This window comes from Amblyomma americanum, chromosome 4 (genome assembly GCF_052857255.1).
Source record: "Amblyomma americanum isolate KBUSLIRL-KWMA chromosome 4, ASM5285725v1, whole genome shotgun sequence".
Classification (NCBI taxonomy): Eukaryota; Metazoa; Arthropoda; class Arachnida; order Ixodida; family Ixodidae; genus Amblyomma; species Amblyomma americanum.
In genome coordinates this window covers 108,703,795-108,775,138 of record NC_135500.1, presented here as the reverse complement: position 1 = coordinate 108,775,138, position 71,344 = coordinate 108,703,795, and the positions used below count along the sequence as shown (strand labels likewise).

General features: G+C 46.8%; 1 protein-coding gene across 14 annotated transcripts; it reads left to right on the top strand.

Moving 5' to 3' along the window:
- Positions 1–14,567: 14,567 nt before the first annotated feature.
- Positions 14,568–69,649, top strand: Dmtn (transmembrane and coiled-coil domain 2 protein Dmtn). 14 transcript variants are annotated; one of them, XM_077661411.1, is made up of 13 exons: positions 14,591–14,706; positions 22,484–22,654; positions 25,731–25,820; positions 36,563–36,779; positions 39,120–39,351; positions 42,532–42,597; positions 51,683–52,013; positions 54,363–54,401; positions 57,469–57,534; positions 62,685–62,753; positions 63,787–63,942; positions 67,002–67,186; positions 67,314–69,649. In XM_077661411.1, exons 3-13 carry the CDS (start codon positions 25,818–25,820, stop codon positions 67,432–67,434), a joined length of 1,485 nt encoding a protein of 494 aa, XP_077517537.1. In that variant the 5' UTR covers positions 14,591–14,706; positions 22,484–22,654; positions 25,731–25,817; the 3' UTR covers positions 67,435–69,649. The 14 variants fall into 14 exon arrangements, with proteins under 14 accessions (XP_077517530.1, XP_077517533.1, XP_077517529.1 ...); XM_077661404.1 differs by lacking the exon at positions 25,731–25,820 and having other exon boundaries at positions 14,568–14,706; positions 22,487–22,654; XM_077661403.1 differs by lacking the exon at positions 25,731–25,820 and having other exon boundaries at positions 14,572–14,706.
- Positions 69,650–71,344: the final 1,695 nt, after the last annotated feature.

Genomic DNA, 71,344 nt, shown 5'->3' with positions numbered 1-71,344 from the left:
GTACATTGTGTACTAAATGGTGCGTATACATATGCGTCTGCTATTTGTATCCATTTAAATGCAAAGAGCACATCTAGTAAACTGAAATGACATCTGTATTGCGCTGCTATTTTCTGTTATATGGGCGGGATCGGGCGACTTTCTGAATTCATATTTCCTTTGTGTGTAAAATGCTAGCACATTTTATATAAACAGCTAAGTCCAGGACTGCCGAGCCAGCATCCATTCACACGAGTGGACAGATGTATTACACCACCTGTAACGTAAGCATGTGCCTGAAATTTGGAACATATGTGCGCTTAGATGCCTGAAGACTGTATGAAAAAGTAGAAATAATCTTATTGACCCAGAGCCGAGAAATCGAGCATTAACCTTTTGGGGATGTCCCTGGGACGCACAACCAAAATTTTGGACATGGCTATAGTTGTGGGAGCGTTTTTTGGATGGGGTGTGTTCGGGAAAAAATTAGCACATCCTGGGGAGATTCCAAATGTCCCGATGGGCTATATTGGGAGATTTTGAGGAGGTTTTGTGTTTGTTGGGCAAGCACAGGAGCCAGAAATTGGCGGAGTCGATACGAGGCGCGTCTGCTCACTCGGGCCCCCTATCGGCAGTTCCTCGATGGAGGAGAAACGCAAAGGCGCCCGTGTGCTGTGCGATGTCAGTGCCCTTGCTTGCTATTGTTGACAGGAAGAATGAAAAGGACAGTGCACGGGCCTGCCCACTGGCTCAAGCTGAGCCACAGTCGATGCCACGTGCTGAAAGTAGGAGAGTTGAAAGATAGGAGTGCAAAGATTGAAGAAAAGACGCGCGCTATTATATCTCGGGCCGATCCCGGGGGCAGTGCAATACCGGGCGAACCCATAGCGGAGGTGAACCAAGCTTCAAGCATTCCGTTAAAGATGCCCAGGTGGTCGAAATTATTCCAGAGACCTTCACTACGGCACCTCTTTCTTCCTTTCTTCTCTCAGTCCCTCCTTTATTCCTTTCCTTACGGCGCATTTCTGGTGTCCGCTGTGGATTGAGACCGATATACTGAGCCATTTTCTTTCCCCAACAACCAATTTTCATTTCATTGCTTGCCTCCTATGCGTTCGTGAGTGCAATCGAACGGTCGGAGTTGTGCGAGTATACGCGAAGTCATTACCTGAAATTGCCCGCTGGCGATATGTTGACAATTAAGTTGCTAGTTGACGGGGGACAGCACCCTGACCCCTTCGTTTTGAAGGACGAAAAATGACCCCAAATTGTGGCCAAACGTGCGTTTTGGTGACGTATAGGTTTACCTTGTTCGTACGTACGCCTGGCCCATACACCTTGGAGAGCCTGAAGTGCTATCGGTCGCTGAAGGCGTGCGTTCTTGCAGCGGAAGGGCATGCGCACCAAGTTTTGACTGTCGCTTTTGGAAAGATAGCTAATGTGACGCCGTCGCAGAAGACCACCGGCGAGCCGTACCAAGCTTCGACGCTTTTGCAGGGAGACGGAACCGTTCAGGACGAAAGATAAATGCATGCGGCAGATTTGAAGTGCATTACACTCAAAATGTGACGCCAGAATATTGTTCGCGTGTGAAGTCAGCATGCGATACGCAGTGCACAGGATATGTCATACATTTTGATGGTGTTTATTTATTTGTTTGTTTATTAATCATTATACCCGCACCGCCACCACAGCATCGCTTGTTCGATCCCGGCCCGTTACCGACGGGGCCGTAGTTGAAAACGCTCGTTTGCCGTGCGGTATCAGTCCCCATGTGGTCAAAACTGCTCCGGATCCGGGCATTGCGATGTCTCCCACAGCCCTCAGTACTTCAAACCCTTCGTATATAGCCTACTTAACGTTTGCAAGTCGTACCCTACAAGTTTGCAAACGTTAGAGGGGAATAAACTATGTTTATTCCACTTCTTCCCATCTGCGCTCGGATTTCTCTTCTTGAAGGAGGAAACGCGGGGCAGACGGGGCGCCTGCGTTGGCGGAAAAAAGTTCACAGCGACAATCATCTCCTCATTGCTAGCTCTTCAAGGAACAAGCATGTGAAAAAAAAAAAAATAATGCGGATTACCCCAGCTGCATCCGCCCTCCTCACACTACCTCTCCCCCCTGACACCACCCCAGAGGCTGCAGAGGAAGCCGCCATCGCAATTGCCATCACCCGCACGGAAGCCCAGTGCATTTTATCACACTCTAAAACTGCAGTTCTAAATTTTGCGCGAGGCCGAGTCCACGTCCCTGCTTTTGGCATACTGGGCCAACACCCCGTGGACAGGTTTTCAGGCCTGCGCGTCACGTGATATGACGTCGGCGACGTCACGGCGCGAAGGCCAGCCGGTTTGGCTGGTATTCATTCGCGCGCGTTGCGAACGCATGAGCATGAAAAGGGAAGCATCGGCATATACGGACGTGTGTTTTACGTATAAAAATAGGAATTTTAGAGATGTAAACGAACGCAGCTCATGACGCGCCGGCTGAACATCCGTTTGGTGTTCATTTATTGTGCTGATGACCCACGAAGAAACAGGTTGTTCTCCCAGACAAACTTTTGGTAAGGAGCTAGAGTACACATTTTGTACGGTTTCAGATTCCAGTGAGCCATACATCCTTAAATGACAGACAGAAATCAAACAGAAGTATCCTTGTTTATTTTGAGCATCACTCACGCGTGAACCAAAAATGATCGGCGAACTTGTTTAGATGCTAACGTTATTGCAAAGTGTACATGAGGAAAAACACTCAAAATATATGGGGGGCGAAGGACAAGCGTACATGACTTCTGCAAGCAGTGAATCAAAAACATAGCCAAATAAATATAACATGTATTTACATATATCACTCGGCGCACAAGTACACAAAGCGTAAGACAGGCAAAACTTACTTTTCAACAAAAATGCTCGCCTTCCTTTTTTTCAACTTATCCTCTCGTGCGACACGGTCAAGATCGTTTTTCTGCTTACACAGATTATTGAGCAAAATATTTGTGGCACAGTTAGTCACTAACGCCCCCAGCAAATCGGATGTGTGACCTTTTTCGCAAGTAGACACCTCTTCAAAGCTTGGGAGTGATTTCATTGTCAGGTACCTTACAAGCTTTTTTTGATTTCCGACTTGTAGAAAGTGTGCGTAGGTGCTTTCTGCTACAAGCTTCCTGACAACGGCTTCTGCGTGCATCACCACGGTGACCACAAATGCTGATGGGAATTTCAGGCCACCGCGATCAAGCTGGGCTATTAATGAATGGGCATCATCATCTGGCGCACTTTCAACCCTACCAACAACCAGGCTGTCTCGACAGCTGTCGCATTTTACGACTTTTAATGCAGCATGAGCACAATAGCCGCCAACATAAGCAATGACAGGCATACGCGACTTCAGAGCATCAAGGTCAGCGTCAGTAACTGTTATGTGGAAACTGTTTTCCATCTCGTTGCTGGAGTCAGTGTCATCAATATCTCTCAAGTCCTCGGTACTCATTACGGGAAGAGAGTTCTGGAGGCGGATCCTTCCTTCAGTTTCGTACAGCTGACGAACAGAAATGTGATACTGTCCCCCTGCCATCTGCCTGTACTGCCCAAAGCGGCTTTCTAAAGAGTCGGTCTGAACTTTGTGGAAATACGGGGGAAACAAAGCCTTTCGCCCCGCCCGCACTCCCACTCCGCGGATGCAGCGTTCCCGCTCGCTAACCGCGGAGGGGTTCGTGCTCGAGGGACAAAGGGAAGGGACGACACAGCGTTAACACTCATATGCTATTTATTACGCTTGCAATCAATACACAGAGCGGGCCAGCTAGCTACAAAACATCAACGAGGCATTCCTCGGAAATAGAAGGCTACGTAAGAAGGACTTCCGACTTACCGGCTGGGGAAGGGGCGCGACTTCGGAGGTATCGGCGGCGAACGTTTGTATGCGCCGATAATGGCGGCCGGGTTATCCCGTGCGCGCCGCATTCTTGAGGCAAAGCCTTTCCCTAGCATTTGCCGGGGAAGGCGACCAGAGCGCGCGATTGCTGCGCTCGCTTCGCTGCCTGGAACCAGAAGTCCAGCGGCAAGGCACAACGGATCCCCGTGCGCCTCCCGCGGAAGGTGACGGGAGCGTACGGCTCCAACCGCTCTCGACGCTGGCCGGATCCCGAAGGGCCTCTCTCCGGTTCCGCAGAATCCCGCGTAACCTACGAGGTGGCGCTCCCGTCGCCGTTCCCTTTCCCCCATGAGGGAGACTTCCCTCCTCGCCCAGCCGGGGGCTGTCCGTCTCGACGGCCGACGATGAAGATGGGGCGCATCGAAACGGAGGGGGGAAACAGGTTCTCCACATCCCTCCCTCCTTAAATGTCGACCTACGGTTGAACCCGTCCATGGATGCCATCGACGAAGGGGCCACGAGCGTTGCGATGATGACTGCAAGACAGCTCGTACAGGCGGGGTGCCGGGGTCATCCGATGAGCAGCAAGGTCACCGGGCACCCGTCCTTTGTTGGAAGGTAGAGGGGCTGGCCCCCCCTCTCGTAGCCGCTGCAAACTGCTCGCCGGAGACTCTGCAGCTCGATGACTCATGGCCGCAAGGCAGCAGGCAGAGACCCATACAATGGACAGCAGGCCGGGGCAGCTTCTCTTCAACTCTGCATATCGCTCCTAGGATCTCCAAAAGTTTGCAGCAAAAACAATGGAGACCGCGTAAACTCACCATTTGGTAAAATGCGGAGTAATGCAAGTGCCAAACAATCCTATCCGGCACCGCCCAAACGCTCGGTTCATTTGAACGTAGCTGGCTCTCTTCGGACGAAGCACATTCGCGGTTCGCTTTCCGGCATGGTGATGTTAAGCTCACTTGAGCTGCGTTAGCGTCTCTGGTTCCGCGAAATTATAAATTCGCTTCGCAGCCCAAAAAAGTAAGTTCGTTCGAACAAAGTCAGCTTTCTGTAGTTGAGCGAGACCTCTCGGCTCTAGCGAGGTTAAATATACAACAAGCAAGCCCGTTTGTGCGTGCTTGTGCCACGGTACGACTGTGTCCTCCCAAAAGCGACAGGCAGCTCCCGAAGAGCCTTAGGCCTACTCGCTCTTACACTTCCGGGTGCCAACAAAGGGCCAAGCACAATAGCTAGAACACAACGCCACGAGGAGATACGTTTCTGCCAAGGTGACCCTAACGCGAACGGCGCCTACCGCTTCCCGCGGTGTCGCAGCGCCCCGGTGCTTTTCCTGTAATCACGACTGCAATCCAAAACAGCTGACTACGGCACCCGGCTCCAGAGCCAAAGAGACAGAACAGAGAATATTTACAACTATGTACAAGAAAAATCGGGCCACCCTCCAGGCTTCCGCATTCACTCGCTTCTGGCTTGCTGTTCTCCGTGGGCGTCTCGGTCTCGCTCTCCATGAGCGGACCTCGTAGGTTCACCTTCCACAGGTGTCCCGATGAAGTGCTCATCAAAAGCTTAGCATGCACGGCAATCCTCCCATGCTGCTATTACGCTCATCTCGCTGTCAAGAAAGCATCTTCGCCTTGCTAGCAACTCCGAATTCGGTTCAGGCGTAACGCTGTTCCAAATCCGGGCGGGCATTCCACGAACCGAACTGACTGCCGTCCCTCGTCCCAAGAGCTTGCCACAAGTTGGGACGCTATTGTGGAAATACGGGGGAAACAAAGCCTTTCGCCCCGCCCGCACTCCCACTCCGCGGATGCAGCGTTCCCGCTCGCTAACCGCGGAGGGGTTCGTGCTCGAGGGACAAAGGGAAGGGACGACACAGCGTTAACACTCATATGCTATTTATTACGCTTGCAATCAATACACAGAGCGGGCCAGCTAGCTACAAAACATCAACGAGGCATTCCTCGGAAATAGAAGGCTACGTAAGAAGGACTTCCGACTTACCGGCTGGGGAAGGGGCGCGACTTCGGAGGTATCGGCGGCGAACGTTTGTATGCGCCGATAATGGCGGCCGGGTTATCCCGTGCGCGCCGCATTCTTGAGGCAAAGCCTTTCCCTAGCATTTGCCGGGGAAGGCGACCAGAGCGCGCGATTGCTGCGCTCGCTTCGCTGCCTGGAACCAGAAGTCCAGCGGCAAGGCACAACGGATCCCCGTGCGCCTCCCGCGGAAGGTGACGGGAGCGTACGGCTCCAACCGCTCTCGACGCTGGCCGGATCCCGAAGGGCCTCTCTCCGGTTCCGCAGAATCCCGCGTAACCTACGAGGTGGCGCTCCCGTCGCCGTTCCCTTTCCCCCATGAGGGAGACTTCCCTCCTCGCCCAGCCGGGGGCTGTCCGAGGCATTCCTCGGAAATAGAAGGCTACGTAAGAAGGACTTCCGACTTACCGGCTGGGGAAGGGGCGCGACTTCGGAGGTATCGGCGGCGAACGTTTGTATGCGCCGATAATGGCGGCCGGGTTATCCCGTGCGCGCCGCATTCTTGAGGCAAAGCCTTTCCCTAGCATTTGCCGGGGAAGGCGACCAGAGCGCGCGATTGCTGCGCTCGCTTCGCTGCCTGGAACCAGAAGTCCAGCGGCAAGGCACAACGGATCCCCGTGCGCCTCCCGCGGAAGGTGACGGGAGCGTACGGCTCCAACCGCTCTCGACGCTGGCCGGATCCCGAAGGGCCTCTCTCCGGTTCCGCAGAATCCCGCGTAACCTACGAGGTGGCGCTCCCGTCACCGTTCCCTTTCCCCCATGAGGGAGACTTCCCTCCTCGCCCAGCCGGGGGCTGTCCGTCTCGACGGCCGACGATGAAGATGGGGCGCATCGAAACGGAGGGGGGAAACAGGTTCTCCACAACTTTTCCAAGAAGTACGTACTTGTGGCCAAGGTCACTAATGCAATACTTCGAAAACTCCATTAGAGAATACGATGAAAGCCTTAAAGCGCTCAACGTTTCCTTTGTCAGCACGCCTGTGTCGTGACGGTAAAATTCCCAGGCATCAAGCCATGTGATGAAGGAAGACAAGAAGGCTATCTTTGGATCATCTTCAGTAGATGAAATGGGCTCCTCGAACACATTGCGATGGTGGAATCCCTTTTTTGGAGATTTAACATTAACAATACTCCACCAGCGATTGATGATCTTGATGAAGTTCGAAGTCGCTTCCGCATGGTAGAGAGAAGTGTCTGAGTTCTTGGCTTTGAGGGCTTCCGCTACATGTGGATTAAATACTTGAAGTGCGAGTTTTACGTTCTGCCTTTCTAAATTGCTGGGGTTCAGTGCCTTTGATGTTAGCCCATAACCTGACTTTAAAAGTTCTGAAGCTTCCTGCTTGTGCAGCTCGCGCAAGTCTTTGAACGAAGCTGTTTTAATGCTCTCGGGATGGACACTGTTGTCCGAGAGGTCGAAGTGAGGGTAGAAAAAGCATGTGCCAAAATTTTTTTGATTTAGCCAGTTGTTACGAATGCATTTCAGGAGGTGGACAGAATCTACCACATAAAAAAGTGGTCGCGAACAATCTGCTGGATTCTGATAAACAATGCGAAGTTTACGTGGTGTTGAGAACATCATCATCGCCTTCCTGTTGAGAGAGTTGTTGTCGCAGACGACGGCAGCTACTCTGTACCCAATTTTTTCTAAGCCCAAAATGACTGTTTTCAGAACAGCATGAAGCTGATCACCATTTATCGTCTTAACAGGCAGAATGTGTGCCACTTCTTTAAAGGAACTTAGCTGGCTTTGAATCATGAACACATGCGCCGACGTCGCTGCTTCACTGGAATTGGCAGCGGCGCCGCATATGTTGCCACCTTTGTAGTCTAAGCAAGCTTTTATATATATTTCATCCAGCATCAGAATAACTGTGCGCTCATGAGGCTGTAGATTCTTGAACCTTTGTGCAACATATTGCAAGAAATTATTGTTTGAGCGCTCATTCTCTGGCGACAATCGGAAAGATGAACACACATTCCTGATAGTGCTGGGATGCGGCAGAATGACTGAGGCTGTTTTCCTTAAAAAGTTGTACACGTGTGCTGAAATTGTGTGCAAAATACATGCAAGAACCATAGTCTGTGAACTGTACTGGATGCGCTCTTTTCCAACAAGTAGCAACTGCTCCCGCATAAACTTCACGGTCTCTTTTTTGCTCTCATCCAGAGACGTCTCAAGCTTGTCGATGAGAGCAGTTATTGTGTTCAGAAAGTGAGAACAGGTTTGGCGCTCATCACCTAACGAGCCAAGACGTTCTAATAAATCCATCAAGTCGCTCACATCGCGAACAGAGTCAGGCACAACACCTTCTGCTACCCTCTTGATTTGAACGCCATAGTGGCATGCACTGAGTTGCAGATTGCCGAAAACTGTCACTGACGCTTTCAGCCATGGTGTTCCTTCATCGACAATCTGCAGAAACATTGTGCACTGGGTCTGATGAATGACTGTCCACATTTTGGGTACTTGTGCAGTTTCGAGCCGCACTCGCATCTCTTCAAGCGTTGAGAAGAGACGTTGTTGACGCTGTTCCTCATATGACGCTACAGACTCTTCGAGAGCCCGAGCTAGTTCTGAAGCTTCCTGTCGGCTTCTTTTCACGTCAGGCGCCTCTCTTGTGTTGTGACCTGCCTTTAATAGGTATGACGGACATTCAGGGAACAAATTCGGCACAGATCCGAGGCGTAAACGAGGCACTGGCAAGTCCACCTCAAGCACTCTCCCTGTCCTCGGATCGGTGTACGTTGTTTTTCGCTCGAAGCACGAAGGATTGAAATGATCGGCGCACACCTGCGCAAACACGGAGTACACATTCAGTCTCACAAACATTACCACTACCGGTTATCCTGCCACATCGTTGCATCAGCAATTAACGCTTTCAATAAAGCAGGATTAACGCAGATGAAGTGGCACTAGAAAAGCTACAGAGATGCAAGAATGAGCTCACCTTGGTGTACGAAGTCGGCACAAAATCCTTCCGAGGAATGGCACGTGTCCATTTTCTCATGGTGTTCTCGTCTTTTGGAAATGAAAACACCTGCACCTTTTTTCCCTTCAGGTAATTGCCAGAACAACCCGGCACGCAACACTTATTGGGCATCGCACCTTCAACCTCGTATAACACGCATAGGAAGTCAGCAAGTAGCAAGCATTGAAACGCTGACTGCAGTATAGCACAGAGAAAGCACGGCCGTCAAGGCGAGGTCGAGGGTCACTCTGGCCACTGTAGCCGCTTCCGTGACGGCTCAATTTTAACCACATTCCTGACGGGAAGAAGGGAGGCCGGGAACGTCGGCCGGCGGGCCGTGACGTCAGAATTTTGGGCGCAGGCCTGAAAACCTGTCCAGGGGGTGTTGACTGGGCTCGCCCGATGCACCCCCACCCCGCCATGTAGAGCTTATATGGGTGCCCGCGCACTCCGGGAATCCCGGAAACGAGGCCGCCAACCTTTTAGCCCGAGGTTCTTTAAACCGGGTTCAGGTGGCCCCGGATCGGGGATTCGCGAGGGAGCGAATGCACTCGTTAAGCGAGATGACGCAGGCCTACAGAGCCTCGCGCCAGCTCTACCCCCCGCCCCACCCCTCCCTAGATAACAAACACGCAACACTGGCGCAAACTACAGACACACGCACTCCCCTCACCCCTGACCCTAGCCCACTATCACCCCTCCTTCCCCACTCCTGCCTGCACCTTGTGCCCAGAACCATTCGCCTCTTCCCTCCACATCCTCTCCCTCTGCCTGGCGGACACTCCACCCCCCCCCCCCCCCCCCCGCGCGGCCTAGAGGACCTCAAGACCTGGGAGGACAGGGAGACCCTGCTGCGCTCGGAGGACCCGGCCGTGCAGACAGTCGCCACCGGCCGGGCTGCCAGTGTTATGGACCTTAGGGACATAAACACTTGAGTGCAGTGGGGTCGTGCGGAGGCCCAGGGGCGTGCCCCGACTTCCTCTCCAACAATAAAGTTTTTCTCTCTCTCTCTCTCTCTCCCTCTCTCCCCAGCTAATCCAGGATATACAAATCGAAAGCGAGATTGAGGTCTCCACATACCCACAGAGCCCGTTGTGCGCCTTTCCTTTCCTGTGCGATGTCAGTGCACTATTCCGGTTGCGCCAGTCCTTGTGTTTCTCCCATGTATGTGGTTCGTCGAATGTTTTGCGCACATTGTTCGTCTGTATCACTATTCCGGAGCCCTCCACTACAGCACCTCTACCTTCATTCTTTGAGTCTCTCCTTTATTTCTTCTCTTACTGCGCAGTTCAGGTGTCCGCCGAGATGAGACAGACACTGCGCCATTTCCTTCCCCCCCCCCCCCCCCAAAAAAAATTTCAGGACTAGGGTACGACCGGTTCAGCGTCACTGTGCTAATTCGAGGTATATCTGGCCGAAGCTTGCTTTGCAGTGATAGAGCTCTATGCAGGTTCCATTCAGTACGAACTACACATATTTAACGGCACACTTCGGTACATTTATATAAAGTGCCATTTCCGCGTGCGTGTAAACGCTACAAGACCGCTGCATTCATATTCTTGCCTTCACGACTTTCCATAGAGGTAGCAAAGGTAACCTCGTTGAACCCTAGACTCTTGACTTAACATGTCATTAATTTTACAATATCGGCATTGTTAAGCACTTAATATATTACTTTTCACAACTTTCAGGAGTTTATAATTTCGTTTCCAAATTGAGTTCCTTCGAAGCGTGTAAAGACTTCTTACTTCTATTAAAAAACTTACTGACTCTGGGCAACACACACACAAAAGTTAAGGATTATAATCCGTCTTCAGTGTTGTTTTTGAGGAAAGGAAATTGCGCTGTAGCTGTCTCACTACTCGATGAACACCCCAACAGCGCTGTGGGGAAGGGAGGATGGCGGGAGTTATTGAAGCGATCTGAGATGTCTTTCCCAAATATTGGAGGACGCTTAATTTTCGTCTTTAAGTGAGAGACGCGAGAGTGTGATGCAGCGTTGCCGAGGGGTACACAGAACGAACTCCATCGCCAGTTCGGCGCGACTCGTGGCCCATTGGACAATTTAAGGAAAGGACGCCTGTCTCGCATATCTCGGCGTAAGGGAAAGAAAATGAAATTAACAATTGCTTTTAAGATAAGAAAATGACGCCTGTCTCACATTTCTCTCTGGGCACACGGTCGCGCCGTAAGGGAAGGAAAAATCGATCGATAGATCAATCAATCAATCGATCGATCGACCAAGCAATCAATAACTAATTAATCGCTCGATTAACTAAGTAATTAATCGGTTATTCGATTGATCAATCAATCAATCCGTCCATCAATCAATCAATCCTTAACGCTGTCGCGTTAAAATCCCTTCCCTTACGGCGCGGTTCAGGTGTCCACCGAGATGCGCCATTTTTCGCTCACGGCCAAAGACGCCGACGCCGACAATGGCTTTTCTGCGACAAGAGCTCCTTAACGCTGTCGCGTTAAAAAAAAAAGGAATGCTTACCAGAGATGAGGTGCGCTAGAGGCAGATCCTGTCTGTTGGTGTTGGCGTCGATTTATCTCGGCGCATTGCATGCACCCACACCTTCAGGAGATTTTCTTCGCGTGGAAAACGAAAAAAGCGGAAACGTGGCCGCTGTGGTCGGGATTGAGCCCGTGTACCCGGGTTCGATACCGACCGCGATGGCCGCGTTTCGATGAAGGCGAAACACAAAGGCGCCCGCGGGCTGTACGATGTCAGTGCACCTTAAAGATCCCAAGGTGGTCGAAATAACAATGATGATGATGATGACCTCAGGCTTAATGGCACAGGAACGGCGGAGATTGGTCGAAATTATTCCGAAGCCCTCCACTACGGTTACTCGTTCTCTATTTCTTCTTTCACTCCCACATTCCTCCCTCCACATACGGCGCGATTTGGGTGTCCACCGAGATTTCCTTTCCTCAAAAACAAAAAACAAAAATAGGAGGACGCTTAAGCTTCGTCTTTAACAGCAGGACGCGACTGCGTGTTGCAGCATTGTCAAGGAATCTACCGATCGTCCGTTCGCAGTGAAACCTTGCCCAGACAATTTAAGGAAAGCCCCGCCGCGGTGGCTCAGTGGTTAGGGCACTCGACTACTGATCCGGAGTTCCCGGGTTCGAACCCGACCGCGGCGGCTGCGTTTTTATGGAGCAAAAACTCTAAGGCGCCCGTGTCCTGTGCGATGTCAGTGCACGTTAAAGATCCCCAGGTGGTCGAAATTATTCCGGAGCCCTACACTACGGCACCTATTCTTCCTTTCTTCTTTCACTCCCTCCTTTATCCCTTCCCTTACGGCGCGGTTCAGGTGTCCAAAGATATATGAGACAGATACTGCGCCATTTCCTTTCCCCAAAAACCAATTATTATTATTATTATTAAGGAAACATCTTGGTGGACACCCGAACCGCGCCGTAAGGCAAGGAAAATGAAAATTTAAGGAAAGGTTTTAAGGAAAGGAAATTACGCCTGTCACATATCTCGATGGACACCCAAACCGCGCCGTAAGTGAAGGAAAAGCACCGTATTCTCTAGACGCGCCTTCCTGCTAATAATAATAATAATAATAATAATAATAATAATAACAATAATAATAACAATAATAATAATTGGTTTTGGGGGAAAGGAAATGGCGCAGTATCTGTCTCATATATCGTTGGAAACCTAAACCGCGCCGCAAGGTAAGGGATAAAGGAGGGAGTGAATGAATAAAGAGAGAGAGAGGTGCTGTAGTGGAGGGCTCCGGAATAATTTTGACCACCTGGGGATCTTTAACGTGCACTGACATCGCACAGTACATGGGCGCCTTAGCGTTTTGCCTCCATAAAAATGCAGCCGCCACTGAGGCGCTCGGCTACTGATCCGGAGTTCCCGGGTTCTAACCCGACCGCGGCGGCTGCGTTTTTATGGAGGCAAAACGCTAAGACGCACGTGTGCTGTGCGATGTCAGTGCACGTTAAAGATGCCCAGGTAGTCGAAATGCTCCATCGAAACGCTGCCGCCGCGGTTGGGTTCGAACCCGGGCACTCCGGATCAGTAGTCGGGCGCTCTAACCACTGAGCCACCGCGGCGAGTCACTGTAACCCAGTGATTAATAATAATTGGTTTTTGGGGAAAGGAAATGGCGCAGTATCTGTCTCATATATCTTTGGACACCTGAACCGCGCCGTAAGGGAAGGGATAAAGGAGGGAGTGAAAGAAGGAAGAATAGGTGCCGTAGTGGAGGGCTCCGGAATAATTTCGACCACCTGGGGATCTTTAACGTGCACTGACATCGCACAGCACACGGGCACCTTAACGTTTTTCCTCCATAAAAACGCAGCCGCCGCGGTCGGGTTCGAACCCGGGAACTCCGGATCAGTAGTCGAGCGCCCTAACCACTGAGCCACCGCGGCGGGGCGCCCAGTGATTCGCAAATCTGGGATCTGTGCACACGTGCCCCGCTTTATGAAAACATGGTACCTTGAGCGTCAAGAAAGATGCAGTAACTATCCCACTAACTACCCCCTAATTAAGTCGGTCGTGGTCTTATATACCTTTAACCCAGGTCACTGTTCCAGTTTTTAAAGTCGCCGGAAAAGTGGATACACAAATACATGCACTTACGAGACTGCTTACAACTACAGTTAAGTGGGTGAAAGGGGGCCGAAATTAGGTGGGTGAAAGGGAGCCGAAATCGGCAAGCATGCTGCCCAAGTCACCGGCCACGGTGGCTTAGTGGTTAGAGCGTTCGGCTACTGATCCGGAGTACCCGGGTTCGAACCCTACCGCGGCGGCCGCGTTTCGATGAAGGCGAAACGCAAAGGCGCCCGTGTGCGCTGTGCGATGTTAAATAAATAATAAATAATTGGTTTTGGGGGAGTTTTGGTTTTGGGAAGATTTTTTAAATTCGTTTTCGGCGAAAGGAAATGGCGCAGTATCTGTCTCTCATTGCGGCGGACACCTGAATCGCACCGTAAGGGAAGGGATAAAGGAGCGAGTGAAAGAAGAAAGGAAGAATGAGGTGCCGTAGTGGAGGGCTCCGGAATGATTTCGACCACCTGAGGATCTTTAACGTGCACTGACATCGCCCAGCACACGGGCGCCTTAGCGTTTTTCTTCCATAAAAACGCAGGCGCCGCGGTCGGGTTCGAACCCGGGAACTCCGGATCAGTAGTCGAGCGCGCTAACCACTGAGCCACTGCGGCGAGTACGTTAAAGATCCCCCGATGGTCGAAATTATTCCGGAGCCCTCCACTGCGGCTGTTCTTTCTTCCTTTATTCTTTCACTCCTTAATTCCTTCCCTTACGGCGCGGTTCAGGTGTCCGCCGATATGCGAGACAGGTACTGCGTTATTCCCTTTCCCAAAAAAATTGGAAAATTGTTTTTTGGGGAAAAGATATGGCGCAGTATCTGTCTCACATATCAGCCGACACCTGAACCGCGCCGTAAGGAAAGGAATGAAGGAGGGACTGAGAGAACAAAGGGGTGCCGTAGTGGAGGGCTCTGGAATAATTTCGTGCACCTTTGCGTTTCGCCAAAAACCAATGCCAATTTTCTGCCCAAGTCCAAGAAGCGAGTTATGTATGAAGGCTGTCATGACAAAAAAGAGGAAGTGAAAGTTTAGTAAACTTTCGTGGAGTCTGCAGCGTGGTCTGCAGGCAGGTCGGTAAAATTATTTCTACCCAGCACTTTCAGCCACGACCGCTAGGTGATGCCGCGGTCGCCATATGATGGCCGAGTCGCCGAGTAGCACGGCTGTCTTGCTAGTGTGTCAACAAAAAAACTTGTGTTAGGTGTGCGCCCCTGCAGACTACCCATGTTTTGTCGGTTTTCTCTGCGAGGTAAGGACCCGGGCTCATTGAGCATCGCTCTTCTTTTGTCGCTTGCCTTTTGCTATTTCTTCTAAACACCGCCGATCAAAGTACGTTGCCGGGTGGGTCGGTCGGTGTCCGACAGTCAATTTTTTATTTGCCTAGCGCATTCAAAGTGTCTTTTTCGAGAAAAAAACGAATAGCGAAATCAGCGGGCAGTGCATCGGCGTTCCCCGTCCTTCTGACTGTTTTTAGTGGCCATAGCGTTCTGCTTTTGGTGCGCAAAAAGGCGCACTCCGGCGCTGACCTTTCATTCAGCCGCGTCGCCGCGCGTAACTCTTTTTCGGCTGGCTCGCTGAGTGAGCGAGGACCCTGTTTTGAGCGCAGAAAAAAAGAAAGCGCAAGGAGGGAGCGGACGCGCCTTGTGGGTCGCAGTATTCCCAATCTTTTGTTCTTTTTCCGCCCCTGCTACTCGCGCATTCACTCTGTTACGCCCTTTGCACAGCCGGGCCTCATCGCGTCCTCCAAAGCTTATTCCGAGGCGTGTCGATCTGTATGGTCCTGCGCGACGTTTTGGCGCAGCTCCTCGAGTGCCTGCCTCCCTCGGCGTGGTCTATTTTTTGTTTATTTCGAGCGACGATTGCGCTGGCGTGACTCACTCGGTCAAAGCCGATACAGGCGCACTTCAGGGCTCCCCACTTGTGAGAGCGTGCCTCTCCGTTGATTTTTCGATCGCCTCTTCGCGCTGGAACGGCTGGAAAGCCCAGTTGCGGTGCATAGTTCGCTGTTTCGGAATGCCGCGGCCGGACGACGGTCTGGCGCGGTTCCGAGTTCTTTTGAACGCGCTCCGCCTACTGGTGTTGTGCGTCGCTGCCGACGACTGTAATTGTGTTTCTTTATGGGCTCCTCATCTTGGAGACGCGAGCGGCGACGTCGGCATGACGGAAAACGATTGGCTGTCGGCTGTCGTTGCCGTTTGAGAGCAAAAAATGCGGATGCATTACGAGTTCGGGATGGCTTCTCTTGCGTGATTTTTTTTCTCGTTTCCTCTTACGCTTGAACGGCTGCTTGCATTTCTGGCGGGCCTGCGAAGAGTTGTCGCGTTGGACAGGCACGCCTCTCTTCGCTGCTGCCACAGAAAGGCGAATGGAACCCTGTTTGTGATCCACCAGAGAGCATAGTAATGTCCTTCGGGCCGTGAATACGATAATGTGGCAGCACATCCTCAGCTCTCTGTACGTCCTCATGCATTGTGATTTCAACATACACATTGTATTGGCAGCAAACAGCTGACATTCCTCTTGCATTGCTGACACAGTGTAACAGTAGTTGCGCTTTGCGTCCTCCTTTGGCTGATTGCAGTCTTGTCAATGAGCTTTCTCCAGTTCACTGTTTCGCTCAGGGACCCATTGCTGCCTATTTCGCTTTCAGCAGTCAAGCTTTGTTTCCGTCTCTTTCTGCAGGGATGTAGATTGTTTCCTTGTTGAATGTTACGGTTTGCCTCAGTGCAGATTGAAAAGTGTTATATGTCGTAGTTTGGATTAGATACAAGAGTGCAGTGTTGCATGAATTTAGTCAATTCCTTTTAATTAATGGCATGCAGCTTTAACTCCATTTGTGTGTGCTGCGATTCACAGAAATGTGCACCATGAAACAAGCAGTGGTATATGAGAGGAGGGTGTCTTGGTTTAATATTCGTGATGGGGTTGACAGGCAGCTGGAAGTTTTGGGGATGCATTTGTGAACAGGATGGAAAAAGGCATGTCTAAATTTTTTTGTGTTATGAGTTCTTGCAGTTCTTTACATGCTCGGGTCATTTTGTAACTATTAGAAATCTTGTCATAAGAGTCTGTAGAAGGGACAAACTTCACAAGGTGGTAAAAAGGGCAACTTTATGAATGAAACGAACTAGCAGTGACTTGTACATAGTTCAAAAAGAAAAAACCTGTGGTGCATTATAGTAGACGAAAGGAGAAAAAGACTAAATATCTGAGAAATTGAGGAGTGTGTGTATGAGGGTGCATGTATTCCTTAAACTGAACTTCTAAAAATAATTTTCTCGTTCTGTGATAAGTGTCAGCTATGACTACATTTGGCCCATATGCATTCATAGCTGTGGGAGGGAAATCAGGCAAGGTTCGAGAGTGTTCAGTGCAGTACACTGAAGCAGCCTGTTTGACAGGGAGGGCTGCATAATAGCAGGAAGGAACGCTGCCAAGGTCGCGTGACCCTGCATGGGAGCCGGAAACTAAAACAAAAGGGGGAAGAGACAAGGCCTTTTCAAGTGCGAGCTATCGACAGGTCGTTTTATAACGTCATCGGCAGGCAACCCGAACGCCCCCCTTATCGTGGATGTGAGGGAAGCTTTATCTGGGCACAGCCGGATGGATGGTGTGGATGCCCTGAGTCATCACGCTCGCGTCCGCAACGCTAGAAGCTGCTGCTGCTTTCTCCATGGATGTGCTTAGGCGCAACATAAAGGCTAGGCTTGCGCTTATGTGTGTGAGTAGTTTTCCTTTGTTTTGTCTTTGTTTTGTCCTTGTTTGCCTGTCTCCAGCAGGCTGCTGTTTTTTTGCTGTGTTTTCTTGTAGACATGAAAGGATTGCTGGAGATGGCTGTGAGGCTCTGCAGGAGGTGGCAGTGCTCTCTTGCTCGTCCGTTTTCTTTTTTACTTGCCATGCAATTGCTGTGCTTATGTGCTCCTTGTAATCCATTTGTAGATGCATATTCTGCTTACTGAGTTTTAAACAATGTTGCAAATTTCTAGGATACCTATAGAAAGGCTGTGGTTTCTTTCGTTTTGAAAATTTCTTGGTCTTGTTTTGCTGGAATATTTTGTGCTCGTTAGAGAAAAAGGCAACAGATATGGCGTGACATTTAAGAGGATCAGAGTTATCTGCGTTAGCATGGCTGAAGTGTTTGGACAGTGTGTTTCATTGCACAGAACTGAAGGAATTTGTTGTTGAGTACCCATGGTGCCCATGTCAGGAAAACAAAGCTCTCAAGGGCTCAAACTAAAGGTAAAAACATGTCCAAAGAAGCATTTGTTACATCCTAAGTATTGTCCAAAGGGCATTTTGTTTTTCACACCCATTGTGCGGCTCATCAACTTAGTGTTGTGTGCAGCCTTGTTGGGGATTTGTTAAATGCTACTTTTTTTTTTGAAAGGCATATTTTTGCTAACAAATCGAAAATTTGTTCTGCTTAGTTAAACTGTAACTTTAATAATATATTGTAGGGGTGAACTTTCTAAGTAGTGTGCGTCGTTTGGAGACTGAAATTCATAAATTTACCTTTGTCACAGTCTGTAGTACATTCCAAACAATGTGAGCCACTGCAGTGGATTAGTGGTTATGGTGCTCGGCTCCTTACCCGAGAGACGCGGGTTGGATCCCAGCCGTGATGGCCGCATTTCGATGTAGGCAAAATGCTAGAGGCCCGTGTACTGTGCGGTGTCAGTGCACGTTCAAGAACCCCAGGTGGTCAACATTGTCAGGAGCCGTCCACTATAGCATCCCTCATAGCCTGAGCTGCTTTGGGATGTTAAACCCCATAAAACTTAATTCGAGACAATGATCCTTCTTTTCTTAAGTGCAGGTGTGTTTGTTACACAGGTACAAGATGTACAGCCCTTGTCAAAAATTCAGAGCCCAGGAGGTTTGCATCTAAGTGGAGCTTCTGTAGCCTTGACACAGTTAAAAAGACCCTGAAAAAGGTGTTTGAGGTTGTCTATAAAATGCTCGCATTATGTAGAGTACAGGCCAACGAGCATTCATGCCGTGTACAAGACCTCAAAAGCGAGGCGATAATTTACAATACAATTTTTAAAACTACCGCTTTCGCGCCTAGCGGCGACCTGCGGTGCTGGGCTTTCGCCCGAATTCGCGCCCGTTACGTCAGCATCCGCGCTCTTTACGTCATGTAGCGCTCATTGCATCAGCAGCAGACTGCTAGCATTTGTTCGCACATCGGTAGCCAGCAGAAGGGGCGAGTGCAAGGGGCCAGCGAAAGAGCGCAGGAAAGACACGAAGACGTGGAAATTCAAATTTTAACTATAGATAACTCAGCTTCCACAAGTGCATCTAAAAAATTCTTGCTGGAGGATATTTGTGAAGCGGCGTTCTTTAGCATCCTAGGCATCACATCTTTGTTGAGACCCCTTTCAGAACCCCTTTAACTTCTGTAGCATTTGTGGAAGTCCTACGCATTGGAGGGGGTAGAACCAAAGGCCTTCTTACCTTCAGAAGATTTGGAGTGGGCCGGGTATGCATTATGTGCCACGCAGTGTGGCTCGGAAGCAAATCGCTTGGGCTCTACACTTTTGACAAAAGCTGTACATTAAAGAGCCCCTGCTTATTTGAGAGTGATACAGGGTTATCCAGTCTGCATCCCTCAGTATCCCTCTCATTTAGCTTTTAAAGAAATTTGCAGAAATTAATTAAAAAAGGATTTTACTGTACAAAACGCAGCCTGTCAAACATACTTGTAACCTGGAACTGGTTTCATTTAAAGTGAAACATTTTTTCATGTGCCTTGAGTGATAAATCACTTGCTTTTTTTTGTTGCCACCTTCTTTTTTTTTTAACTTCTTCAGAGTGGCTTTAGGCAAACTTCTTGCTATTGTTGCTTTTGTAAAAAGTTAGTGTGGAAGGCAGGTAAAGGTTGCGTGTAACATTGTGAACCGAATGCAGGTTTGGTGCGGGGTTCTAAATATATATTTGCTTTTCAATCTCATAAATGCTGTCCATCTTTTCTCCTCTTTCACTTGGCACAAGTGCAGATTTTTGTTCGTCAGCATCTCTGAGGACACTCGTAACGGCTGTGCTCTCATAGAAGCCTGTTATGCAAAGTAGAAAAATTTAAATGTTTGAAGAATGCAGCTCCCCACTTATTCTGACTGCATTTATTTAGTGTGCATATTTTTCTTTTTTGTTCTTAAATCTGCTGTGTAAGAAAGATAAAATGCTCTAAAACCAGAATATAAATGCTGATTGGATGTTAGCACGTCCTTGATGTTATTGCAAATGTTTTCCAAATCTGCATACTATTAACTTAAATGCTTACAACACTACTTTGTTTAATAATATATTCAAGGTTCCAGGGTGGTTATGTATCATCAAGGAGGGTTGGCATCCATGTAAGGATGGAAATAAATATGCCCTGAATGTGAAATTTTCTTGGAACTCTCAAGGAAAAACTAAATGAGGGATGACACAGTCATAGATGTCAGTATCTTTAATCTAATGGTTTTTGTTTTGTTCATGGTAGGCGATGTCCAGCTTCATGTTGCAAAATCTGGTTTGCTGATGACCTCGTTGCTAAGTTCAGCTAAAGCTCGCTCAGCATCTTTTCTTAGTACCAACTTTCTTGTAAGTGGCTTTTTAACTTGAGTTTAAACACAAAAAGGGTGACCTACGCTTTCCTCTTTTTGCTGTTATTATTCGCTGTTTAGCCTTTCATGATTGAAATGTTGGGAAACCAGCCAATGCCAACTAGCTGTGACCGCGTACGGGTAGCCTGTGCACTGAGCCTGCACCTAAGCCTGCGCAACCTGCTTTTGTCCCAGAGTGCGCCGTGTATGCTTTTATTTTGCTGCACCTGTGGCGGGGAGAGGTTGACGGAAGCAAACGAAGATTAGATTTGACATGCCCGCCTGTTGGGAGTGAAAGCGCTACGTTGCATTCCACTCTGGCAGTTTTATCATGTCCTCTTGTGTAACGCCTCTTCCCTTTGCAAGTGTGTGTGTGATAGTGGGCAGGGGAGGGCATCGCGTGGCAATGTTGTTCTTGCACTACGGGAACTATTGTTTGGTGCCAATGAACTTCGCTAACCTGGGTGGCTTTCACGGTTATGTGATGTGCCATGCTTTCGTGATGCCAAATACCTGTTGATTCTGGATGTCCTGTCCCCCCACCTGTTTTCTGATTAAAACTGTCAGAGAAAAAAATGTATTTTCAACCCTTTCTACATTTTGGAGCATAACTCTGAAGTCTTTGGTTATCATGGCTGTGAATTGGTGCTCATCGATGGGTAGTGCTGGAGTTTTGCCAATGCTTTCAAGTCAAGAACAGTCTCTTATTGCTGTCTGCCAAAGAGAAACTGTATAACCAGCATATCATGCCACTGCTCACCAATGGGGTGTGCAACTTGGTGTCTGATGAGGAGACTTAAAATGGTACTCAGCACAGCTCCTCAAGCGAAGGGAAATCATGTGTAATGTTTAGGTCCAGAAAAAGAGCTGTGCATAATGGAGAGCAAACATTAGTTGGCGATATCATTGCTGGCAGTAAAAGGAAGCAATGGACTCTGGTAACATACGTGATGCTTTGGTCATGAAGGGAAGGTTGATATAGCTGTGGCAGAGTGCCTAGTGCAAATAGCCACAGGGGGTGCTAAACAGCGGCATTACGAAGTCCTTGGGGAAGGCCTTGGTCTGGAATGGTCTGACCTGGCTGGCGGCTATGATTATGGTACGTTAAGGTGGTCACCTCTAAGTGTTCCTAGCCGCTTGATTTTGCGGGGTGCTGCTGACGGTTTTAAGGGCAGGAGAATAGACTGCTGGGTGAGTTGGTTCATGATTGGTTGAAAACAAAACGAACAGGACGAAGAAAGGAACACACATGGACACGTTTCTTTCTGCGTCCTGTGTTTGTCTCTGTGCTTTTTCAACTGGTTTAAAGGTATGAGGCAACTTTTCCAGAAAAAAAATTTTAATAGCAGATAAAAACAGAATGAGTTGTCAGTCTTAAGAAGAGTGTTATTTTATCCCAATCAAAATGTTAAAACAGATGCGGGGAAATTTTTTTTTTTTAATTACTAAATATACATATGACGTCAGCAGGGATAGATTCACTTTAGTTCATCGCAAGTTAGATTGCTTTTGCTGTTATACACATAAAGACAGGAGCTGTGCAATGAGGGAAAAGAATTGTGTAAGAGTCGAATGGCCAAAAGCGGTGGTTTTTGTATAGGCATCTTTTGACAAAAAAATACAGTAGTGCCGCAGTGGCTCAGTGGTTAGGGCGCTCGACTACTGATCAGGAGTTCCCGGGTTCGAACCCGACCGCGGCAGCTGCGTTTTTATGGAGGAAAAACATTAAGGCGCCCGTGTGCTGTGCTAAAGATCCCCAGGTGGTCTAAATTATTCCGGAGCCCTCCACTACGGCACCTCTCTCTTCCTTTCTTCTTTCACTCCCTCCTTTACCCTTCCCTTATGGTGGTTCAGGTGTCCAAGGATATATGAGACAGATAATGCACCATTTCCTTTCCCCCCAAAAACCAATTATTTAAGAAGGCAAACTGCGATTTTATTTATTGGTGTCCATTGCACAGCTAGATATAGAAGAAATAAGTGCACAGAATTTGAATAAAAAAATTTTCTCCAGGGATAAAGATAGGTTTGCTCGCGCAAGAATGAATCGCAAGCGAATTTTGAAAAACATTAGCATACCCAAAAAGAATCTGAGAACTAATTTTTACTGAGAACTGTGATTGGATGGAGTTCTCCTCAATGTCTGTTTATAGCCTGCATATCCTCTACCACACATTTTGGCACCTCTTTCATGCTCTTTGAAGAATGCGCATTCTTATGGTTGAACAAACCTGCAACACGAAGAGTCACGGGGCCCCATGAGAATTTTTTTCTTGGCTTTAAATCTTGCTTTTTGTAGCTTTTTTTTTTCCTGGCTGTGTGATATGTGTGGTGTCTGCATTACGGGCTACATGGCCACATAGCTGAGCACGTTCAAGTGCTGTTTGTGGAGAAGTGTGAAATGGATGGTGGTGCTGCCCTGGGTGTGTCTTCCAGCAGCCCCCTGAGGCCGGCATGAAGCGCAAGAAGAGCCCCCAGCCGGGCCACCGGGTGCTGGTGCCCTCTGCCGAGAGCCCCGGTCCCCTGTCGCCCCAGGGCCCGCCCCCCATGCGTGCGCGGGGCTCTTCCGCAGGCTCACTCGATGACGATGCGGCCGACAACACCCTGGTGAGCAGTGGTGACACCTCATTCGTTTGCCTATGAAGTATGAGATCAGGAGTATTTAGGCGGAGGAACTAGTCTATGGGAGGTGTGCACGTAGGATTTTTTTAAGAGAAGGGATTATCTTGGCGTAGATACAGCCTTAGTCAAAAATGTGCAGCCCGAGGGGTTTGCTTCTAAGTTGTGTGGTGGCGCTGTGTTGAGCCTGTGGAAGTCCTGGGCTTTGGAAGGGTAAAGACGAAGGCTCCCTGACATTTGGTAGATTTGTAGCTCTGGTTCTGCATAACGAGCCACATGGCATGGTCCAGGAGGAAAGCACTTGGATGCCATACAGTAGAATTTCATTTATGCGAATCTCACAGGGTCACAAAAAATATTTGTGTTATCCAAAATTTGTATCATCCAAAACAAACTAATTCATTATGCAAGAGCACGGGTAATGCATTTATGCAGATCTTTTAACGGCTAAAGATAATTATTTATGGCAGTGCGTCACTGCTCTCTGTTCGCGTTGCACTGCGTGCACTGGTGATCATGAAGTCAGTGATGTGCAGGTCATGTATCGCCGCTGAGTGCTCGCGATACTTACTGCGCAAATGTTCGGGACACCGGAAATTCTGCACACTCCGGCCAGGGAATTTTACAAATTCATATTGACCGTGATCTTATCATCGAGATTCTTAGGTATTCTTGACAAAGGCCGTACTGGTATAGTGCTCCAAAAGAGTGTACTGGGAGAGTGCTCCGTACTTGTAGAGTGCTCCAAAAGAGCAGAAATGGAGCCCAAAAAGTTGTTTTGAGGACAAAGGCTGGTCTTTTGACTCATTGGAAGCATGGGCATGCGAGCTTCTGCTTTCACCCAGTCTGCAAAATAACAAATGTGTACTTCACCTGTCCTTTTTTCTTCAAATTGCAACTTGGGTTTCGGTTTCCTACTCCCAAGTATAGTAGTCATCTGTCTAAAAAAAAATGCATGTTTTCCTGTTGCCAAGGGGCCAAGATATGGCATCACGTCGTCTGAACCACTGCAAGAGCTTGATGCACTAAATAAAAAAAAAAACAAGGCATCCTTCTGAGTTACCTTTTGTTAGCCCAACATACCATTGTTCTATCCATCGCAGTTTTCTCATATCTATGAGTGTTCTGAACCAACTCATTAGGCTCTAAAGCCGTTTCGCTACTAAATAAGAGCATGCTCGAGAATTTCAGATAGTGGCAGCAGTCAGGCTTGTGGCTATCTGTGTTTTCCAATTTCAATGTCTCCAATTGTTCTGGAGCTCGTTCTTGCTGTTGTATACAGTACCATTGTATTAGTAGAGCTTTTTGCTTGTGAATAAGGTTGCACAATGTTGCTGAGGTGAACCCTGCATGGAAAGCGCGAATAGCTGGTAAGAAATGGTCCACTTCGTTTTGGAAGGCCTTCTCTACATTTCAAGAAAAAAACTTCATTACTTGAATTGGGAGGTTTTAATCGTTCTCTTCACGCGGTTCTGTTGGTTCTGCCTGCAGGGAAGGAGATTCCTGCTTCTTGTGAAAGCTGTTAAAGCTCCAACTGTGCAGATGAAGGCTTATTTGAATACTGGTAGTGCGTGGCAATACAGAACAGAAGCCTCCCACACTATAGCTTACCGCAGGAGCTGTGGCAAGACGGACCACTAATGTGCTTTTAAAGCCTGTGTGCGTGTCTTCAAACTTTCATAAAATGCATCTTGATGATAATTAGTGCCATAAAAGATTTGAGGGTGTAGGACTCACATGGCAGTGAAATCTTCCAGGTTAGGCTAGGTTTCAGGTGGGTTTGCGCAGGGAGTGGCCAAAAGTTAATGTCCTATTGACAGGCCAAGGCTTCGTGCTTTGTCAGGTGTGCTGGGAATCCCTCTACAGGAGCTGTGTCCCAGCCACACACCTTGCTGAAGAGGTGGCCATTCTTTTAACATCATAATTCTCTCTCTGGGAGCTTCCCAAGGACAGTAGTAAGCCAGAGCTGTTGCAGCACTATTGCAGTGATGTTTCGTTCAAGCAAGGCCAGACAGGCATCCTTCTCAAACAGATTTATTTACTTATTAGTTCATTCATTCATTCATTCATTCATTCATTCATTCATTCATTCATTCATTTGCAATGAATTACTTCAAGCTGTGGTAAAGGGAACTAATTAGAGCATAGAATATAATCCACAACTATGTCACAGTCAGTATCACTGCAGCACTTCTTTTATATGCTCTTAGCTGTTATCAGACATTACTGTGAAAACTGAAAAGCCTAGCATCTGCAAAAAATAAGCTGGAATAAGCTTTCGTGCTTGATCATTAGCGTAGCACCTTGTGTGGATTTCACTGCACTGGTGTGGGTACTGGTTTTCTTGTGCATTGGTTGTAGTTTCGAGGTATGGAAGCAAACTTTGCAGAAGGTTACGAAGTGGGCATTGACATATAAAGTTATTATCAGGAAATCATGTCTTTGCCGATATTCAAATTTCAGTGGCTGCCTCGGTATGAAAGCAAAATGGCTGAAAGGGCATTATAACTGGGTAGAAATGTAGGTGGTGTAGAGAGAGAGAGTAGCCAGCAGTAGTCGGATAGCAGTGTGTGTGATGTCAGCCTGATAAACATTTGGAAACAGTAATAGTGGTGCACGGAAGAAGACAAGGCAGACAGGTGATGACACACAGGCCTTTTGTTTGAGCACTACAGTCGTCTAAAGGTTGTTGATCACCAACTAGCACTGACATTTCCATATGGTCTAGTGAAGTCTATTTCCGTGATTGAAACAGCTGTATTATGTGGGTGGCTCAGCAGCAGCTGATTAGGAGATTATGCCATTACTGGTTATATATGCTACATAGTGTGGATGTTCACCTGTGACTGCATGCTCTTCTAATCCATCTCGTAAGCTAGGACTCTTTGCGCAAAGAATGCATGACACTGTGTACCCTATGAAGTCAAATTGTAACGCATAGCAAAGGGTGCCAGGGCCCCTTGCTGAGGTCATCGCATAACGTCATGCCTTTACCTCTCCCAATGTGAGAGCAGATCATCCAAGACTTGTCTTGCTGCTGCGCCTCTGTCTCCTCCTCTTCTAGCGAATGGGCTGTTCCCGCCACCGCTGTCGAGAGCTTTGAGGGCAAGCTGAGGCTGAAGTCGGCTGAATCGCTCTTGGCGCCGGACAGATGGTAGGCTTTCATGTGAACCGGACGCAAGCGACGTTTTCTTCTTTCTTTCTTTCTTACTTCTTCACCTTTTACCCGTAGCGGTTGTAGGCACTGGCGGCATGCCTGTTTCTCTAATTTTTCGCTTCTAGAATAGGCACACGATTTTTCAGCTATTTTCAGTTCACACTATGTGCATTGCTGCTTTTTGCTCACATGCGTGTCGTGCTGGAATGGTTAGTAAAAGTGTCGCCAGACAGTCCTCTGCTGTCGCGTGCGCTAGCAGCATGCTGCGTGTTACTGAACGCTGGTGGTCTTCCAGGTGTTCGGCTTCAGATGTGTAGTGTATTGGACAGAGAGAAAATGGAAAAGAAAGGAATACATAAAAATTTGCAGCTCATGCTGCTTTGTAGGTTGACTGTCTGTAGCTTTAAGTGTGTGTATTTTCTCTTAATGCGCATGTTATAATTTAAAGCCACAAGTCTTTTGCAAGGTGTGCTCCTTATGCCCTTGCCACATGGACAAATTTAACGCATTTAAGTGCTTACTGCCTTAAGCTTTAAAGATGTTTACGTGGTGCTGCTTGCACAAATTTAATGGCATTAGCCTTACTGCCATTCGCAACTTGATGAGTTCGCCACCACTCATTCGCCGAAGAAATGCCTACTCTCGTCCACTTTTCTAGCACAGAAAACCATGCAACTGTGTTGAAGCAACCTCCTATCAAATAAGCAAATGTTTCATAACTTTCAGTCAGATAAGGCACCTTTCCTACATTTTTGGCATTAACTTGCCATTTTTTACGGGCACTTCTGACTGACATACACCCTTGGCTTGTGAGCTGGCATGCGAGTTTACAGCCATTTTTTTAATTTGTCATCCAAGAACAGTGGGGTTTTCCGAAGGCAGTATTGCATCTGGATAAAATGGTGAGATTTTTGCAATAATGAGAGCTGTTTATAACCAGGCAAAATTTTTGACCGTCTTGCAGGCGTTTTTGTCATCATGACGTAGGTATAATGACATTAAATCTGGACGTCTAGCACCAGCTCCGAAAACACGCTTAAGGCGTTAAGTGTTTACTGTCATTTCTTGTGCATGTGCGGCATGAGTAGTGGTGTCTTTTTATGCTCCTATAAAACTTTTGTAGGTTTTATTTGACAGTATGTAGAGCTTTGTAAATTTTTAGTGGAAAATGTTTTTGACATGGGCAATTTTTTTTTTTTTTTTGCTACAAACCAGGGAAAAGTACTGCACTGCCTCTGAGCATTGCATTGGGTATCAAAGCCTGCTAATAGCAATTGGACGAGCATTGGTGCAACATTTTCTTTGCCTTTCATAATGTAGCTGTAAGCCACTTTGACCCTTTAAGAGCCTAGTTAATTCCCGAAAAACAAACCAAAATCACCAACCTTTTCACAACTTTTGACGAAAATGACTGTTGGCAGGCTTAAAACTCATGTTAAAGGAGCAAATCACATTTTTCATGGGCATCTACTTCCTTCTCATGTTGAAAATTACAACCAGTGCAATTACTGACCATAACTCGTCTTTGGCGGTGGGAGCAGCTCAACATAAGGCCAGATGAGTGTGACTCGTAATTGGCAATACAGTCTCTCATGACGTGTACAGCTCGGGGTTGGTGCTTAAAGGGTTAAAGCTGCTGTTCCTGCGAATCCAAATTCAAGATGGTGTCAAGTGGCGACACCTACAGGTTATTAGCTAGCACTAGTTCTCATGACTTAGAAAGTGCAATGCTAGAGAAGGCCGCGGAAACTTGATAGAGGCACAAACAAAGATATGAAGTGGGCGTACATCGATGGATAACTGTTCATAGATTTCAGTTGTGCAGATTATTTCCAGGGCAAGGCTTTGAGAAGTGGGAATAAAGGGCTTATAGGCCAAGTACCCATGAACACTCACCACATGCTTTCCTGCAGTTTGTTGCCTCTGAAAACTGGCAAGTTGGTTGCCTCTGAAAACTAGTAACACATAAATGAACTTGAAACGAAGTACTCTCTTCTAGTACAGAAACTGCTGCAGACTGATACTTAGAACTCAAAGACATGAACAGAGAACGGCAGACAAACGAAATGCGTTTTGCATCTTTGAATTCAATTTGGTCATTGCTTTTTTTCTTTTGCCACTGCATGGGCTCCTAGTGGGCGTAAACCCTGGTGAAGTGGGAGGTAGATGGTGCTTATGGAGGGTAGAGTTCAATTGATGGATAATGGATGGTGCTTGTGGAGGGTGAGGGTGAAGTTTGGTGGGGTGGGATGGTGGATCTAGGTTGGCAGTGGGTGGGTAGGCAGCCCGTTGGCTATGGTGTGTGGTGGAGAGGTGGCTGGTGGGTGGTTCTGGAGGGTGAAGCGGAGGATGGGGCTTTTTGCTTGGGCTTGAGGCTTCAATTCAACAGACTTCAGATTTCCGAGGAGTGGGGGGAGGATGCGAGCACTGCTTTTGCCATAAAAGAGCAAATTGCATTGGTGTTATCACATGGAGCTGGCCCAGTCACAGCAAGTTGTTTTGTAACCTGCTAGTGGAGACTGCAGTTTTCAATTCCTGGTGCTCTGGTGGCTGCGAGCAAGTTCACAATTTTTCTGATTTCCGTATTTAGTGATCTCTTTTAGACCATAGTAAAATCTCTTCACCAGTGAGGCTTTGTGGAGGCTTTAAAGTAGGGGCTACTATGCACTATTTGTGCTAGCGTTGAAGTGGTTGCCTAGCCAGTATTACTGACTGTAATTACTTGACTGGTACAAACAAGTGCAGAAAGCTCCCATTACGGGAACAATATTGCTGCTAGCAGTTGCCAAGCTATATGCATCAGCTGTGAAGTCAGCTGATGCGTATTTTCAGTGTGATTGCAGAGGTCGGGATGCAGAGTGAAACACTTTCTTGATCATCATGTCCCATTTTTCATTCCTTCACCATGGATTAAAGCCAAATTCTATGCCTAAGACCACTCGACCATATAGCGATGGCTTAGCGAAGTAACCTTTGGCTTGCTTGCTGCTTTGTTGCACACAATTGTCAAAAAACTTTAATCTTTTAATAAATTTTTTGTGCATCCTGTACGACAAAAGTATGCAAATTATGTAGCGTATACTATGCAAAGTATACTTTCTCTTTTTTTTTTTTTTTGCTGAGTTTCAGTTTATTGCCCATGAAAGCTGTTTTGCGGACATCTGCTTTTGCTAGGGATCGGCTCTATTTCGAAAATGTTTTGCTCTGGTTGTCTGGCTTTTGAGTGGCTGAGCTTTTGAACGACCGGGCCGCTTCGTGGAGTGATTGACAGAACAGCTGGGAATGTCTCTGAACTCGGGGCTGCTAAAGTGGGCTGAAAAATTGAGGCTGCTTTGAAGCGTCGCAGGCAGTACGTGTTGTGAAGAGATAGTGTGACCTGTGCTTCCACCCTCACTTCTTGCCAGCACTCTGGCATCGCATTGGATATATTCGGTAAGAGAGTTGTACTTAGCTGCACCGCTGCTTTTGAAGACACCAATGCGCCGAGTTGCCTCAGGGTGTAGAGAGGCCAGATATTTTTTTACATGGTTGTTACACCTCTGCACACTTCTTGTTCTTTTCAGGTTGGATTTGCTTTGTTCAAAAGACAGAAAATTATAGGGGAGCATGTATGTGGAATCTCTCGAGAGTTAAATGCGTTAGGCTGAATAGTTAGGGAACTTTTGTTTGGTCTCCTGTATACACAATGTAGGTAAACTCTGGTTAAAATGAACCTTATCATTTGGGTGCATTGGTTTACATCAACATTTGAGTGCCACGCACACTGGTGTTCAGCAGCACCAGTTGGCCAAGTGGTTTTTGTCAATGTGTTCACTTGCTGAAATTAACCGAATCTAACAAGGTGAAGAACAAACAAAGAGTTGAAGGCCGAACTGAGTGGGTTTATTTGTGTGGGCGTTCTTCCAGTCTGAAAAAGAATGGTGGGGAATTTGGAGGTGGCCTTGCCTGTGGCATGTAATTGGGCATATTCTGCTTTTTTTACTCACTAGCAGTTATTCTCTGGGGCGCTAGGGCTGTCAGCAGTTCTTAGCAAACATTAGGCTCACATTCTCCTTGGCAAAAAAGTCCGTAATGCAGTATAATCTCGTTACAAGAGACACTCGGTTATAAAAGACATTTGAAAGTGATTTGGTTGGTTTTCCTGTGTTCGCCATATTAACAACATCGCATACAAGAGACACTCGGTTACTAAGGATAACTTTTTTAGCTCCCTAGAGTAAATTCACTATTTAGAAGAGACACAACCCAGGTACGCTCACACAACGCGGCCGATGTTTCTTCACTTTTCATTCCCTTGGCTCGATTCTGTTCCATTCCTTGGCTGGATGCCACACATCACATGGTTGCAATTATTGTCTCACTGCATCGAAATTTCCGTCATTCTACTTCCATAATTTCAGTCGCGCTCCTGCACCGACTGTTGAGTTGAATTTACGTTGGGTTGGATTTCCGTCTCTGCTTCCACAGTGCCGGTCGCTTTGTACGCCAGTAGTCAAGTCTGTCGGACTCTGGAGCTGTCGCCACGATAACATGAGTCTGTTTAGTCTTGCGATTCATCCGCTATAGTTTCCCATAAGACGCAAACTCAAATGTCTAAAAGTCATGTTGAAGTGAAGTCATGTGAAGTCACATTAATAATTTCCTGTTAAGTGTGTGAATGTGTTTAAACGCACTTAAATCTTGATGTGCAATAAACTGATCTACTTCGACTCCTCAGTGTTTTCATATTTTTTGGTTACAAGAGACCTTGCCTACAAGATACACCTTTCTCGGGTCCTTTGAGTGTCTCTTGTAATAAGGTTTTACTGTATGCATATCCTGGCAAGGTCATCATTATATGTGGTTTCCTCATTCTGGCTCTGTTAACAGTACAGACGGGCTAACACGCAGCCTAATATTTTGGGCACCTCAGTTGATTTGAACTTCTTGTGAACTAAACACATTTGTGAGAACCTATCCTGTTTGTCCTTAAGGGGGTCTACTGTGAAAATACTTCGCTACTGCTTCTCATATATTTCTTGACAATGCAAAGGTCGCAATTTCACCTCAAGGGTTGTGTGCGCGAAATGCCGCAGAGCAGCTGGTAAAAATGGTTGGGTAAGGGGAAAATGGGCACTTTTATGGAACTGAATCCAAGAGGTGACAGTGGGCGCATGAGGATGATGTTTACAGTACCCTCTCCAACCACCACGTGAGGATGTTTGTTACCATAATATCCTTGCAAAGACAGTTTGTTACAACTGTTGGTTTGTAGAGGACTTAGTTTGCCTTTATAGACAAGAGAGATCCATGGGTGCTGCTTTTTGTGAACATAATGTGGCATGCTTTTGAACTCTGTAACCATTTTGTGCGATGAAGCGTGCATAGCAGTGCCCTCCTTCATATTAGCCGTTGTGTTTTGCCTGCGGAATAAGTTTCTTCTCGTCGGTGTTAGCCGTTCCTTAACATTGATGCCCTCATGCGACCTGAACTAATGTAAGGCTAGCTGCGAGCGCATTGCTTTACTTGATTTACGCATATTCCGTGCAGATGTTCATATCCTTAACTATTGGAGCTGTGGACTCACTGGAGAGTCTTGTTGCTGAAATAAATTGTCTATGCCAGGTGATGTTTGTTGCCACTCTCAAACATGGGCAACAAGGTGTTTGGGGTTGGTTTCTTGCTGCATACATTTCCAAAGAGTTGTTCTTTTGCTTCGAACATGCTGGCTGCCTCCTGAATTAAGAACAGTGTCAGCTACGCAAGTACTGATAACTTGCAGCTTCATTCCTTGTGCTGTGTGTGGGCACATGTGTGTTTCATTCAGCGAATCTTTTCTGACTGCACTTGCATGCTGGTTGTCACATTCTGGTTGTCACAGAAGTAATAGATTCATTCTCATAACCTAGGTGGAATGCATATCCTTTGTAGACATGTTAACATTATTGAGTCTGCTACTCATCAGGTAAAGTTTAAATGCGGTCTTAGTGAGTGCATAGCTGATATCATTGAATGCAAGACTCGCTACAATTTCGCCGCAAAGAGTTGTCAGCAACAACGTGCCCCCACCGCCAGTAGACTAGTCAAGGCAGTGTTTCCCTTCAGAGTCCATTTAAACGGGAGGAAATGGGTTAGTATTTTGTCTCACACAACTGCCATGTTTCTGTGGTTGCGGCATAAACTGCTGGATTTTTCAACCATCATTACAGGCATAGCAGTGGCAGCTGTTGTTTCACCATGTTCAATGTTTAGTGTTAGCTTTTAAGAAGCAGCGAAATTTCTGAAGCTGGGTTGTCCTTGCCTTGAATTGCACGTTGCTATGTCAGTTTGAAACCTCGAAATGTTGAACTGTGGATTTATCTCAAATTAGCTGCAGAGTTCGGCAAATATCCCTCATTACTTGGGGACTGCTTTCATGTGTTTTTCTCTTTATCAGCGGTTTTACCGCTCATTAGAGGTTCAAAAAATACAAAATCGTCAAGGAGGAACTTTCGTCCTATCTGATTAGAGCCAGAAGGCTGCTTGGAAGTAAACTTGGTTTCTTGGGAACAAATTTGTAGCTGCAGACAGTTTTATAGAAAAATGCATTATAAGCTTTGTTCAAGAAAGAAAACATCTCTTCATTTATGGTGCAGCTCAGCCTCTGCACAGTTTGTGTGTGTGTAATGCATGGGTGTATGAGTACATACAGTCAAATTTTTTTACCATTGGATGTCATTGTGGAAATTCTTGTGGTTGACTTTTTGGTGTCGTTAATAGTAATTTCATTTTTTGCTATGCTAGGTCTCCTTAGCTAATAGCATAGGCTGTTGGTTCAAACTACATGATGAACATTAGATGCAGTCTAGTATTATGTCATGCAAGTAGTTCAAGTGAACACTGCTAGCGTCATGAGTGGTCTTCTCAATTTTTACTTTTTAATCACAAATAGAAATGCACTCGGAATGGCGTCTTGCAAGACTTGGTCCACAACATATGGGAATCCATATTCACTTTAGTGGCCCTTCACGTGCCACCAAGCTGCCCCAGAAGTCTTTAATTTTTCCAACCTTCTTTCTCTCTTCTAACAAGCGATGTTTACTCTGACAGATGAATGTGAGGGTGACTTGTGCGGGCAACAATTTGGAGGAATTTTTTTTTTTTTTGGCAAAGCTGCAGAAAGTATTAAATAGTTTTTCACGCTTCCAGAAGCTATGAACCAGTTTGTGAGTAACAGCATGCAGTGAATCTGTGAAAAACGCTCCCAGTTCTGTTGTAGGTGTAGCATGTAAAACATTCTTTAGTTGGTGTCGAGCAACCAGTACTTGCAACACTTGGTCAGTTATGTGTTTGGCCTATTGCAATGAGAAGCATTGGTTCGGAAGATCTCCCCCTCTTTCGCAGGAGCTTTTAAAATAGGCTGCAACAGTGTTTTGATTTTAGTTAGTCTGTCTAGACTGTGTGACAGCTCTCCTTCTGAGTGCCAGTTCAGTTATAGCTTAGAACTCCCCTGAAAAAAAGAAAAAAAAAGAACAGCTACAAGACAGTTCAATTGGCCCTTTTTTGTTTCTTTACCTGCATTAAAATTGCATTACAGCCGCCGCGATGGCTCAGTGGTTATCGTGCTCAGCTGCTGACCCGAAAGACACGGGTTCGATCCCAGCCGCGGCAGTCAAATTTCGATGGAGGCAAAATTCTAGAGGCCCGTGTACTGTGCGATATCACTGCACATTAAAGAACCACAGGTGGTCAAAATTCCCACAGCTCTTCACTATGGCGTCCCTCATAGTCTTAGTCGCTTTGGGACATTAAACCCCCATAAAACCAACATCAGATTGCATTACTTCTTCGAGCCTTCATCAAAGCTTGGTTTGGGCAGTCTGTCACTCCAGCCATTTTAATGCGACAGCGTTAAGGAGCTCGTGTCGCAGAAAAGCCGGTGTCATCAGCAGCGTTGGCCGTGAGCGAAAAATGGCGCATCTCGGTGGACACCTGAACCGCGCCGTAAGGGAAGGGATTTTCCTTCCTTTATGGCGGGCGCAGTATGGGTGTCCAGGGAGAATTGTGAGACAGCCGTCATTTTCTTTTCTTAAAGGGATTATGCAGTAAATTATTTCAGGTTACATAAAGCATACAAGAGATTGGCATTCGATCACTCGTCACCCCAGTGCAAAAATTTTTGAGCTAGCGTCAATAACAACCAAGATATGGGCGATTAAAAATTATGCTCCTCCTCTCCCCCCTCAACTCGTACACGCGGGGCACCAGAAAAAAAAATAGAAAACAGGTCTGGGACTGGGCCCCGCCCATTAATACGTCATCCGCTTACGTTCGGTTTGCAACTTACGGTTGTCGCACCCGGCGCCCCAGGAGCAGCATCGGCAGCGTCTTCGCGGTCTCTCTTCGCCTTTCTGGATTGCGGTGCGCTTCGGATTCTTTTGCTTGTCGTGACACTGCGGGTGGCCCCACAACTCCCGACAGAAAGAGGTGGCAGAGGTAAATTGAAACCATATGCGCGAAGGCAGTGACCTGGCTCGCGCTTGCTCAAGGGACTCGCGCTTGTTCGAGGGGCTCACGCGGCGGCACAAGCAGACGACTTTCACGGCTACCGGTTGTGTGCCCGTGACGTCGTGGCTGCCGTGGCTCTAGCGAATGACAGCGTGTGGTGGCCTGCCGACGTCATGGAACTAGTGACGTCTATTTTCACGACTTTACTTTCAAAACCAGCCACTACGAAAACACCAATCGGCCCGCGAATTTTGAGAAACACGGTCTTTAAAAATTCATAATAAATTGCCGGCTGAGTTCCGAAGACTCATACTTAGTGTTAATGATTAGCATCATTTCAAAGCATTGAAAACATTTACAAGTGAGGTTTAGTTCATTGCATAGTCCCTTTAAAGCCAATTTACATTTCATTTTCCTTCCCTTACGGCTTACGGCCTGGGATATGCAAGACAGGCATCCTTTCCTTAAATTGTCCAACAAGTCACGCGTCTCGCGTAATGGGTGATGGCTTATCTGTGATATACCTGGGACATGTCTGGGATGATTCCGTGCATTTCTTGGCAACGCTGCAACACGCTGTCGCGTCTCACTCTTAAAGACGAAGCTTAAGCGTCCTCCAAATTTTAATTCTACCTCTGTGGCTCTAGAAGCCGCAAAGCCAGTGACTTGGAAGTGCCTTTATTGCCTTGAAGAGAATAAAAAGGAGCGGGTTCGGTCTTCTGAGCACTTTTATTGGGCATCTTTGGCTTCCTTTCACTGTCACTATATCGCTAATGTGACTTGAACATTTTGCGTATGTATATGTTTTCATTACAGCCATTGGAGCAATGAAAACAAAGGGGCATATTTTGATCTTGCATGCAATTCCAAGACACAGAAAAACAAATGCACCGACTTCCACACATGCTGTGGAGCATTCACACCTGACACCTAATAAGCATGGTTGCGCTTGCCAATGAAACAGAAACGGCAAATGAAACATGAATAGAACGATAGACGCAAACACAGAAATATTACCTGCTGGAAAGGAAATGCAGGCTGTCCATTAGTACTAGTGCTGAATTCTTGATGAATGAGGCACGATTGTTTCATTTCCGCCATGACCTTGTGACATGTTTTAGTCAGTGGTCGGTCCCTTTAATGATCCCACTCTATCACCGCACCCCTGGCTTCCGCACTTTGTTACTTTCCTCTTGGGACTAATTCTAGCTTGTAATCAATATCCAGCAATCTGTGTTGTACATTTCAAGGGTACTGACCACTGTTGGTAAATAGCAAACTTCAAAAATTAATTTAGTGTAATTTATCGTTTTTATTTTTATTTGCTAACTGTGCTGTAGGTTATATACGCTGTAACCTTTCCCTAGCTTCTCCCCCGTATTAAACAACTAGCTTTCCAAACGTTTGTGCGACCCAAGCTGGAATAACTAATGCTATTTTAGACCCATATGACAGTAACCTTACTAATGTCCTCGAGTCTGTTCAGAACATAGTAACAGATTAATTTTGTCCAATTATTCCTACGATTCAAACATCTCTGCACTAAAAGCTCTAATCAGCTTACCCTCTCTAGCCTCATGCTATAAGATAGAGCGTCTTAGCTTTTTTCATAAATTTTTCCAGTCTTTGCCGTCTGATAACCACTACGTATATAGAGCCCTAGGCATCGCCTGGTTCTGCCAATCTAATAGTGTATACTCCACAAGCCCACTCTACAACTTTTCAGCAGGCATTTTTTTCTGCACACAGCACGAGACTGGAATGGCCTGCCCACCGAAATTGCCACCATCATCGACCCACTATCATTCAAGCGGCTGATCGATAACAGTTCATCTTGATTTTTATTGTACTTCATTGCATTGTATTGCCCACTCCCTCATGTAATGTCTCAACATGAGCCCCTTGAGGAATCAAATAAACAAAATAAGCAACAAACAAACCAGAAAGTTCAACCCCTACTTATAACTGCTTCCAGAAATGTAGAGACCTCAGAGATGTTTGCCCAAAGCATAGTGTTTACTAGAACACCTGCTGAAGTGAGCAGCATGCACCTGCACTCGTGCTGCTTATTTGATTTGGGGTCCTTGTCGTTTGCATGTCTAGTGTTTACCAACACCCTGAGGCACATAGGCTGCTGACGAGATGTGTTGCGAAATGGCTGTGGGCAGGGAGTGCCCAGCAGTTGCACCTCACTCTCTGCGCTCGAGAGTTCTTTGGTGACCGATGCTGACCTCCACCACCCATGCTGCTGCCCTGTGTCTCTCTTCTACCAGGAGGGGGTGGGGCCTGCTCTGGTGGCCAGCTCCTCGTTGCTGGCCAATGGGGGCGCGGAGGCTGGGGGCGGAGCAGCTGCACCCGGTGCGGACGAGACAGACCAGCTGTTGGCTCACACCCCGGACCTGCACCGGACGAGGGCGGCCCTGGAGCATGTCAGCCACAAGATTGCCCGGACGCGAGAGCTCATCAAGGCCGAGCAGACGACACGCGATGGTGAGGGACACAGGAAATCAAAGGGCCGTGCCTTCGTGTGGCTCCTCGCGGTTTGTTTGGCTTTTTGGGTGCGCAGTCTGTTCGGGTGCATTGTGTGTAGATTCATTTGCAGCCCTTGGATGGCAGTTCTGCACAGTTGCTGCATTCACACCTTATATGAGAGTGTACCGTCAAAACCTGCGTATAATATGAACCCGAATATAATACGAGGTGAAGTTTTAGAGGCTCGAAATGGAAAAAAAGTTTTACCCGCGTGTAATAGGAGTGACGAAAGCTCAGAGAAGACATTTATTTGAATCGCATCCCAAATGTACTCATCTTCCGTGCCATCGAGGGCATTTGAGATGCCGCACTTCTTAAAAGAACGACGCACAAGGTATTCTGGGATGGCCGCCCACGCGTCCACGATCCATTTGCACAGCGTGGCTGGCGAAGCCCGCTTCAGCCGCCCGGTTGGTGTCACTGCAGGCTCACCTGAGCGTATCCACTCTGTATAGCACCACTTGACTGCGTCCTTGAAGGGTTCGTTTACACAAACATCAAGGGGCTGTAGTTGTGACGTCATCCCACCCAGAATCACGAGTTCAGTGCCACAGTCACGTAGCAGCCTCTTGACCGAGTCGGCCAAATGGAAACAAAAGGCTTGCAGCACAAGGATGGATGGCAGGGACAACAGTGCACCAGGTTGCCTACAGCACACGGACTTTGCCCAGTCAAAGACTAGATCCTCATTCATCCACCCTTTCTCATGGCTTCTCACGATGACATTTTTTGGCTGCACCTCACTTTTTGGCATTGTTTTCCTCTTGAAGATCACGAAAGGGGGGAGCTTGCAGCCATCTGCTGTGCACTATAATGTGACTGTAACTCGCGTCTTCTCGTAGCCAGTGGCTCAGACGCTAACTTGTCTAGACCCCTTCTCGTGCATGTTGAGGGGTGACGGCATGTCCAGGTTCTAATCGGCATTCGCTATTTGGCCCTAGAAGAAAGTTTTTTGACTTGCGCAAAGAAATAGCATGGCGCTGAAAACTCACAAGCAGCTCTTTGAATGCTTCAGGCAGCTTCTTTGAAATCGAGGTCTGCCAGTGTAGTGAAAAGCCAGCACAGCACATGTAGCGATGGATCCAGTGCTTGCTCGCTTTGAAGGCAGAGCGCGGTCTCCCTTTTTCTTTTGCAAGCTCTCTAGATTTTGCCTGCATAAGCTCTACGCTCATAGCTAGATGCGCGGCTCGCTGTTGCCGTATTAACTCCGTCAGGCCAAGTTCATTTTCTGGGAATGCGCCATTATTCGGGCCACGAAAGCTTCGTCGCGTTCCGCTGCATGTGAAAGGGCTTCTTTCTGTCGTCGCCATCCATGAATGCTTCCCTCAACGACACCAAACTGCCTCCCGGCCACACTGTTGCCGATGTTCTCCGCAGCTAAAATCACTTTTCGCTTGAAAGCAGCCGAGTGCTGTTTTTGAGACCCTGACATCTTGCTCCCAAAAAAACACCCACTTCACGAAGCGTGGCTTACATGTGAGCACGTGCGTTGTCAGCAGGCACACGGCAAACCAAAGCCCCCCGGCACACCCAAAGGATCAACAACAAAGAAACTACATCGTGACGTTGTTTGTCAAGAGTAACGAATCCAAGCCGTAGCCACGCCGCAATAACGAAACAAAAACTTCGAGCAACTTCATAAATTTTTGTTCGGAGCCGCAAATAGTACGAGGCGGAAAGCTAGGACCGCTTAATATAGAAAAAAACCTCGTATTATATGCGGGTTTTTACGGTATTATAGGAGGAAGGGTGCAAGTACAAGTGCTATTGATTTTTTACCAGCTTTCTGGTGAAGTGCATGGCGGACATTAATCGACTTACTAGTTCATGGGCATTGTTCTTTGTAGCAGTAGTTCACTGAGATCTTTGTATGCTAGTAAGTAGCTTGTGTGGCAGTAATTCTGTTTACTTTTAATATGATGCTGGTTGTTCAATGAAAGTTTGGCATACTGTTGCTTGTAGATCTTAACCAACCCCAAAGGCTCACATTTTGCACACCATTAAATGTTTGAGTCGTCCTTCAAGTTTAGACCATGCACACAATCTGTGCACTGGTTTGGTGGAATATACACCACCGAACAGTGTAGTTGCTCACTTTATTAGGGTGCAAGCTTGTGTGGCATTTGCTGCTTATTGCAAAAGTTTTGGTGTTTGTCATAAGCTTGTTCTTTGTTGTCAGCATTTTTCTTAAGCCACATATGGGGTGTTTGTATATGTGGCAAGATGAAGTCCGGCTAAATGCACAAGTTGCTTAGTGCAAGGTGTGTCTGTTCTGACCCGCACGCTATTTGTGCACAGACAATGTGAACGAGTACCTGAAGCTGGCGGCAAACGCGGACCGCCAGCAGATGCAGCGCATCAAAAGCGTCTTTGAGAAGAAGAACCAGAAGTGCGCACAGTCCATCGCCCAGCTGCAGCGGAAGCTGGAGGGATACATACGGCGCAAGCGCGAGTTGGAGACGCATGGCGCCACTGCATCTTCCTCCTGGCAGCCGCGAGACGTGCTGCAAAATGTCGGCCAGGGCATCAGGTGAGACGAGAGGGGCTTTTCATTTCTTGGGGCTCGGTTACTGTGAGGTGCACCGATCGATCCTTCATTGTAATGGTTTCACTTGTAGCTGCTAGAGGCGCCTGCCAGTTTTATTCTGTGGCATTTGCATGGGCACGACTGCTACTTGCACTTCACCTTAGTCCTATTTTTTGTTTTCAAACAGTTTTATTTAATTGAATGTGTGCATAAACCTTCCTTGTTCATGTTACTTATGAAATGTAAGTTTTTTGTAATTCAACCTACAGGTACTTGTATGTTTGGGTCAACATCTTCAAGAATATTCCATCACATATTCTTGCGTGTTTGCATCAATTTCTAGGAAAGTGGACTTTAGCACATGAAACAGGCTATGGAAAACTGGACAATCAACCACATCCTCCTATGATCTTGTACTAGATCGCAGTATCTATAAATAAATAAATAGGCTAGCAGTGCTGATGTGATAGTGCCGTAGTAACTACAATGTTTTTGTGCATCAGCAAAGTGATTTGGTGGCATTGCTCTGTGTGTTCTGTTCGCGCCTTTGGACGTGCGGATTACGCCTATTATAGCCACTTTAATTTATGAATCTCAGTGTGGGTTCCGTGAAAAACGTTTGCATCGACTTTTTTTTTTTTTTGCTAGCAAATATGCGTGCTCCTGACCTGGTGCAAAATATAAAACATGGTGATTTTCGTAGCGTGTGCAGCAGTCTCTCTCCCGTGTGCCCCAGAGCCCCGAGCTCTAATGCCACCTGACGAGCGAGTCACAGAAAAGGTGTTTTGGAGCGAGCTTTGACTTGTCGCAGGCGAAATTGTTCTGATAACTGCATTGAATGATGTTTTCAAAATAACACCAGATTCTTTAACTCTGTAGTTATCAGATAGTACGAATCGTTTCCATGATGCTCACTTAGTCACGGAATGAATACATCCTTTCTGATCACGCTTTACAGTGCTGAATATTGATTCAGCACGGGCATCTGAAGCATTCCTTGAATGCATTCGAGGGATTGGCGTAGATGAGTCAATAAGAGAATGTCATATCTTTCCGCCACTTAATAAACTCTTTTGTTGGCACCAGCAATCACCCCAAAACTTTAAGCCAAACTCTCGGCCAGGCTCACTTCTGTAGTAGTTAATAAAGTTAACGAAAAACTAGAAAATAAAATTCTTCTCTTTCAAGCACCAGTGAAATTTGTAATGACCAGGCAATAAAGCCAGGGCGTGTGCACCACTCCGAGGAGCCAAGCTTAAAATTTTCGGTCTGAAATCTGCTAAAAAATGCGTAACACGCATTAAAAAACTTTCCCAGCATTTTTGCAGCCACTCACTCACTTGTGAAATGACATCTTTACTTAGCTTATGCAATCTTTACCTCGCTCGATTGCAACAGAACAACGTCATTAGCAGTATTTCAACGAAAATGTAGTGCTAGGTCAAATCTACATTTAGCAGAGTGTCAGTGTGTTGAAAAATATTGAATATACAAAATTAACGCAAATCTTAGGCTAATAAAACTCTGCCGCATTGAGCACAGAGTGCGGTTTGATTGTTCATGCAGCAAGTGCTCACGTTTAGTGCTTTCATTCCTCGAACGAGAAAGTGATAAATGTGGCTCGTGGTAGAGTCACGCATGTTGCTTCACTTTCTTGTGGTTGTGTTTAATAATAGAGCGTGAAAAAAAAGCGCAAACTTCAGCGCGCTCATGCGTGCCAGTGAACGCATCGGGCCGGCGAGTGCGCGATGCCCTGCGAAGCGTGCCGTGCGCAGAGCGCACAGCCGGCGGGCGAGGATAATCAAGGAGGAAAACGTGGGAGTGGAGAAAAGTGTTGCTACTTTCAATATCAAGGGTCTTCAGGGGCTTGTGGATGGCGCTGCCATCTGGAAGCAGCCAGCAGAAGCAGTCGCCATTTATTGCTGTTGTCTTCTGAGGAGCTGAGATTTTGTCGCATGTTTTAGTTCTTAATTTCTCTCTTGGGTTGTTATAGGTATGCATTTTTGTGCGTGCATCGGCTTCACTAATTTTGTTGCCATGCGCTAGTGCATTTATAAAAAAATTTTAGTTTGTAACGCAGACACCGTTAACCTCTGGATCTCAATATATGGACCCTATCGAAAGTTCTGAAACTGGTAAAATTCAGAAGCTCTGAAATAAATTTAGGTTGGCTTATATCAGTAGGTTGCTGCGTTCTAATGACAAAGAGGCCACTTGCACTGGAAACGGAGATTCATTAAGCTGGGAAAGGCAAAAATGAAATGCAAATATCAGGACTACCGACCGTTTTCACAAGCAAAAGACAGATTTTTTTTTCAATGTGGATCACAGAGGCCTCACCGTTTACTTGCAAATAGGGAGCACGGGGGTCTATTTCAGTTTGCTGTCACAAATATTTGAATCGAGGAAATGATGACCCCTTTTTAAATCCAGCTGCTGCAGTAGCTCGGTGGCTATGGCGCTTGGCTGTTGACCCAAAAGACGCAAGTTCGATCCCGGCCGCAGCGGTTCCATTTAAATGGAGGCAAAATGCTAGAGATCCATGCATTGTGCGATGTCAGTGCACACTAAAGAACCGCAGATGGTTGAAATTATTCGGAGTCCTCCACTACGGCATCCCTCATAGCTTGATATGCTTTGGGGACGTTAAACCCCGTAAACCAAACCATAAACCAAACCTTTTTTAAATACAATTTTTTTTATGATAAATGTGTCTCCTGCTGGCGAACAAACATCAATGTAACCAGAAAGAACCGCATAATAGATTTGTACTTGCTACGAAAATTGCATCGGGTTCTTCTCCTCAGGGATCTTTAATGCCGAGGCTTGTTTGGCCACTGCAGTGTTTTGTTTTGGCCGCCGGGTTGGCTCAGGGGTTATGGCACTTGGCTGCTGACCCAAAGGACGCAGGTTCAATCCTGGTCATGGTGGTTTCATTTCGATGGAGGGGAAGTGCTAGAGGCCCGTGTACTGTGCATTGAAATCTGGAGCCCTCCACTATGGCGTCCCTCGTAGCCGGGAGTCGCTTTGGGACGTTAAACCAACCAAACCAAACAAAACTGTAGTGTTCTTGGGGGAGATTACAGCTGGCACTCATTTGCCTGATGGGTTGCCTGGCATTACCATCTGTTTTTACATCCCTGATCTCGTTTTCTTTGTTTTGTCACTTGCATGGCCATCCAGTGGAGTAGTGGGGAACATCAAGGGTGGGCTGTCTGGCCTCGCATCAGTGGCGCATTCATCAACCGAGTAAGTCTGGTTTGTTGCTTCCTGCACTAGTCTATGTAATTTATTTCTTGCAGCAGACTATTTGAGGAAGGAGCTTTGTGCCCTCGATAATTGAGATCTCTGAATCACCAGCATATTTGATGAAAACAACTTTTTTTTTTCCATGTCTCTTGTGCAGTTTGGGCCTGCACCTGTGTTGTTAGTGTACAGGGCTATTCATATTGGTATTTTTCTAAGCTGGATATACACTCAGAGAAAAAAGGTATTTGTGGGCTATGGGTTTTCAGCAAAAAAATGTTCATTTCTAGGCTGTCAAGACACTGCGGAAATAAATATATTTTTTTCATGACCCTGCTTTCCGCGAACTTCTGCCCACATGACTGGGCACTGCCGTGTATATTACAGTCGAGCCCGCTTATAACGAACATGAGCGTCACGCGGCGTCCATTCGTTATATCCCAAAGTTCGTACTAAGTGGACCACAGGTTTAAAGACAGTTGCTTGTCAAAACACAAAAATTTTTCTTTGCGAAAAAGTCGGTGATGGACGTCTATTTCTGCAGCGCAGATCCGTTGAGGGAGGTTTCCAGTTTATTTAAAGCAGAAGCGTGCTATCGCCGAAGTCCTTGGCATAGACAAGTTGTCTGAGGCTCTCTATGTAGCTCATTGCTACTGGCGCGCTTATGGGTGCTGGTTCCGAAGTTTCATCCTCATTTGATTCCTCCGCGTCACTCTTGTCCCGCACTTCAGAAACGATGCCCTCGTCCGTGCATGGTTCCGCGGTGTCGGCACCGTCATCGACAGAAATAAAATCATTCCAACCAATGTCATGACCCCCCATGTTGGAGTCGACAATGTGCTGCCACAAATCGCCGCCGGGCTGGTCATCTTCCAAAGCGTCAGGCTCGGCATCAGACTGTGTCGACAAAGCCGGCCTTGCGGAAGCAGTTCCGCTCGCCAGTGGCCGTCACCTCCGCCCAGGCCGCTTTCATCATCTCTAGCACTGAATACAATGGAAATGGGCACGGTGTTCCCATCCGCCATTCCGAATTACAACCAGGGCCCGAGATTTGAACGAAGCCATCGAATCGTCCGCACCGCAACTAGAGTGACAAAAGTGCGCGACAAGAGTGACAAAAGTGCGCAAAAGTGCGTGCACAGGCGGCAATCAAGCTAAGACACACAGCGCCAGTGGAGAGACCAATGAGGGGCGTCCGTGAGCGTCAGTGCAGCCACCTCTTGGCTCCGACGGAAGGCCTGCTTCACGGAGCGTGGCCTCCGCGATCGGCACCGGTGGCGGTGTGGTTGATCACTGAGGCCATGTGTGGATTTGCAAGAGAGTGAGGAGAGGGGAGCGGAGTTGCGAGGAAGGGCGATGTTGGAAGGCGCGTTGGCGGGGAAGGGTAGCTTGCTCGAGAGCGGCGCAAAACGGGGCGGGCAGTTGGCCTGCGATGACTCTCAGGAAAACATGCCGCGTGCCGGGCTCACAAGAGGGTCGGAGGCAGGTTACCTCACATCGCGGCGCCGGGTTTACGCCATCCATTCGCTGTAACCGATCAGTAGGGCTTAATGACGTTCGTAATACGTGTGATTTGTGCCATTGAAACAATCTATATTTTGACGGTCGCGCAGGTCTCGTTCGTTACAAGCAAAAGTTCGTCTTAAGTGAGGCCGTTATACGTGGACTCGGCTGTATTTTTATCCTTTTAGGAGTGTCAGTTCTTATTCATCACGTTTCTCGATTGCTTGGGGTCTGCTACCACCTTCCTTCGGCGTGAAATTTTCTGTCCGAGGAATTCAAGATAGCAGCCCCCATAGTAAATCGATATAGTAACCCAACTGGTGATTCAATGGTGACGTCATTAGTATATTGAATTGGTGATTGATTGGTGAGGTCACTGATTTTGTGACGTCGAACTTCGTACACAATACATTGTTGAAAACATAGCCATAAAAAGCTTCACAGAGTGCAAGCACCTTGCTGTTTATTTCATGCAGACTCTTAAATGGAACACACACATCCAGTAGTCAATATCTAAGGCAAGTAAAATGTAGTTCTTTATTCGTATAAATTTCAAATCAGCATCAAAAGATGTTAAAGAAACACTTTATTTCTTGCACGTCAGATGCATCCTCGATTATGCCTCCATTATTTGGGACCCATATCAGGCATATTTGATTGAAGCAATAGAAAAACTCCAAAATCAGGCTGCACTCTTCGTATTCAATAATTATTACCCCTTCCAAAGTATCACTGAGATAAAATCATTGCTGGGCTGGGAACCGTTAAACATCAGAAGAAGAAATTTGAGACTTAAATTCTTCTACCGCATCTTCTATAATCAAACAGGAATTGATAGCCGGAACTACCTTTTGGAGCCAATTTATGTCTCGACTCGCCACGACCACTCCAAGAAGGTGCGCAAATACAATTCTAATACAAAGTTTTCTAAATCATTCTTTCCACAAACTGTGAAAGACTGGAACTTGTTGCCCGAAGAGTATGTTTCAGTGTCTGATAATCGCGATTTTTATTGTCGACTGTATTTCTGAGAATCTACTCCTGTCTTACTATTGGTCAAGCATTGCTGTTACCTTTAATAATGTTCACTTATTGTTTTGTTTTATTTTGATGTTAGCTTCGCTTAATGTTCTTGTTGCTTTTTCTGTGAAAATGAACACGTTGTTTTCAAACTGTCTCCGCTGTGATAATGCCTTCTAGGCGACGCAGGTATTCTATTAATAAATACATAATTAACTAGCCATGTGACTATGTTTCATTGCTTATAACTCAGTAATTAATGAGGCAATCATAAAATGAATTAGATATTCAGAATCCTCTAGATGAGCAGAACATGTTAGACACCAATATCAACTAATGAAGTTCATATTTAGTTATGGTGAGGTTTAAATTTTATTGCCTATAATTAATTAACCTATGATATCATGATCTAAGTAATAAAATATTCGTAATGGGCTCGATGAGTAGAACATGTTAGACACCAATGTCGCCTAATTAGATTAATATTTAGTTATGGCTAGGCTTGACATGGCGGCCATGACGTCGGCACTGGGCAGCTCACAATTTCATACCTCATGGCGACCAGGCACCTACCTTGAGGTAAGGAAAAATGGCCCTCCAAAGAGAAAATTGGTTTTTGGGGAAAGGAAATGCTGCAGTATCTGTCTCACAGATCTGGGTGGACACCTGAACTGCATGGAAGGGAAGGGATAAAGGAGAGACTGAGAGAAGAGAGTATGAAAGAGGTGCCTTAGTGGAGGGCTCCAGAATAATTTAGACCACCTGGGGATCTTTAACAGTGCACCTCACAGCACACCATTCATTTCGCCTTCATCGAAGCGGCCCGGATTGAGACTGTATTTACAGGATTGTAAGTAAGTCGACCTATTTCTTAAAATAAATCGAAACAAAAACATTGCACTATAAGTGAAGGCGAGACAAACGAGATATCAGGCATGCTACAGCGTGGTTGCATTTTTGCTACGGGGCTCTGTCGCATCGCTCTTAGTGCTGGCCTTGAGCACCTGCTATGTCAACAAGCATAATTGGCATCCCCTTCCCGCTCGCGTGGGCGGCGGCTGATGGCAGCTATCGATGAACAGCAAACTGGCACCCCACGCTCCCCACACGTGGCTGCTGACTGTGGTTGCTGATAGGCGGCGGCGGCCCGATAACGCAATCGCGTTCTATGGGAAGCTCAAGTGTAGAACAAGTTTTCTTTTTACTTTCAAATGCGCGCTCGGCGCTCAGAGGAGCGTTGAGAGTTGATGGAAAGGTCGCTGTTCCAATCGAGGCGGCACCCCCATTCGGAATGGCAGCGGTGCCGGGGAGTGTCGATAGCCGACAGAAGAGCCGACGCCATTCATGCGTAGTTTCTCTTTGGCTCTGATGCATTTGACTACTGCTGGCCGCGTTTCGCAAGTTTTTAATGAGTGATTCGTCAGTCGTCATTTGTGCTCCGGGTCTGGCAAGCGACCGGCGCTCGTTCATGGCTACATTCAAGACGGCTTCCATTTTTTACGCCGAAGAAACGACCAGCCGCGCGCCGGGGCGCAAGTTTAATGTTTGCAACGGGTGATACAGGTGTGGCAGCCGCAGCGAGGAAAATTTTCAGCCGTTCCACGTGAGGTCGTGATGTGGCTGTTTGCGAAGTGCGGGATTTCGCTGGACAACAACGTTAGAACGACGTGCTTTGGGACCGCAGCAGCGATCACGACGGCAGCGCTAGTGAGGACGATGGCACAAATGTGGACGAGTAGTCCAGTGACTGTAACACATTTTCATTTTGGAATGTGCCCACAGGCACGCCTGCACACGGCAGCCGATAGCGGCTGCTGATAAACGGCGGCCGCTGGATAATGCTATTGCGTTCAACTATTCAAGGCCAAGCTTAAACAACCTCGAAAGTTTTTTTATTTCTCAGAAATGTGATTTGGAGGGTAGACTTACATTCAAGTTGACTTACAACCGTGTAAATTCGATAATTAACGAGCTTCTGAATCATGTTTTGCCAATACAGATTGTAAAATTTGATTAAAAATTCCAATGTTTTCATTTTCAAGTTTGTGCTTTTATGCTAGAAACAATGCTATTGCAAATGTGCACAAGGCTGCTAAATGCAATTTTTTGGTCACTATAGTATCCTGTGGCCGGAACCACTGCAACTTCAAGCATAACTATTTCTGAACGATACCACAGTTGAGTGTGACTCACTCAAAGCAGTACTACACTACTTCATTTTATAGAAACATTGTTTTACTACAAATGAGCTGCCATCGCAAGTTTATTCAACAAGGGTAGCTCCACAACTGCTGAAGCTTTCAGTGACAACAAACTGTGATTTGGAGCAATGAATATTTTAACAGTTGAGATTTTACAACTACAGTTTGTGGAACACGCAAGAAACTTGGCTACAAAGGAAGGCTATGGATGCAACAGTATTTAGGTGCACTATATGCACTTGCCTCCTTGACAAACTTGGTGGTGGTCGCTCCTATGGGGTGCTCACTGTTTGCCTCGGCAGTGCCAGCCAGCAGCTGCAGCATAGCAAGGGGGCAGACCCAGGGTTCAACCAGAAGTGTGATACGTGTCAACACTGGTGTTCCATTGGTGAGGGTGCCTGTTTTGTCAAACACCACACAGTGAACCTGCAAAGATCTCCACACTGTAGTTGCGCTCAAGTAGTACCGTATTTATTCACATAATCAATAGACTCATTGTTTTGGTTGTAAAAATTTTTTTAATTTCCTAACATATTACATTGCACAATGAGCAAACCTCAAATCCTTTGTAAGTAAAAAAAAAAAACTTATGTCTATAGCATAAGTAAATTTGGTTAAAGGCAGTGTAATGCCACTAGAGATGAAATAGTTGGAATAAGAAGAAAAAACATGATCATGGCATCATAAAGTAATCTTCAGATAAGGCATTATGATGCAACTCTGCTAGGAGTAATCATGACATAATCGTATTCATGAGTTGAGGCCATAAATCTTTGTACAGTAGCCGACAGATTTTTCGAACTCCAATAACTCGGACTTGCGCGATAATTCAGACTTCACTGAGGGACCGCCATGTACCTCACAGGAACCTATACATTTTCATGACCAATTTCATGACCAAAATTTTGGACTCTGCGGAGTCAAAAAGTTTGATTTTTATAAATAAAATTAATGCCAACAAAAGTGTGGAGATCGCTTCTCATCTGAAAGTTTTTTTCAGCCTAATGTATATAGATGCAAGAAGGCATCGTTGTCACAACCAACCCATTCTCAGCAGCTGTGAAAGGTGCCAGCTTGGATTTAAATGTAGTCAACAGGTGCTGACAGGAGTGAATTGGATGGACTGGCTTGGGTAGGCTTGGTTATCTGGTCTCCACCATAGCCATTTGAGATAAGGCACGCTCTCCGTTGCCATCGAGATGGCCTACAAAGAGCGCGCTGCTGCGCTGGAAATGTGGTGTGGGGCAGCAGATGCAGGAGAAGGGGGAATACATTCGTAAGCGCTCGCGTCTTTCCATGGTTTACCTCTCTCGGTCTTCACGAGTGTCGTTGCCCATGAAAACTGACTGTTCTTGCTTTGCGCTGCGCATGCAATCATTTGCAGCAGACCTGTGGCCACGTCACACTGTCTGGTACCGTGATGTGAGGTGGTGCGAACATGACGAAAGCATGACTGTGGCTCAGATACAGTCTAAAATTATCGCTTGCAAGTGGAACATGGGGAGCAGTGGATTTTGTGATTTTTAAAGCTTGTTTCTCGTAGAAAAGTTGTTTTTTTTAAGCTCACGAATTTTCTGGACTGTTCGATTATTTGGACCATTTTCAGAGTCCCACAGAGCCCTATAAATAGGTCAGCGAATGTAGTTCACATAGACAACTATAGCAATGACCCTGTCACCACTTGAGTGATGAATGCATTAATAAAGAGGACGTGACAGCTTGTTTAGTCCCCTAATGCAGCTGCTTACATAAAACACAGACAACTGCATGCCAGGCTTAAAGCAATTATTTGTTTGCTCTATATGCTACAAAGCAGAGCATCCAACAGTTGTTCAAGCCCTTATGTCGCGAATTGGTAGCGCATCCCCGACTTCCCGAAGGGGAACGCGATCGTGTGCACATTTAAACAAGAGTACAAGAGTACCAGAGAACAAAGAGATCAAACAAAACAAAACGAAGCCATAGTTATAATTTAAAAGAAAAGAGCCAATAAGAAAGGAAAACACCAAGAAAAACACACACTCAACCCGAGTACAACACTACAGAATAAAGGAAAGTGCTCACCAGGGACTGAGCATCCCAGGTGAGGTGGGGATGCCTTGCAGACAGGGCGGACACGGGTGCTTATAGTGCGGGCGCTTATAGTGCGACGCCACGGCGTCGCCACGTCGCTGGCGCTGCGTCGAAGGAAGCGAGGGAAGGGAGCCAGGTGGTATTAGGAGCGGAGAGGAACACAAGGAGACGCCGGTGGTATCTCATCAAGAGCCCGAAGAACTTGGCAGCAGCAGGAAAAACGTAGCCAGGTCCCGTCGACGGCGTCACGAAACGCCAGAGGCTTAAAGCAGGCCACCAAAGGTTCCTTTAGGCAGCACGGACCCTCAATCCATCAGCTGCCACCTCCACACTTGCAAAGAACGCAGGAGGCTTATGTCGGTGATCCAAGGGAGGTCATGGCAGTACGGACCCAACATCCGACGGCTGCACCTCCACGCTTGAATGACCCCATCTCCGCTGCGTTGTCTTCCTTTACACCTCGGTTTTCTGACACCTCAGCTCTCCGCTCCTCATGCTCGTCACGCTCTTTGTAGCCGTCGCCGTCGCCCCGCACACACTCTTCGAACGCGCACAACGCTGGGCTGGCACGCACAGCGCTCTGCTGTCCGACGCACCACTGCAGTGTCACGGTGGTAACGTTGCAGCTACGATGAAAAGCAATGGCCCCAAATTGAATCCTTTTGGCTAATGAGCAAAAAACGTATCTCCTGCCATATTTCATCAGGATGATGACAATTTTTATTACCGCATCATTTTTTCACCGAATGCATCATGCTATCATTAAAAAAAAATGGTTTCCGAAACTGTAGCACTAAGAAGGCTTTTTATCACCCATGGTGTCGTGGATGCAGACGGTGTAATTGCCTCTATAGGCTACACCACTTCATTCCTTTCTGCAACTAGCCGCTGTGGTGACTCAGTTGTTATGGTGCTCGGCTGCAATCCTAGGGACCCTTGTACTGTGCGATGTCAGTGGACGTTGAGGAACCCCATGTGGTCGAATTATCCGGAGCCTTCCACTATGACATCCCTCACAGCCTTTGTTTCTCGCTTGTGTGGTTCCCTCATCAAGCGTGGGCCAACTTGCTCAGATCTTGACTCTTTTAGTAGGTACTCCGGATCAGTAGCCGAGCACCCTAACCACTGAGCCACCGCTGCGGGTATCCCTCCAAAGAACCGAAAAATTTTTTCGACCCAAATTGCTCAAAAATATTAGACCTCAAGGCGGTAGGCGCACGCATGCCGTGCGGTATGGAAAAGTAGCCTAATCGCATGGTAGTACATCACATGGACGATAAATTGCACTACCAAACAGCTGACGCTCGTTACCTCTACGTCTTCCAGATGGTGGCGGCATATTTTTTTCAGCACAAACAGCGCCTGTATTGTAACGTCGAGATCTCTCACTGATAGGCTGAAGCAGTAGAAGCAGATGTGCCGCGCTCAGCTGCACTGCGAAGTGTGCCTGGACCAGGAGTGAAAATGGTCGCATAAGTTGCCATCAAAACATTCTTGTTTGACAACCCTATTTATTGTTGGATGCGCACTGACATTGCACACAGGGCTACAGGGTTGACAGCTCTAAAGTGAAATTTTTTGGAACAAAGCTTCATGGCGTCAAAGTAGCTTCAGTGCCACGATGGTAACGTAGCAGCTGTGATGAAAAGCAATGGCCCCGAATTGAATCCTTTTGGCTAATGAGCAAAAGAAGTATTCTTTGCTGTATTTTATCAGGATGATAATTTTTATTACCGCATCATTTTTTCACTCAATGCATCATGCTATCATTAAAAAAGATGGTTTCTGAAACTGTGGCATTAAGAAGGCTTTTTATCACCCATGGTGTCGTGGATGCAGATGGTGTAATTTCCTCTATAGGCTACACCACTGCATTCCTTTTTACAACTAGCCGCTGTGGCGACTCAGTTGTTATGGTGCTCGGCTGCAATCCTAGGGACCCTTGTACTGTGCGATGTCAGTGGACGTTGGGGAACCCCATGTGGTCGGAATTATCCGGAGCCCTCCACTATGACATCCCTCATAGCCTGAGCTGCTTTGGGGCGTTGAACCCCATAAATTTTAACCTTCTCATTGCAACTAGGAACTGTAACCGCTTCCACTGCTTTGACCAGTTGGTGAGTGCTGAGAGTCCTGTGACGAATCAGAGCTTAGAATGTGGGCCCTGATCATGTTGTTTTCTGTGATGTCCTTGCCTCTGAAATGCTGCAGGTGCTGTGTGCTCCTTTTGCAGTGTCTGACATTTCGTGAATGTTGCTTTCATTTTTTCACTGTCTCCCTTCTGGCTGCAGCAACAAGTATGCATCAGATGAGGACAGCTCGAGCCTGACGTCCGAGTCAAGCCAGCTGGCGTCCCTGTCCCATCATCCTGGGGTGTCTGGCGGGGCAGGGTCGGGGACAGCACCGGCCACAGCCAGCCCTCGCCACCCTCCACTGATCCCGCCCCCAGACCCCCAGTCGCTCCTGGTGGGTGTGGCCAGCCCCTCAGTTGCTCCGCCTCCTCTGTCCTCTACGGTGGGGGGGGCCCTGGTCCAGGAGGCAGAGCTGGAGCCCTTGCTGGCTGAGCTGGCTGAGCGGCGAGAGGAGTGCCAGCGCCTCACGGAGGAGATCGAGGCACTCAAGGTGTGTGTGCACGCCACCCTTATCACTTGTAAAGCTGCATTCTGAGACATATATGGAAAGCATTACTTAAGGAAGAATCATGTAGACAAAAGATGCATGCAGTGCCTGAACACTCTTGCTGTCCCCTTTCATTCACTTGTGCCCTTATTATATTTGCTGCTGTGTTTTTTGTGTGGACTCCTTTGCAAGTGCAGGGTGGTCGGACTCAAGGTGACCTTTGCATGCATTGGGAAAAGCGGGGGAACAAACGAGTGAACCACCTTCACACAATAAGAACTTGATGCTGCCTGCTTATGCCGGGCCATACACGTGGAACATTGCAGGAGCTGCTATTGCATAGATACAGATATGGTGAGGTGTAGCAGGCACTGTACTTACATTATCTGACTGGGGCACTTTTTAACCCAGCTAGTCCAGTTCAAATGACGTTATGGTCTCGGCTGGGCTGGAAATGAGGATCATAATCAATGAGAGCAGGTGTAGCTTTGCAGTACTTCTAATGCATGGCTTATAGTGCCATCTGGTGGTGAGAAACTTAGCTGCGGTACATTTTACATGGCTGCTACACTTTTACTTAAGGTGACACTAGCACTGTTCCATGTACTTACCCCCCCCTACAATAATGCCTCTCAAGGCGCTGTAGGTACCTTGAATAAATAAATAAAATAAATGGCTCACCTTCCGAACACTCGAGGAGTTCCTGATGCTCAGATGACCTCTGCGACTCATCACTTGCTACCACTATGTTTTCAGAGAACTACATTTCTTGTCATTGCATCACCAGATTTGGAAGGAGTATGTTAGCTATTACCTGACATTCACAGCGCTCATGTTTGTGATACTTTGTGTATCTGCTTTCACATCGCCGTTATCCTAGGTAACAATTGAAACCCTTGCGTAGTTGCAGCAGCGAACTTCGGCTATATCGTGAGCTAACTGATACGGTATGAGAAAAAAAATAACTTGTGCAGCTTTTTCAAGGAGTATCCCTGTTCATTTATACAGGTCCTAGAGGACAGCATAGAGGCTTTGGAAGAACATTACTTTTATCAGATGCACTGCAAAAGTTGCTGCTCACTGTTCTGACAACCTTACGTGCCTAGTGGCGTGAAGAAAAAGAGTTCAGTACCCTGAAATCTTTTCCAGTGACTAAAGAATGTGCAGCATGGTTACTATTATCAGTCGGAGAAGTGCTGCGTATGATTCTGCTGTAGTTGTGCATTTTGTTTGTGTCGCTAGGCTTTTTATACAAAAGTATAAGATTGGTGACAATGAGGCTTTGTGTCTCGGGACAGTTAAATCATGGCTGTAAAGGAACCTCTGGATATCTCCAGCCTTTATACTATAGACCCGACTGGCTGCTTATTAGTTCATGCAGATCGGATGTGGTAAGCAGCAGGTTAAATGCTGCAGAGGAAACCACAGGCCACACTCCTTCATGGTGGGTCATCACGGAATAACTTTTCACAGCATGACTAAGTAGATGGGTGGCAGGACACAACAGCCACCTTTCTTTTGCTTTTCTTCTGCTGCTGGTTTAGATCTTGTGGAAAAAGGTTGCAGTTTTTGTTCGTCGCTAAAACCAACTCTTGCACAGTTCGTGTTCTTGCAGTACAGTCATTGCGGTGCTAGGATCTGTGTAGCAGTAGCTTATCAAAGCCAGTCTCTGGTTGTTGAACCAGTAACGCAGGAGACTGTTCCCAACCATCCATTTTTAACGCTTTTGCTGCCAAGGAGCACCGGCAGTTTAAGTGACAGCCTCAGGCCTTCTGATGGTACAAAACAGTGCAGTATGTGTCGTTGCAGATGTGTTTATTTCTCAGGGAGAAAGCTTTAGTGTTCCACCTGTGAGAGGAACGTTCTGCATTTGTCTTGATCAGGCAAAGGTGGGAAGCACTCCTGTTGACCGCAAAGGTGTCATTCTATTTTGGGCCATGTGTTTTGCCTTCACTTTGCTTTCCTCCTTGTTTGAGCATTCACTTGCAAGAATAGTGCATTGCTAAACGTCCTCTGTGTAATAGGTCAGTTTTTCGGTTTACGAATGAATTAAGTGACAAAAGGGAAAGATGCCGTGCTTGTTGTGTGCAGTGCAGCTCACACGACGTAAGGAAATGGTAACAGAGGCGTGGTGGCGGCGTGCCATTTTGAAGTCCTTATCTTGCACTATCTCTGTTTCTCTTAACACTCTGCCGATTTTTAAAGGGCTTTTACCGTTTGCTCAGGCATCTGCGCTTGTTGTGATATGCTCTGCTGCTTCTTCTGCCAAAGCATCCTTTTCTTCTCTTCTTCTCCTCCTCTATTCCCATTCCCTCTCTCTCTCTGTCCAACTGTCCCTGTCTCCCGCTGCAGGTGTTCATTTTCGGCTCCTCTTGCAAGCTGGAAACTGCGGTATATATCTGTCTGGGCTAATTCCTCTTTCGTGTTTGCCCCTTTCTCCTCTCTATTTCTGTGTTCTTGCCTTCTGTTTTATGCAGGAGCATTATGTGCCCTTCTCTTTTTTTCTTTTTTGCAACCTCTGGGCACTTTATTTTTGTTTTGTCTTGCCTTTTACAGTGATAGCTGTTAAGTGACCATTCCTGGGTTTCGTGTCAGTGTAGAAGTAGTAGTAGTAGCAGTAGTCGGTGCAACTGGCAGGTGCATTGCCATGGGAACCACTGCAAGGGTGTTTACCCTAGAAGGAAGAGGTTGTGAGGAGAGTGAAGGAATGCATAACTGGTGGGTGGTTACCACGGGAGCCATCTGGAGGGTGAGAATGTAGGAAGGAAGAGGGTATGGCGGAAGTGTAGAAATGTGTAAACGGTGGGGGAGGGGCTGCCACCACCCGAGAGTACTTACCCTAGAAGGAGGATCTGATGGTTACCATAGAAGGCACAGGGTATGGTGAGAGCATAGGAAGGTGCAACATTAGGGTGGTTACTATGAGAACCGTCCGGAAGATTGTTATTATGGAAGGAGGAGGGTGCAGAGAGAGTGCAGGAATCCCCAACCGAAGGATGGTTACCATGGAAAGAGGGCATATGGCGAGAGCATAAAAATGTGCAGCCAGAGGGTAGATAGCATGGGAACCACCAGTAGGGTGGTTACCGTTGTGGGAGGAGGGTAAGGCCAGAACATTAGAAGGTGCAACTGGAGGGTGGGTTGCCATGGGAACCACCTGGAGTGTGTGTGGCAAGTGTGAGGAATGAGCAACCGGAAGGTGCCTCCAAACCATCCAAAGAGGGGTTACCATGGAAGGGGGAAAGGGAGGATGGCGAGAGGGGAGGAAAATAGCACAGTTCACCTGCGGCGGCTGCTGCAGCGCTGCTTGAGGAGAGGGTCAGCGATAGTGGCGCTGCGCATCTAGAGCTGTGGACTCTTCAGTCTGCCGATCCATGTTTGAGAAAGCCACTAGCCTCCAGTATGCCAAGTATGTGTGGAAAACTAAAAAGAGTGCTCTATAACTGTGCAAAGTCGCTCTCATGTTCTTACTTCAATACATCATCAAGTATAAAACATTAATAGCTGTCACTGAATCTTTTGCTACGCAGTGGTAACCATCGCATGAGTTTTTTTTTTTTTACTTTTTTGGGGGGAGGGGGGGTTTGAATATTAGTTTCAAACTTGAGTCAAATAATGGTCATTCAGTAGCTTTGTGTTCGTCACCATTCAGCCCATTGTTGCTGCCAGTTGATGTTTTCCGATTCTGTTTTGATTCAAGCTGAAGTTTCATGGTTCACATGCTTTTTTATTATCAGTGTGAAGTAACAGAGTAGTAGGGTTCTTAGCTAGGGAAGGCATTTGGCACTGAAGCATGAAAAGTAAAACTTTGGGTAACTAAGCAAATAAATAGATAAGTAGCCTCTGGACGTAAGCGGCAATGTGGACACCAGCTATGTTAAGTCGCATCTTTGTTTTGTTTGCACAGGGCAAAGGAGAGCATTTTAAGAAGGTGCTGAGCACAGCATACATTAAGGCAAGCTTCTCTGTCTAAAGCTGTACCAGTGACACCTCTATTTGAAGATGGTCTAATTTAGGAATAACTGTCTGCATATATGAAGGCTTTTTTATAACCAGCATTACTGTGTGCTATTTGAGACAGAAGCCCAGATTGTAGTTGTGCACGCCTGGTCAGTTGCATCTGACTACGAGGTTTACTTTCAGACGTCAGAGGAGACTGATTTTGCTTTGCAAAAACAAGTTGCATTAGAACCTTGATAATACGAAAACAGTTGATGCGAATTTCGCGGTGATACGAATGTGTAAAATTCCCGGCCGGAGTGCATTGTGCACCATGTGTGGAATTCCGTATGTTCCGAACTCTCTCCCATGTCACTATGGATGATAAGAACATGCAAGCCGCGACTGCACTCTCAAGCACTAAGTACTGCCCGCACATTGCCAAAGTTGCAATTGCTAATCGTGCAGTACGCACCGCGAGCAGTGAGCGACGGTGCGCAGCCTGCGCATCGCGGGCGTCGTGATTGCCAGTCGCGCTGTACGCACCACAAGTAGCAAGCTGTGGCCGCATGGCCGTGAATACCTGAATGCCGTCAGCCATAAACCGATCCGCATGAGTGCTTTCTGTGCTTCCGCATATGAATTTTGTTCATTTGGGTGATACAAAATTTCGGATGATGCAAATTTTTTTGCAACCTTGTGAGATTCGTATCGCAGAGATTCCATTATAGAAGGTAACTCAGGTTCAGTTGGCTTACCACAGAGGCTGTGCTCTTGGAGGCTGAACATTGCTTGAGCAGGCAGCTGATTTGAATTTACGAAACAGGGGGTCTAAATTTGAGCCGTTTTTGAAATGCAGAGAAAGTATTGGAGGCTAACCAAAAAATCGAGCTTTGTTTCAGTCAGTCAGAAGTGTTTGCCGTCATTTAATGCAAATGTAGTGTAGTGACCGGTACAGTTGTCTTTCAGAACGTCAGTATGCATCATCCGGTATGTGCCATCTTTTTGGATGTACTGTGGGCATCAAATGCTTTGCTTTCTAATCCCTAACCTTCCTAATTTACACAGCGAAGCCTTCAAGACCTGGCTGTGAACTTATTTGATGTATACCTCCTGGGGAGATTTTTTTTATTTTCTTTAAATGCATGTTTGTGTAGTCTTATCCTTTGTATCATTTGTGTTATTTCAAAGTTTGTAACTTGGTTCTTGCAAGAAACCTATGTTAAAATGTCTGTCTATGTACACTAAGTTTCCTTTTTTTTTCTTGCCCATACTCTGCTGCTGTCATTTTTCAGTTTTCCAGTAGGTAGGGGGTGCACTCTTTTGTCAAGCCAATCATTTGTCGAGCCAATCATGGGCCTTTTGGGTGCACCCTTAACATCACACATGATGTTGAAATAAATTTATCGGTGTTTGTACTGGATGCCAAAATAAAGAAAAGTAGCAATTGTTGAGCAGAGCGCTGGAAAGCCCCCTGACTTTCTTTTTTTTCATCTCTCTCTATGCTGTCGCCCTGCAGAACCAGCTGCACCACGAGTGTTCCTATTTCAGCCAAGCCTTGCAAGAAGAGCGCTACAGGTACGAGGTGAGTGTGCTTTTTTTTCTTTGTTCTTTGCTCCGCTGACTGCCCAGGGTGCTTCTCATTGTGAAGTGTCGCCCAGAAGGTGTCTCTTGGTGTAGAGCAGTCACCTTCTGTGATGCTTTTGCTCTTGTGGGATGAGTGTGTCTGTACACCACTTCAGTTCAGTTGGCATCTGACTTCAGCCGCACCTCACTCAGAGCATCCCCCTGTAGTCAAGAATGGCATTTAAGTGCTTCTCCAGAAATGTCTTACGGATTGCAATAACAGTAAAAGTACCTTTTAAAAAGGCTTTGAGGTTTAATTGAAGCTATCGTATGTCAATTTGTTATAACATTCTAGTGATAAAGAGGCTATGTTAGGTTAAAACGGAGGTTTCTGGATAGAAAATGCCAAAAGGTTGCATACAAGCATCGCCACTTAGTCATTTTCATCACCAAACTGCAGTGATGGCAGTCCTTTTTACTATACATGCGTCATCAGTGCTAGACTGCGCCACCATTAAGTAAAGGGGAAAGTTGGGTGAGTTGGTGAACGTTCATATTACTGTTTATAGTACTTGCCTGCGTTGTCCTGTCCATCCTTCTGCTCTGTTCGCACCATTTTTCATCATGTATGCTGACATTCAGTTCGAGCTAATAATCATGTCTGTAAAAGTATGGACTAGTTCACGAATGCCGGGAGTTTCGAGTCTAGTGGTGAGGGAAAATGTTTCATTTCCAGCTGCTAATTTCTCTGCACTGATTTGGTCTTTTGCTGCCGAGAGAATGCCAGCAGAGCCACGAAAAGCAGCACAGTGGAATTTTACTAAAAACGAAAGTAGTATAGATTTGTCATCAGCATCTATTTAAATGTGAGGTGCCAGGTTGCGGGCATTTCTGGGAAAAACAAAGCCGCTGAAGTCACTGAGTCAGTTTACGTTGAAATGCAGTGGCATTTATGACCTGACTGCATGGCTCATAGCGTGGTGAGCAAAGCCAAGATACATGGGGCTAAATGTGCCCTGGCTGTTGAAGGATGTGCTTTAGGTTGTTTACTGTAGAGCAGTTACGGTAGTGTTCCACAGCCCGCACTTTGTGTTCAGGTACTGCGAGGGAATTTATGGGGGTGGGAATAATGTCCTGATCACGTTGTAGCCAAAAGGTGCCACTGTTCCCTAATTTTTGTGTGCTGTTTTCACCTGCCTGGAGTGTGTCTCTTGCATTTCGGATGAAGTTGCTGCTGACTCGTTGAGTCTTGCTTCTCGGAACTTTATGGAAATTCAGTTCGCTTTGACCCAGTCTCATAGGCACATGCGCTGTCGTGTTTTGTTCGTTTGTTGCAAAAGAGCCAGCCTCCAAAATGTAGCACGCGCAGTGTCACTGCTCACTCCCACTCCTGTGAAACAGTCGCTTTTGGATGCCACGGGTCAAGATTCTTCAGTTAGAATTATCATCTTTGTTTTTCTGTGTCTGAAAACACCATCACACTTCCATTTGACCGACAGCAGTTCATCTAACCTGAAGTAGTGTGCGCTAGGGTAAGCTGAAACTTTGCAACATGCTTGAACTATTGTACAGAATTATTGTCAAGGAAAAAGAACAGTGGCTCATAAATGGCAAGAGGTTTTATACCCTGTCACACGGCCAATTTCAATAGCCATCGAGTCGAGAGCCTTCGAAATTCTCAACCGCCATCGAACTCGAAGGAGTTGTGTCGCTACTACACAGCAAATCTCAATGGCCATTGAAATGGTTCTCGTGTCTCACACCAAGTTAGTGTGGTGCCACAATTGCTACTTTCGATTTTGCGCATATAATAAAAATATTGTATGAATCTATACTAAATGCTGAAATACTTATTTAGAGTCGCAGGAGGTAATCAGTTGTTATTAAAGGCCAGTTCCATTGTCTTGAAAGACACTGCCTTTTTTAGGATTTGCTGTCGTGGTTTTGTAGCGTTCTGGCAACACTGATATTACCGCTGGTGTTTCTGTCTTCTGCGATGGAGAGTATGAAATTAATGCGCTTTAAACCAGACTGATAGAACTTTAAAATTATTGTACAGACTGCTTGCATTAAATTTAGGAGAATTATGTTTGTTCATGCTTTTGTACCGTGAATGTATCATGTACGAAAGTGTGCTTGGCACCGCTCGAAGCAATGCTAGCAACCTCGGGCAGAGCTCGAAGACCCTCGAAATCTCGATGGAGTTCCGCACTGCTCTTTTGACTTGATAGACTATTGACTCAATGGCCATTGAAACTGCTCGTGTAGCAGCACTTGGTTGCCTTTGAGACGATTAACTATACGATAAACGATAAACAAGCTCTGCGCATTTTCCTGATTGGCCAGAGGTGTGCAAGATTCTCGGAGGTGTTAGATCTTGGGGCTTATTTGTCATAGTCCTCGCATGCAAACTGTGTTAGCCAGCAGCAGCAGGTGGTGCGGGGAGTGATAATACCCAACTCCCAATCGTCTGTAGACAGTACATGCTATGGCCATTGCTCTTCCATGATTTCGCTGTACTGTTGCGATGCTACATGATAAGGAGTAAAACCACTGTGCAAGTGGCATATGCACTGTTTTTTCAAATATTTTATGATCTTCAGACTGCTGCACCGCATCATCTGCTGCCTGTACACTCATTATCACTGCATTTGAAGCTTCACTGTGAAGCTTAAGGTGGATGCGGCTTTCAAATCGTGAAAAATGGCGAGAAAAAAAAGATTTTTCTTTTTTAATCATTGTGTCCACTCGTATGCCCCAATTTTCTGTGCTGTCTCGAAGTTCCATTCCTGGAATCCCCCGGGCAGTACTCTAAACAAATTGTTTTGGGAACTACGGGGCCACTACATATCGAGGAAATACTAGAAATATTGGCGTTCTCCGTTCCAGTTTTCTGACTAGATGCTCACCCTGTGCAGCAGATTCTTCAGGTCTGTTTTGTCTATTTTGACCCCATTTGTATTGTGGCACTCACAGAACTCTGCTCTGTGGGACGACATTCTTGCTTTTTACATTTTGATGGATTGTAGAATTTTGGCATGACACCGTGTTTGCAGTTTTGGTTTTGCTATGGTAACTGCTTTGTGAAAAATGAAAACATAAAAATTTGTCACGAAAAACATAAATCCAACATTGTCATCACATAGAGCATGCATTCAGAAATGCAATGAACATTAAGCCAGTCTTTTATCACATTTTGTCTAATTTTCCGGCATTTCACAAGGTGTACAGTATTTTGCGTTTTTATGGTGAAGACTCAAAAATTTCCCCGCCTCAACCGCTGGCTCATTTGCGATAAACTGCACACAGAGCTTGCGTATTATGGTAACTTTTATATCGTAGCAAGTTTGACAACGGTACTTACGTAGTTGAGCCGTGCATGATGTGAAAACGCAATTGTCTACATAGAGATCGGCGAACCAAAACCCACAAGCAACGTTTTTTCGCTGAAGGGCGGCAATGGCGCCATCTGTTTTTGGCAGTGGAAAGAGTCACGACAAGGCTGCCGAGGCAAGCGTTGCAAGAAACGCTGGCCCTTTGAATATGTATGCCGTTCCGGCCGTTTCGTCTGTTTCAACTCAAGTTGTGCGGGCTGGGCAACATTATTTTTCTTTCTTTTTCTCTGCCCACACTAATATATGACCCTATGCATTTCAACTCAACCACTTGCAACATTTTCGGCTAATTGAGTGGTAAAAAATTATCAGAACTAATTTAACGAGGCTTTACCTTTCAAAGAATATTGTTTGCAACGCTCGCCTCGGCGGCCTTGTCGTGACGCTTTCCACTGCCGAAAACAGATGGCGCCACTGCCACCCTTCAGCGAGAAAACGTCGTTTGCGAGTCTTGGTTCACCGATCCCTACATAGACGATTACGTTTTCGCATCATGCACGGCTCAACTAAGTAAGTACCATTGCCAAGCTTGCTACGATACAAAAGTTACCACAATACACAAGCTCTGTGTGCAGTTTCACCGCAAGTGAGCCAGAGGTTAAGGCGGGGAAATTTTTGAGTCTTCATGATAAAAACGCACAGTACTGTAGAAAAGAAAAAGTGTGTGTAAAGAAAACTGCTCCAGATATAATGCTGAAAATTTTTGCATTTAAATTTGAAAGCATTACTGATATGCTGAAAAAGTTTTATAAAAGCCCATCAGAATATAAGATAGTTGGTGTTGAACACCATGTCCCCCCTTAACATTGCTCCGAGAGACCTGGACCATGCACTTTTCGCCATGCATTGCTGATGCGTGCAGTTTGGTCACCAGCCGAAGGCAGCCGATCTCTTCGCTGTCTTTACTCTGTCATACTCGGCGATCTTGGATTGTGCTGTCCGGCATTGGGAAACTTGCCCCTTTTTTTGTGATAAAAGCTTCTGAGTTCCACAGCACGCAATTTGCACAGTGCCACCTTGCGCAATGCAAGGGCTAGAGGCATTGTCGGCAGCATTGCATGCATAGTGGGTGAGCACCATGCCTCCGAGTCAGTTGAATGGAAAGTACGAAAGCAATGCCTAGTGGGTCCTGTCTGTGGTAATTGCAGAATATATCTTTAGAAGCTCCATCTTTCACGATGGTGCATGGTGCTGAACACTGCCTAACCTCACTCAGCATCAGTATTCCTTGAGGACACTAGTGTAAGAGACAAACTAATCTGCCAATAGCATCAGAGATTCTTGGCTTTCTAGTTCATGGGTTCATATTTCGTAGGTAGCAGTAGAATAGAAGCAAGTGTGTGAAGCTGCCACATGTAGAAACGTTCTAGTTCAGGGGTTTTCAATATTTTTAGCCTCGGTGAACCCCAATGGCTTTGAAAAGTTGATGAGGAATGCTACGAGTCTTGGCATCCACTCCTTCCTGCCTGACATGCATGAAGAGCATAGAGATGACGGTGCCTGAAAAAATGACGAAATTCATTTAACAATGCATGGTTGTAAAGTAAGACGGCCTGCTACTAGCAATCACAGTGTGGTCAGTTCCAAAATAAAGTGGGTAAGGGAATAAGAGGGGTTGAGCATGCACAGGTTTAGGTGCTTGGAACCCAGCAAGTTCACCCAAGGAGCCCAATTTGAGGACCCCTGTTCTAGTCAGTATGCATACCAAGGTTGAGGCAGGCCCTTATGCATGCCTTTTGTTGTGCTCTCTGTTGTCATGCTGCGGTGCTGCCAGATGGCCGCCTTGGCTCCAGCTACATGCTGGCACAGTGAACAAGCACCGGGCAGACACGCAGTCGCAGAGGTGGGCTTTGCTTTGGCTCTCGGCCGCTGCAACACGGCAGAGCATTTTTAACGGTGTTTTATTCGAGTCATGTGCCCTGGTGTGATAGCAAAGGGTTCCTGACTACCTAATTATAATATGTAGCAGCCTGGGGCTGTCAATTTCTTGGAAAAAAAACAAAAAAACTTCTTGTCACTTGGTAACCTTGCAATGTGGTCAGTGTCAGCTGTTGTTCAAGAAGGCAGCAATTAGCTTCTAACTGCCATTGAGCTGACCTTTAGTTTTCTGTGCTCCTTCCAAGGATCCCACTCCATCCATCAATAGTGGTGTGATGCCATGTCCATGCCTTGTTAAAGTCACACCAAGGATATAATCAAGCAGGTCTGTATCAATACGGAACAAATTTGTTATGTCATCGAAAATGAAGCTTTTAAAAGCTAGAGGAAACCAAAAAAAAAAACGAAATGCGCACCTGCATCACAAGTAAACTACATGCATTTACACTGAATTTTTATGCAGATTGCAGAGGCTATGCTGCACCGCCATTTGCTCAGAAATGGTGGCAACCAGTTCTCTACATGGACATTACGGGTTTTAGTCGACTGGCGGGAAAATTTTTAAGACCGATTTTCCCGCCTGCAAATGAGTTTAGTGCTGGCAGACAAACTCAAAAGACTTGAAAAGGAGCCAGGGGATAAATTTCTACATAGAATGATAATTTGATAAACTCGTCGTTTAGTCCTCCAAGGTAACAGAATGCAGACATGTTTAACGAAGTCTTGCAATGCATCGGACAGATTAATGTCAACTAAGGTCTGTAAACATGCCATTTGAACGTTGCACACTGCTGTTCAGTTCAGTGAGAGTTGGAAACCTGAACCATTGACTACAGTTGCAGTTTAAACTGATCGTGTGTACAGGTACAACATCATTTTACCGTGGTTGAAGCAGATTGATATGATGCCTTAGCGGCGGCAGTTGAGTTAACCTATGTAGCATTGGCATTGATGGATGGTCACTGAACCTCCCTGGTGTGTGTGTGGTGGTGGTGCAGCGCCTGGAGGAGCAGATGAACGACCTGATTGAGCTGCACCAGAACGAGATGGAGAACCTCAAGCAGGGCATGGCGGACATGGAGGAGAAGGTGCAGTACCAGAGCGAGGAGCGCCTGCGCGACGTCCAGGAGCTGCTCGAGAGCTGCCAGACACGGGTGAGGGAACTTGTCTGTGCTGGTGTTAAGAAAAGATCTGAATAATTTGCTTACGGTATGCACCATTGTATCTGCACCTCACCTTTGCTGTTCAGAATAGAGTCGACTCTTGGTAATTCAGACTTGAAGGGGACTGAAAGTTTGGTCAAGTTATGCATAATTCAAATAAAGGGAAGTGGTTTTTTTTTTATACACTTGACATTGACAGGACCAAACCATCACTTTGAATAAAGCAGCTGGACAAATTAAGAAAGTTCCATTGTGTCTCGCCTTGTGGAGTCTGTTGCCAGGCACGCATAGAAGTCTGTTGCCAGGCAACGCTGCTAGCCCTTCTGTCGGCTCCTTTATTAGCCTGATCTGACCTACCAAACAAGCGAGTAGATGGGCATTGGGAAAGAACACTAATTTCAGCTTGGCCGTTCCTTGCTTGTGGAACGAAAATGAAGTAAAGCAACACCCTACACTCCATTTGATCAAGTGACACTGTAAAGTTTTGATACCAATAAAAGCCAATTGGTGTTAGCACGGCTACACAATTATATATACCATTTTTCAGTCACCACCACAGAGAGCACATTGCATGTGGGAGTGGGCACTCTGTAGCCCCCACCATACAAGGTGACAGTGGAGCGAGCAGAGCCACTGCACACTTATGATCCCATGTTGTTTTCATTGCATACTAGTTTTGATATGTTTGGATATAAACAAAAGACACAGAAAGGCCATGAAGCCAGCCTGCACAACTGTGTCACATACAGCACTGAGTCCTGTGCCTTGCGGCAGGCTTTCGCCTTCATGTCTATGGTATGCATGCTTGCCTCCCCACAGCAGTGGAATGGCATCAGCCCACCATGACAAAATATATATGCCCACCAGTAAGGTGATATTTGGGATGGTGCTCCATGTTCCGCACTTGGTCATCAGCCACCATGAGAGAGCGTAAGAGGGACGATAGCCACTGTCCCGCTCCATACCCTTGGAGCACGTCCTCTGGTGGCGCATTGTCTGTTGCATCGATCCCCCATCCTCTCTTAATCTCATCAGAGGTGACCAAGTGGCATTGGCGTTAGCGCCATACCATCACTCAGTGCTCAGATTTCTTGCAAGAAAGGCAGGGAGGGATAATGAGGAAGATGAGTCTCTGGGGAAGGTGGAATGAGGGTACGTTAGTGCGTACTATCTTGCCGGGTGGGAGGCACACGGTGCTGCATGTTCTAACTACTACACAAGGTCAGGGAGTTATACCACGGTGCCAGTTGCATCGAGCCCACTTATACCGGTTCCACACGTAACACTCTCGCTTAGAATGAACGACCCGCCGTGGTTGTTAAGGCACTTGCTGAATGAGCTGGAGTAGCTGGGTTTGAACCCGACCACGGCGGCCGCATTTTGCCTCCATCGAAATGCAAAAGGTGCCCATGTGCTGTGAGATGTCAGTGCATGTTAAAGATTCCCAGGTGGTCGAAATCATTTGGGAGGCCTCAAATAGGGCACCTCTTTCTTCCTTTCTTCTCTCACTCCTGCCTTCCTCCCTTTTCTTACAGGGCAGTTCGGGTGTCCACCTAAATAAGTGAGATGGTTACTGTGTGTTTTCCTTTCCTCACAAATCCAATCTTTTTTTAGTGTGAACGAAGATGAGGGGGTGGTCATGATGATCATTAGGGCTATGGCACTGAGTCTCAGGTAGAACAAACATATGTGAATGTAGTCTCAGCTACAGCAAGTATGCATGAACCACAGACTTTCACGTGGTGACATGCTGTACAGCCATGGTCTTCTTCAGGGACGTACATGAGGATCAAAATTCGACGGCTTTTGTTTTTCTCGCGGAAATTGTGAAAATGGTGTTGGTTTACGTATTCAAAGACGAAGACAAAAGAAATCCACCAGGTAGCATAACAGCATGGTTATCACGTACATCAAAATCATGCTAGGCTTGCTTGCTCATGGAATGACCTCATGGCTGGCCTCCATACACAGGACCATCCTCATGAGGGCCCGCCCTTGTGAGGATGCCCATCTCTGCCTATCGTGCGGTGCATCTTCCAGCCGTCCTTCGGTTCGCTATGCTGGGGTGATCCTGTTTGCTGTGCACAACAGCCGTCCTGTCGCAGAAGAAATATATGGCTGAGAGTGGCCTTTTAAAGACATTTCTACAATTGTCTTCCGCTCGTTGATAGGCACCCTAGCCATTGTTGGCATTGGAATGGAAAGAGGAGCTTCCCGTTTGTTGCTGAAGCAAAACAGTAGCTTGTCTTCGTCCAGAATAAAAAAAAAATTGTCGTCTAAGAAAACTGATGGCCACAAGTATCTCAATCAGTCACTGCAAGCAAAAGCAGAAATGATGATGTCAAAAAGCACCTTCCTTTATAACTGCATAAGGCTCATTGCCAAACCCTACGATGATTAAGTGTTACCCCATTCAGGTGCAGACATAATGTTCCACATTTGCAGAAAGATGCGCGCAGCAAGGGGTGCAGGCAGAATGCCCAACGGGTGAACCCTCTCCACTTATTTGCTGAAAGCGGCCACCGTGTGTCGCCACAAGGAGGGTTTGAGGCTATTTGCCACGCGCTTCTGCGTTCTTGGTCATATTGCTCATGATAGTACAATTATTAAAGCTTAATTAATTAAAAGGGGGCTGCTGCTGGCACAGGGCAGGGTTAAATTGGAGGGATATCGGAGAGGTCTTTGCCCTGCAGTGGGCCTAGTTAGGCTGATGATGACCTCTGGCACATGCTAGGCCTAAACATATGCTTTAGGGTGACAGGCACAATGCACGCTGCTTGCATTGCTTTCTGGGTGAGACAGATATGGGCAATGTCACCAGTCATGTTGCCAAACTTCACCAGGTCACTGCTGACTCCCACATATTGCTTAATATATGCACCAAGGAGCGCTGCAGTCTTCTGTGTTTTCCACTGACGGTGAATGCTGGCACACAGGGACTGAACGGCACGTGACAGTCATAAATGGTCTCAACTGTAGTGCTGGTGGCACCCATGCAAATGACGTGGAAGAGGGTGTGCTATTGGGTGCTCTGCTGTCACGCATTGCAGATCAGCCGCATGGAGCACCAGCAACACCAGCAGCTGCAGCAGCTGGTGAGCCTGGACGCCCTGGACAATTCGCAGGCGCGCGCCCTTGGCCTCAAGCTGGTCAACGTCCTCCTCATGCTGCTCCAGCTGGCCCTCCTCCTTGTCTCCACCTTGGCCAACATCACCATGCCCTTCCTACAATCCAGGTGATGGCCTTTCACACCTCCCTCACTGTCTCAATTTTTTTCTTCACTTCCACAAGTGTACTGTTATTTGCTGCTAGAAGTTCCGTTTCTTTAGTGGAACTGCTGTCTCTCTGGTGCCTGATTACAGGTTACGAATCATCACTACGGCTCTTCTGATCCTGGCCATCGTCACCGCAGCCAAGCAGTGGCAGGAACTGTCCACCTGGTTTCGACTACAGCTAAACGAAGCACTCGAACGATGGAAATGAGCGGACAAGCGCATTGCCACCACGAATTGCGGAGAAGCAAGGCGCCTCGCGCCACTTGAGTACGCACCAGCTTCCGCACGATGGCCGCTGCGTGCCACAAGCTCTGGCCGGCTGGCTCAAAATGACCACATTTGCCAGCTCAGTCACGCAAGGTCGATCTGCAGTGTAAACGCATGGTCACGTTTGCCATCAAGCGGAAACGGCCCACGTGCCGAGACTTGCCCAAACTAAGAGAGCAGGAGAGAGCGGGGGAGACATGTGAAGCCCATCGGACAAACGGTCTTCAGCGCCGAGCCCTGTCTTTTCGACTCTCTGGGAGTGTGTTGTGCACAGTTCTCATTACTTCGGACTGTTTTCTTCTTCCTCCTACCTTCCTCCTCTTCTACCTGTTGCAATTCTCTCTCGTCTTTCGAAGTGTGCGCTATTCCAGGATCAACTCGCATGACATCTGTTTGGAATGTAGGTGCAATGCGCAGCACCACCTCTGCTGGTTCTTTCTCCGCGCACACTTCCAACATGACAGCCTACAGCCAAAGCTGGGTTTGTGCCTTACGAGTCACTGTTATAGAGAGAGGCACTTGTTTGTTGTTGCTTGCAATTCTGCATCCCTGAGACAGTTTTGTTCAGTATTAAGTGAAAAAGTTTCATCTCCAGAGGTTGTTTTGTTTTTTCTTTCAGGTAGACAGAAAAAACTGTACTAGTTGGAAGTTTTCATTTTTTTTTTTTTTCAGCCATGAGCTTTCTTTCAACGTGGCAAAAGGCAGTAGATGTGATTTGAATGCGGATTTACGTCGCTAGTGCCTTTTGTTGCCTTCACTCGACTTGTGCTGGCAGAGTTGAGCATCTTCGGTACCCAGTGTGCCATCACCGTTTGCAGTCAGCTGAGCAAACCGTGATTCAGGCAGAGCTGTGGCATCAGAGAAACACTGCTTTGCAGCTGTCGCATTCGTTACATTCCAAAGCATATCATGCGAGTAGATTCCTAGTAGTTGCTTTGCCTTGCGCATCCGGCTTCCCGAACTTTGCCAGGCAAAGCAGGAGTTTGAGGGGAGGGTTACGGGGCACAGCAGCTTTTAAGGTGGCGAGCGTGCATTGCATGTAGGCGAGTGTTGCGCCTGTGCGAGCATGCGTGTGTGTGTGTGTGTCGAGTCATTCTTTTTAATATTCTGTGATAAGCGAGCAAAGGGATCCTTGCCGTCGCAGAGTGGACATCGTGGGAGTGACACGACGTCTGCCCCGACGACGTTTGAGGAGCAAATGTGCCCCGACACAAACTGCCTGTTGTTCATTTCGTCGGGACGATTCATTGAGCAGTTCTTCCATGTCGCTGCTGCTTTTTTCAGTTCATCTTCCGAATAGGCCTGGGAAGCGTTTCACAATAATGCTCGGCCTGTTATGTGCTTTATAGGGCATCATGTTATAGTGATGACTGTGTTGCTTTCGCAATCACGTTGTTTGTTCTTTATCTTGTGCTCAGCCTTCATATGGCAAGGCTCATGTAGATGAATGAATTTATGCATTCCACATCAGACTGGTGATTGTATTGTGCAGGTTGGTGTCTGTGGCAACTTTTATTTCAGTTTACACTCTTGAAAAAAAAAAAGGAAATTCTTTTTTTCTGCATGACATGAGGCAGAACATAGTCGTTTTATTCTTTTAGTGATAAAGTATAAAAGTTTTCTTTTTAGGGCTGATGGCTACAACACCTTTTATTTTGTGTTTTGTGTGTGAACAAAACATAGCACCAGTTTGTTGCAGTTAGGAGTGTCACGCCTTGCATAGTAAAGCAGGCCATCAGCGTCATATAAAATGGATGCTGGAAGCAGTAGAGGGTTGTGCATTTTTAAGCTGGGGGATGTTAGCTACTTCGCATTACACAGGCATGACTATATTGGCTTTCCTGAAGAAACCAAAGTTCCTTGCACTTGTCAGCAAAAAAAAAAAACTATGATTGCACCAACGAACACTTTTTAAGGATATCACATTGATACTGTTACGTTGATGCAGCTAGACTGTCTATTGTGTCTTAGATTTGGTGTTTAAACAGTGCGTTGTGACCGAATGGAAATGATATTATTGGCTAAAGTGTTTGTCACTTCCTGTTGTATTTCATGCACATATAATTTGTGACGTCTAAATCATATTATTGGCTCCATGGTAAGAGCAAGTTGGTATTTCAGTTACTGTTTTAAAGTTAATAAAAAGTGAAAATTTGCTTTCGTTTTGTTTCCTTATATAAGCTTCAGTACAAGTCCAGTGAGCTTTGTTACCTCAAGTACTGTATCCAGACTGCTTAGGTAGTTGTAGAAATTTGTGGCGAAGACTAGACGCCATCCAGGTAAAAAAAGTTTTCCACTTGAGGCCTGCAAGGCCCAAGTAGCATGACCTCGAACTCTGAAGCTGACTGGCAGAATGCACTGTTTTCTTGATCTTTAGGTCCATCGATGAGAAATATGTAATAGAGAAAAGTTGATTCAGGTTGTGATTGAATAGGGACAGAGGGTAGACATCTTTATTATGCAGTTCAGTTGCTGGTAGTCTCCGCAGAGTGATATGCTACGTTGTTGTCGTGTCTGGTAGCTGTCAGTGCAGCAAAAGACACGCTATAATATCACACTGTTTATTTACTACTAAAGAGGGTGCAACCAGCGTCGACCGAGTCCTAAGCCGAACTGCTGCCCGAAGGACAGAGGGGACGGCGCGGCGTCCACATGAGGGAGTGGCTTCCCAGAACAAGAGGGGAAAGTGGCCGTTAGAAATGAACACGGGTGACACAGAACAGAACGAAAAAAGGGGACACAGCACAGGGGACACAACACTTCCTTCCCCCTTAGAAAGTTGCCTGGTAGCGTGCAGGGAGTCCGCGTGGAGGCGCGCTGGCTTTGTGCGCTCGGGGGAGGTGCACTTGTAGGCTGGCTGTTGGTCGCTGTGTCTTCTAGGTCTGCCCTGGGCGAAGTCTTTTCCTCCGGGAAGAGGTGCCAGGCTATGTGGTTAGACAGTGCGCGTGTTTTCTCGGATGCCGGGCCGCTGTCAGCAGGCGTCGTAAATCCACGCAGCTGGTTGAGGTGTCAACTGCTACTGTTCCATGTATGTTGATGAGCCAAGAGCACAGGCCTATGCGTTTGACAATCGTAGCTTCCTCCCAGCGTGGCTTTTTGAGAAACTGCCGGGCGAGGACGCGCTGCCCCTCATGAAGCGTTCCTCAGCTCGGAATCGGTTTTTCTTCCCTGAACGTCTCCGCTTTGGGCTTGGGAAGGATGGCTGTGAGCTGGGTTCACATTTCGCACTCAAACATCATTTTCGCTGGGGCCTGGCCCGTTGTGCTCTGAACTGTCGTGTGCTGTTTGAAGAGAAAGCGCGCAAGGCGGCGCTGCAGCGACCCTGTATTATCTCTTTCAAGGGCGCGTTTTAGCTCGGCCACGTAGCGCTCGGCTTGTCCGTTTGTAGCTGGGTGGTAGGGGGCTGATGTGACTGATGAGATCCCGTTGTCACGATAAAACTTGAGAATCTCCGCAGACACAAACGGTGTTCCGTTGTCCGACACTACCTTGCGAGGCAGGCCGAACATTGCTAACAGTGATCGCAGGTTGTCAATGACTGCTGCCGAAGTCGTCTGTTTCATTTCTCATATCTCAAGCCACTTGGTGTAGGCATCTACGACCACGAGGAAGATGCAGCCCTCAATTGGTCCTGCAAAATCAATGTGCAAGGTGTGCCAGGGTGTGTCTGGTTTTTCCCATTCTGGGAGAGGAGCTGTAGGCGGGGCGCTGCAGCTGCTCTGGCAAGGCTTGCAATCTCGGACCACTGTTTCGATGTCGTGGTCAATGCCAGGCCACCACATGTAGCTTCTGGCACACTTTTTCATTGCAACGATGCCCCTATGTCCAGCGTGGATGAGAGACAAGGCTTG

Bases quoted from the DNA above. Each gene is read 5' to 3' on its own strand.
- Dmtn (XM_077661400.1), top strand. From the start codon at position 17,131: ATGGATGTGCTTAGGCGCAACATAAAGGCTAGGCTTGCGCTTATGTGT. The intron at 39,352-42,531 runs GTGAGACGAGAG...ATGGCCATCCAG, and splicing joins AATGTCGGCCAGGGCATCAG to TGGAGTAGTGGGGAACATCA. The intron at 57,535-62,684 runs GTGAGTGTGCTT...CGGTGCTGCCAG, and splicing joins AAGAGCGCTACAGGTACGAG to ATGGCCGCCTTGGCTCCAGC.